Consider the following 72,089-nt stretch of genomic DNA (forward strand, 5'->3'; position numbering starts at 1 on the left):
GTCGTTGGGAAACAGACACAGATACAGACTTAGTCCCTGAAGTCCTGGAGGATGTTTCGAACACTGGACTTAAATCTGCAGAAATGCCCTCCAGGGCCTCAAGGACATACATTGGACTGGACTCGGGAGCGCCCTCCTGGGCTGCACTGGCGTGCTCAGGGACTGACTCGGGACTGCCCTCCTGGGCTGCACTGGCGTGCTCAGGGACTGACTCGGGACTGCCCTCCTGGGCTGCGCTCGTGTGCTCAGGGACTGACTCGGGAGCGCCCTCCTGGGCTGCACTGGCGTGCTCAGGGATGGCTTCCATGGCCATGACAGGCTGAATGGGAGCCTCTGAAATGGCCTCCGTGGCCAAACTGATGAGAGCAGGCTGCTCTGGAATGGCCTCCGTGGGTATAACATGACTAACAAGAACAACATCAATGGGCATGACATGATTGGCAGGAATTCTCTCACTGGGCAAGTCATGACTGGTGAAAAGCTCAGAGGTGGCCTCCGTGGCCATTGCGGGCAGATCAAGACACCCTGAAATGGCCTCCGTGACCTGGTCCAGAGCAGCTTCTTGGGAATTAACATGACTGGCAGGGTCGGTTTCTGTGGGCACTACAGCACTGGTTAGCTGTTCTGAGGGGTCCTCCATGGCCATATCAGGCAGGGTGAGATGCTCTGGAATGGCCGCTGTGGCCAGGTCAAGAACAGTTTCTGTGGAGGTAGCCGTGCCAACTTGAATACACACCTTGGACAAGACAGGACTGGTGAGTGATTCAGGCAGTGCAGTCTCAGGTTCTCTCAACAAAGGCATAGCTGGTGAAGTAAGTGGCTTAGGGTTTGGTTCCAGACTAAATATTTCTGGAACCACTGCATACAGGACCAACTGAGTCAGGTCCTCCTGGACCATAGGATAAAGAACCTCTTGACTCAGACTCTCCTGGACCTCTGGACCGGGGGCCTTTTGACTTGGGCCCTCCTGGACCAATGGGTTTAAGCTCTCCTGACTATGGTCCTCCAGGACCACTGGACTAGGGACCTTCAGAATCAGGTCCTCTGGTACCACTGAACTCTGGGAAACCCAACCAGGGCCCTCCTGGGCCAATGGATTAGAGACCTCTGTACTCTGGCCCTTCTGGACCAGTGGGCTTAGGACCACAGGAAGAGCATTTGACTGCACAACATGCACCCGCCTTTTCTTACGCTTCCGGGGGCACAAAAGTGCATGACTGGCCACTTCAGGGGTGACTGCCACCTTCTTGATCAACTCTGGGGTGACTTGAGTGGACTGGACAGACTCTGGGGTGACTTGAGTGGACTGGACAGACTCTGGGGTGACTTGAGTGGACTGGACAGACTCTGGGATGACTTGAGTGGACTGGACAGACTCTGGGGTGACTTGAGTGGACTGGACGGAGACAGAGACTGATGCAGCAGCTTTTGCTGCCCTCTTCCTTCTCAGTCTACGCTTTAACGTGGGAGTCAGAGGAGGATCTTGAACTTGACTCGAAGGATGGATGGCGGTATGGTCACTGCTGCAGGCGGACTCTGGTGGTGTGAGTATCTGCCAGTCCTTGCGGTGGTGGAGATACTTGGAAAAATTCCAGAAGTCCAGAATCTTTAATTGATCCATCTCCCAACGTGGTAGGGGGTCATCCAAAGAAAGGTTAAAGGCCTCCTTAAGGGCCCCATCATTGTATTCCAGGCCCTTAGCCATGGTCCAAAAGAACTGTGCAAAGGACACCACATCCCGGCCCTGCTGGCGAAGCGATGCCAACCCCTGTTGGAGTGCCAGTCTCTCTTGGACAGTCGCGGGGGGAACTACACGGATGCTCATTGCTGGGTCCGGTCTTGGCTGGTTTGTTCTGTCAGGGTTTTGCAGGAGTGAGGACCCAGGCGCAGAATGAGCAATAAAGGGATTTATTAACAACACTAAAGACAGCGCACAACAGGGAGAAATAGGTGTGAACCAGTCAAACAGCAGGGCAGGGCAGACGACACAACGACAGGCAGGGTTGATGACCACTGACACAGTCCAAGTTGGTGAAGACAGAACCAGAGGCTTGACGAGAGAGTGGACTGCTGTTAAGGTCCTTGCTGCCAGGCAGAGGAGTCAGTGGCCAGGAAACTCAGGATACTGGACAGAGGAGTCAGAGGCCAGGAAACTCAGGATATGAATGACAGGATCTATAAGCACAATACACACGGTGAACACACAACAAACCAGCAAAGACATGAGGGAAGGAAGCACAATATAAAGGGACCAAAGCACACAAGGTTCAGGTGAGCACAATTAGTGAAACGAGGACTAGACAGGACTAAACAAGGGGGCGTGGTGAAAGCAAACTAGGAGGCAGGACAAGAGGAGCACATGGCAAACACAAACAAAGACAAAGCCATGTGCTGACAAATAACACAAACATAGAGACATGAAACAAAGACAACACAGACAAGGCTGCCAGGGCAGAACCCTGACATGAATGCACGGGTTTCCAGACTGAGTTGCCGAGCGAAATCAGGCGAGATCAGGCTGAGTTTACCCAGACTACAATATAGCAGTGGCGTGCGGTCCATATAAGCTGCGAATGCTCTGCATACCTAAGCCACTCGGCTACTAATATTAACATTATAAATTACTATTAAATCCCTTGTTTGATGTGTACCATGAAGCCTACAGGATTGGTGATGCATATGTAACTGTCCGTAATTTATTTATATGCCAAACGACGGTATTTTCCTTAAATCTGCCAGTTACGGAGACTTCCGGGTAAGCTGATCTACAGCAGCTTTTGCGCCTTCGCGCTTTTGTTATGGAGCGTCATCATCGTCCTGCGTTCTCATTGGTTTGCTGGTCTATGGCAAATTACATGAGCTGCTGCCAGATCTCGATCACAGAAAATCACATTGTATTTAATACAAATCTAACTAGACTTAGCCAAATCATCGGGAAACAAATCATAACTAAAACTTTTCATAAAAAATGTTCATAGTATTTCATTTTCTCCATAGAGATTTTTTTAAAGAAAACTTCTACAGTCCTACTGTAACTAGGCCTATCAGAGTGTCAGTCTGTGCGTTTGATAAAAGTCAGTTTGCACAAATTCAACTTATTTTTTAAAGAATAATGATATTTTTATTATAGCCTCCGTATATTTATTATAATTACATTTTATTTTTTATTTATAAAACTTATTGAGTTATACTTATTTTTAATTATTAGTAAAAAAATACTTATGGCATATATTTAAATTGACGCCATGGTGTTTTTTATTTGTCGTGTTTGATTTAGATCTGTGTCCTAAACTGATTCGTTTCAAGGTGAATTATATTGTTTGTGTGACACTAGCGGCACCTAGCGGATTACAAAAATACAGCATATTTTGCAAACGCACCTTTCGCATTTTGCGCCTCCGTTGACTCAAACGTCACAGAGGCTCTTACAGGTGCTTGTGAAGGCACGTCTCAACAGGTAAATGTAGGCCACTCTCAGTAAAAGGTCCAACATATTATTACTTTTCGCTGTGATGCTATTTGTTATGAGCAAGCAAATGAGTAAACTAACACTGAAAACACGAGACACCGAGTACGGGACATTCTAAAATGCTTAACGTGGCTTAATTTACTAAGACAGTGTTATTACCAAACCAAACTTACTAAACATCATACTAATAAAGCATACTACAGAAAAGCAGATGAGCCCAGAATATGAATGCAACACGTTAAATTAAACATTTTCCTCCCATTAAGAAAACGCTATAACATGACGTAATGTATTATTAAGACAGTGACATTAAAAGACCAAAATTTGTAAACACTATACTAATAAAGCATAGTATAGGCTACAGAAAAAAAATTGATCTTTTAATATCAATTAGTAGCCTAGGCTACATTAAGCAATGTTAAAAGCTTTTTCTTTATAACGGTTTCCTATGGGAGGAAAACGCAATGTGTAGGCTAATTAAACGAATTGAGTTCATATTCTGGGCTCACCTCTTTTGCTGTACACAGTATACTTTATTAGTATGGTGTTTACTGAGTTTGGTCTGTTAATATCATAAAATGTTAAGGCTGTCAAATGATTAAAATAATTAAAAATAAGAAAAAAAGAAAAAAAAAGAAAAGAAATGTTTTGTAGTATACATTTTGAGTTCTTATTTTGAATTAAAATCTTTTGACATTTGACATCTTAACATGATTATACTGGTCAAAATAAATTAACTGCAATAGTAAGAAAAAAAGTCTTTTTAATCCTCATGTCCAAGAATGTGAATAAGGGCGACAGCCGGAAGCACATAAATACCATAATGTACAATTAATCATTTTATGCACATTACATGTGTATTAACTAACACAAAACTGGTGTTAAGACTTTTGCTATAGATAAATAAATATTGTAAATGTAATGTGTGCTACTTTTATTTTGTATTTCTCGGTTCTTTTCTCCACAAGAGGTCAGTCTACAGCTTTATTGAAGGCTCTGGTGTGATCAATAATTCTTGTGAAGTTCATCATTTGTTAGTTGCTATAATGGTAAAATAATAATAAATAATAATAAATGGCTAAATGTAATGCTATTTTATTACTGTATCTAGTCTGATATTGGTTTGGTTGAGACATCTGAAGGGATAAAAAAAGTTAAAGGTCTTGTAGAAACATACGAGTAAAGAGCAAGGCTGCAGGAATATATCTGTTCGTAGTCTTTATACACCATTATGTTATGTTACAAATAATAGTTTATTATGTTTTGTTTTCTTAAAAGGCAGCTGGATGTATTTCATAAATTGAAATAATTTTCTTCTGAAAGGGTTTGTTCACCTTCTGAGTGGAAATTAAGTCATCATTTACTCACCATGGCGTTGTTCTAATGTAGTATAGCTCCTTTTTTTAGACCAAAATATTTTTCAAAATAATAAAAAAATAAAAAAATACAACACTTGTCCACAAAATGGTAGTAAAATGCAATCAGCATCAAGTTTATATATATATATATATATATATATATATATATATATATATATATATATATATATATATATATATAAAGGTGCAATTAAGTTGTATAAGTGTTATTTTATTAGGTGGCATAATCTGCTACAGCAAAATCTAAATGCTGAAAATGTGAGATTTTATGCTTAAAGGTGCCCTGTTTTTAAAAGATGTAATATAAGTCTAAGGTGTCCCCTGAATGTGTCTGTGAAGTTTCAGATCAAAATACCCCATAGATTTTTTTTTATTAATTTTTTTAACTGCCTATTTTAGGGCATCATTATAAACGCGCCGATTTTATGCTGCGGCCCCTTTAAATCCCGTGGTCCACGCCCAAAGAGCTCGCGCTTGCCTTGAACAGTGCCTTAACAAAGTTTACACCTATGGTTTACACAGCTAATATAACCCTCAAAATGGATCTTTACAAAGTGTGCGGCATGCATGCGTCGGATTATGTGAGTATTGTATACTGTTATGTTGTTTACTTCTGATTTTGAATGAGTTTGATAGTGCTCCGTGGCTAACGGCTAATACTACTCTGTTGGAGAGATTTATAAAGAATGAAGTTGTGTTTATGCATCATACAGACTGCAAGTGTTTAAAAATGAAAATAGCGACGGCTCTCTTGTCTCTGTGAATACAGTAAGAAACGATGGTAACTTTAACCACATTTAACAGTACATTAGCAACATGCTAACGAAACATTTAGAAAGACAATTTACAAATATCACTACAAATATCATGTTATCACGGATCATGTCAGTTTTTATTGCTCCATCTGCCATTTTTCACTATTGTTCTTGCTTGCTTACCTAGTCTGATGATTTGGTTGTGCACATCCAGACGTCGTTAATACTGGCTGCCCTTGTCTAATGCCTTTTATAATGTTGGAAACGTGGGCTGGCATATGCAAATATTGGGGGCGTACACCCCGACTGTTACGTAACAGTCGGTGTTATGTTGCGATTCGCCTGTTCTTCGGAGGTCTTTTAAACAAATGAGATTTATATAAGAAGGAGGAAACAATGGAGTTTGAGACTCACTGTATGTCATTTCCATGTACTGAACTCTTGTTATTCAACTGTGCCAAGATAAATTGAATTTTTCATTCGAGGGCACCTTTAATGTTGGAAGTTGTATTTGAGAGATTTGACTGCACACTCCTCACTTGCAGAAAGTTTTTTTTATTGACCAACGTTTCAGCACAAAGCCTTTCTCAAGGTATGGAGAGCAATACATACCTCATTCTTCTCATTCTTGGAGAACACAAACATTTAATTATACCTTATTTTTAGAGATGATCACATGTAGTCAAACATGTAGTTGCCAAATCTGTTATTCAGACTCATAACATCATTTCCTCCAGTCTGTATTAATATGGATGACATTTTAAGTGACTTCCTTATCCTGAACAAACTCAAGCAGCACTCAAGACTCAGCGGACACGTCTTCTGTCAGACTCATGAAATGCATTCAGTCTATGCAAATTCTGGTTTCATACTATCAACAGTGGCTTCAGATGAAGAATGCTCTCAGTTCAAAGGTAAGGCCGTGGGCCGTAAGGGTAACTTTTGTATGTTCATTCAACAATTATATACATGGTGGATGCTTTTGTCTAAAGCAACATCAAGGTGTCCATTTTATCTGTTGATTATACCAACAAATCCAGAATAAACCAACATGGAATCCATGTTGGTCCAGGCTAGTTATATAGTTCTGGTCAAGCTGGTGGACCAGCATATTCATACTGTTCTCAAGCAAAACAGAGCTGATGAAGCTGGTTCACCAGCATGATCTTGCAACGTTTAGTGTGAGTAGGCCAGCTGTCTGTATGTAAGCAGTGTTTTGAGGACAATCATTGTTTTTGCTTATTTCTGTATTTAACACATTAAAGGTGATAAAGAAGATCTTTTAGTCGACTGAGAAACCAAAGACTGTTACTGAGTTTTTGAAATGAGCGCATGCGTAAGAACAACCCCCCTCCTTTCGAGAGAACGCCTCCCAAAACTCGTGCACGAGTATTGGAACACGAGTGTTTACCACCGGCATTCGCTGTGTCGTGTTAGTGGATTCTTTATGTCGGACTCACCGCAGGTAACTCATAATCTGCAGTTGTTACTCCTGTCTCCGGACAAAAACATCTCATGCGGCGCCTGTGGAGTGTGGAAAGTTACTGGAGCGCGCAGCTCGTCTCTCACAAGGAACGTCACGGCAGTGATTGACAAGCCAGAGGGCCAATCGTTTACGCGATGATCGTGTAAACGATTGGCTGATGTTTTTAAGGCCCTACCTCGTGCACAGATTATATATATTAATATTATTACTTTCAGTGCACCTAATAAATAGTCTTTTATCAGTTAGTAAAGACAGTTTCAAGTAATATTGCAAAAATTTATAAAACAAAACATACTCTTTAGCACCTTTAACACACTGCTCCAGGTGTGTGTGTTCACTAGGGGTGGGAATCTTAACACTAGCACTACCGGAATTCTATAACTACTAGAACTGCCAATAGCGGTCATTTTGACTGTTCATAACAGACAGCAGTGAATGTCATTTTTGTCATGTTATATTTACTTCAAAGCTTCTATGGTCATGTTTTATGAAAAATGTGGGGTTATTTAAGCATACATAATATAATATGTTCGTGATATTATTGTGTAAGAGCTACTAGACCTCCCACAAAAGTGCATGCCGCATTTTGCTTTCCGCAATTTGCATCCGGCAAGCTGGAGATCAAAGTTTTTCACCGCAGTTAAAATGTTGTTTTTGAAAGTCAAAATGTCAACAAATATAAAATGAAGCAGAATATTTCGTTAGATAAAAACATATTGTGAATTTTGGAAATGATTACATCTGTCTTTATTCAATACATTTTGACTTTTGGAGTTTACAATGCTTTAGCATTATCGGAAATGTTTGGACCACACGAATCGGAAACAATTTTATGCAGCCTCTAATGAAATCTAGAATGAATAAATAGTTCTGTTATATTAGGACAGATAATAAACATCATAACACAAAATTGAAATTTAAATAAGTGTCAGACGAACTGTCAAGAGACCAAGAGACATCGCTCTCTGCTCCTCCATCAGACTCTGCATCATCAATGTTCTCAAGCAAGGATAAAACCTCAGTGACAGTCATTTTCTTTCTTGTTGCCATTTTGACGGTAAAGCTAAGTTTTAGCTTAGCAAAAGCATACAAAACTGCCAGAGAAAGGTTGCTAGGCAACAGCTACGCACATCTTTAACGGCGGGAAAAAGCGCTGAGGAGATACAACGCCTGTAATATGTGCGGTCAAATTGACCGCTATGGCCATTCAAGGTAGAAATACTCAGAACTCTTTTGTGTTTTGTAATTTTAATAAAATAACAATGTTAAAATAAAATTTACATTAATTTAAGAAAAGTCATGGAACTGTAGTTATATGGGTTTTATTTCAACAAAGTTATTACATTGCAAATCTTTAAAACGGTCAAAATGACTGCCTTGGTAGTTCTAGTGTTAAGTCACCTCACGATCCGATTCTGGGAGTCATGATCCGATTCCAAAATGATTCTTGATCTACTTTTTTTAAAAATTATTATTAATAAATTAATGTTTTCCAAATTAAAATAAAATCATTACATTTACAGTGCTTCATGAGTACCCCGCTAAGCATTTTAGAATGTCCCGAAAATGTGCTCCATTTCAGATCCATTTTCCACGCAGATCAGTATATGCAGGTAGTTCATAACACAGCCAGAGTTCACCATTCTAATTTGTTTTTAACTGTATTATATAAATTTTAACATCTACCTCCACTATTTCCCAGTCACTACTGTCGTGGCCTAAAGGATAGAGAGTTGGACTTGTAACCCAAAGGTCATGGGTTCGAGTCTCAGGTCCGGCAGGGATTGTTGGTGAGGGGAGTGAATGTCCAGCGCTCTCTCCACCCTCAATACTACGACTGAGGTGAGACCCTTGAGGCACCCCAGGTGCCGCAGCGTTGGCTGCCCACTGCTCCTGGTGTGTGTTCACGGTGTGTGTGTTCACTGCTGTGTGTGTGCACTTGGATGGATTAAATGCAGAGCACAAATTCCAAGTATGGGTTACCAAACTTGGCCACATGCCACTTCACTTTACTGTCGTTGTCTTAAAGTCCCAAAATGCATTGCGTTGCTGATGTCATGTTCCCGGACTCTATTTGCAGTTGATTTCATCTAAGGCTGTGTGGCTGCGAGTCATTTGAAGTTGTCATGTTTCTGCCCATCTCTTCCCTTTTTTTCTTTTCTTGTTGTTTCTCATATCTTCAGTGGCTGTACTTGTTAACCACAGGTGTCATCAGTAATGCTTTAAAATGATCACTTCTAGAGTGAGTCTATTTAAACTGCAACATTGCTTCATTAGTGACGTCTATGCATATCCTCTATTAGGTGCGTTTCCATCTTTTCTAGCGGGTGACGCTGGTATGGTAACCTAGTGGTAAATAAAACACTGTGACCGATTTGTGAAAGCTTTGCTTAAACACTTACTGAGTGATATTTAGGAGGGAAAAAAACCCAGCCTTGCAAAACACAAGGCCTACTCAACTCGGCTCAGAATGAATCATTTTAGAAACTGAAATGTCTTTTACATTATATTCAGAATAAAGTGAAATAGAATCATATTCACACAATGAAGATTGCTCACAGATTGCTTCAACACTCTGGGATCTGCTCCATCGATCTCTTTCGATTTCCGCTTCACTCTTCTCGCTCTCTGATGATAACACTTCAGGCTGACGCATCGACTTCAAAAGTTCCACTTTGCAAGTAAACTCAATAACATTTCAAGTTAGATCAATACTTAACCCTAGGATTTTCTATAGAAAAGCTCCGTGCATGATGATCTGCTCTCATGTGCTCAGTGCTCATGGTGAAAGCAGCGCCGGCGCGACCAGTGGGCGGGACATATGAATGCGCCGCTACTATTGGCTTTTAGGGGTGTCCCTCACTGCAGCACACTTGCTTAAACACTTACTGAGTGATATTTAGGAGGGAAAAAAACCCAGCCTTGCAAAACACAAGGCCTACTCAACTCGGCTCAGAATGAATCATTTTAGAAACTGAAATGTCTTTTACATTATATTCAGAATAAAGTGAAATAGAATCATATTCACACAATGAAGATTGCTCACAGATTGCTTCAACACTCTGGGATCTGCTCTATCGATCTCTTTCGATTTCCGCTTCACTCTTCTCGCTCTCTGATGATAACACTTCAGGCTGACGCATCGACTTCAAAAGTTCCACTTTGCAAGTAAACTCAATAACATTTCAAGTTAGATCAATACTTAACCCTAGGATTTTCTATAGAAAAGCTCCGTGCATGATGATCTGCTCTCATGTGCTCAGTGCTCATGGTGAAAGCAGCGCCGGCGCGACCAGTGGGCGGGACATATGAATGCGCCGCTACTATTGGCTTTTAGGGGTGTCCCTCACTGCAGCACAATCAGTGATTGGATGAATCTCTTTTCCTTTCAAAACACTTGTTCTTTCATTTTCTTAACTTTGTGCCTGGGTTACCTGGGTTACATCAATCAATCTGGGTCAGATCTGATTTCCACCTCTTATTTGAGTCTTTTGGCCATATGTTACCATATTTTTACAGCCAAACCAGGCGAATACGTGATATTAATTATAATAAACGTCTTATCACACTATAACTTAATTTATTTTGTTTAAAGAATGATTAAATGCAGGTTTTCATGGCCAGTTGCAGGCGGATTGGTGGTTTTAGAGTGGCAGCCTAAGGCACACCTGTGCCATAATTATGCTGTCTAATCAGCATCTTGACATGCCACACCTGTGAGGTGGATGGATTATCTCGGCAAAGGATAGGTTGGCCGGAGGGGGGGCCAAGCTTCAATCAGGCCACCACAAGTTTTGCACAACTGGCCTAAAGCAACCATGATGTGTGAACTGGTGTGAAGTTTAGCATTTGACTTCCTGTGAGCAGACTATAAGTGTTTAAATTTTTCATATGCTATTTTCAAGGTTCCTCATTTTGTTTTGGAGTCCCCATCTTTATGAGGCAATAATTCTATTTTTCATGCACTCTGATCTTTAAAACTTTGCAGACCTTTTACATTCACAAACAGCTATATTACAGATTGCATCAACGGTAATACTCGCAAAGGAGCATAATAGGGGCACTTTAAGTTATAAAAAATGCTATGAAGCCTTTTAAGCAACAGTGATTTTTTTTCATGTGATTTTTTTTCATTTTCATGATATAAAGCTGTCACACAGGCCTAGTTGTCACAAAAACCTTTTTTGAGTCAGATATACAATTGCAAATATCCAAATTTTCTCTTACGTTTATATTCACATTTTCTCTTATCTTTTGAGTGGTCACAATAAAATCACACTGGAAAACATTCAGACAAGATCAACTATGATAAATGTAAATTTTAACTGAAATTTTTAAATGTTCTCAGGAGTCTGGACAAAATACATTCAGGTTGAAAATTTACTTTGTAGAAATGAACTGTAATTTCAGGAATAGTTCCAGACAGCAATGCAGGACTGATTTAAGGGTTCAGATGTAAAATATTTTCTCATATTTTCTTTATCTCATCAAATTTCTAACCGCAGGTAACTCCACTGAAGAGCAAGAATGAGAAGTCACTTCTCCTAAGAGCACTAAAGTTCTTCTGACTCTTCTGGGTTTCTCTCTTGTTTTTGCTCTTGGAGGTTTCTGCACTCTATGGATGCTTTGTGAGTAAAACTGATACTTGATATTTGCTCTGTGCAGGGTTGTATTGACTGATTTAATTTAAGTACATCTACTTGACCTCAGTGTTGGACACTAGCATCATTGCAACTTGTAATACATATTTTTCAGTAGCTTTTTATTTTCAAAATCATACTTTAGTAGGCAGAGTTGGCTAATCCAGGGGCCAAAGAGTAAAAGTCCTGCCATATTTTTATTCCACCCACTGAAGTATTAATGAGATAAATAAGTGATTAATTGAGTGATGATTGAGCATTATTGAAGACACCTGATGATAACAAGCAGAATCACCAAAGGAGAAAATCACAATTTTTAAGTTACCATCATCGAGGTCAAGGTTTACTTTAGTTGGGCTCTTGACCCTTGACTTTTTAGTATTAGGTTTTATTTGGCAGTTTTAACTGCGTTAAAAACAACCAGACAAGCAAAGTTAAATAATGATCAGGTGATGTCGGTTATGTTTTCACATGATCATTATTTGATCTGAATCACTGAACTCATTTAGAGCTCAATCTCTGAGTTAGATTTACATTGATTACAGCAGCACTGTGATTCTACAGCAGAAGATCAACTTTATCAAAACAATTTTATTTTTTTTAGAGTTATGATTTAAAAAAAAAAAAACAGAGCTCATTTAAACACACAGACATCAAGAATCATCCTGTGAATCTCAACAGTGGTGGCCATCATAAAGCATGTTGCAGTGCATTCTGGGTGCCACCAATCAAAATTCATCCATGGCTCCCATCATGCATTTGATCAATCAAATGGTACATAAACAATATATCAGTTGACTTTCTTCTTCTCTATGATAATTAAGCCATTTTGGGGATGAACTCATTCTAAAATATACTTTGGAGTGGAATCTGGGTTGAGGTAGCCTACAATTTCTTATAGTCCCCTCTTTGATGCTCTTGGCCCAAAAGAAGCATCACAACCACTCCATTTTCACAGATTACACCTCCCGTTCTCTATTGGGCAGGTGCCCAGTGGCGGTGAAGCCCTGCCTTAGGTTGTCCCCCGCTGGCCAAAAGAGAATCTTACCCGTCATTGGGTCGACACTTCATGCACACTGGTTACAGCTCCATCCAATTGGGCAGAATTATCAAAGAGACTCTTCTAAAATTTGGCAAAATGAAATACAAACATCTTGGGTTTGGGTGAGAAGACATTCAAGGACCATCACAGCCAGTGGGAGCGTCCTAAAGTTAGAGTTATTTGAAATTTGACGTTTAAACATAATAACAAGGTAGATACATACACATACAGCTGTTTTAAAGGTTACATCCCAAATAAAACCAGAATAGGCAATAGCTAAGTCTCCAACGTGCATTTGTTTTGCCAAAATCTTGTCTTTTTGTTTTTTTCTTCAAAACCTTGTTGGGCTTTCATAATATTTCCTTTGCATCAGTAATAATAGCAAATTGTTTAGTTTTTTTTAACTCTAATCAAAAGTCAACAAACAATATAATGTGTGTGTCTATGTGTGTGTGCGTGTGCTTTTTCATTTTGTCCTGTGTATTGTGTCCATTTTCTCAGTGTGGACACCCTTTATCCACATGCGCGCGTTCAGCATTCAATAATATATTTTCTGCATCCAAGTATGCATATATTTGTCTCATTCTAGTGTCATGTGCAGTGAATCTGTCGTTGTGCATTTCTTAGTGTGGGTATGTTCTTTTGCCCGCTTGTTTTCCATCTAGGTGGAAGGACATCTGTCCGTAGTCTCTGAAGCGGTTTGATCTTCTCTTGTTTCTCTTCTCATTGTCTGTTCTTTTCCACTTCATAAGTCCTTCTAGAAGAAGCAGTCACTGTTGTTGTTCGAGTCTGTCTCACTCCATCAGTTTCATTCATCCCATGGTGGTTCTCAGGGTTTCTAGAACTTTTAGGCCTGGGGTTCTGGATCTTTCAGGTCTGGAAATCTCTGGGTTTCTGGATCATGGATCACTGTTCTTTTTCTTGAGATTGTCCCATGGCTCCACTGGTTCAACTTGCCTTCTCGTTCCTCAAATGACCAGATCATCTTTCTCCAGGAGGTTACCCATTCCAGACAAACATCTCAATGCATATATCTGAAACAAGAATCCAAATGAAGAGGTTGCCCCCCCTTTCCCCCACAAGAATCTTTTCACTTTCAAAAAATGTTGTCTTCAGAAAATCCTCTGTATCCACTGGTTCCACTGGCCTTCTCATCCTTCAAATGACCAGATCATCTTTCTCCAGGAGTGTGCACATTTCAGACAAACATCTCGATGCTTATATCTGAAACAATAATCAGAAAAGATTGCCCCCCTTTCCCCCACAAGAATCTTTTCACATTTACACATCAAAGTCACAGACATTTCATCTCAAAACATCAAACATCAGTAATGTCTTAAATTCATTTTAAAATGAATGCCAATAAAATATTTTTCATAAATTATTAAGAATCACCCCCCTTTTGATAGTAAACATTCTTGTTTTAAAATGTGCTACTATCATAAAACACTTCTAATTAACATCAACATCTGCTTGTGACTGAGTTACAGTCATGTCGTTCATGCAGTGATGTGTCTGGCAAAGTGTGAATGACTTCTTCATTTCCTTTCAACAGTACCAACTGGGTTTCTAAATTGCCAATTTTCTTAAGCAAATCATGATAGCCCACCTTTCTTTTGTGTGAAAAGTGACACTCTCTTGCCTTGTGTCCTGTTTTTCCACATGCAAAACAAACAACTTCCTGATCGTTCCTTCTTTTCTGCAAACAGTGCCTTGCAATGTGACCATCCCTTCCACATGCATGACAGACAAAGCTTTGAAGAGATCTCTCATTGTCTTGACAATGTCTAGCAATGTGACCAGCTTTTCCACATGCATAGCAAAGAATAACACCTTCTGAATTTACTCTCCTTGTTCTATGATGGAAATCATCAGAAAATCTAGAACATTCTCTTCTGCCAAAGGCAGCAACTGGATGTCTAGATTTGGCATCTTTCATTTGATTGTTTGCATTCGCATTATTGTTGTAAAACTGTGTCATTTTACCAATAATGTCATTATACTCAGAGAATGGTGTCACAAACATTGACACAGCAGAACGAGTGAGTGGGTCACATTTGTTAATCAAGGCAGACTTGAAACTGACATCATTCTTATTGATATCAGAATTGCCACTGAAAGTTTTAAACACCTCCAATAATCGTTCTGAAAACGCTGCTGGGTGCTCTCCTTTCCTCATGTGCATCTCAGATATTTTATCCCAATTAACTGACAATATACCTAAAACTTCAAGCAGTGCCTGTTTCCTCTCTGATTTATTAGCAGTCCTGTCCTTTACTTTCTGAGTTAAGGCTCCAGACAAAGTGTCAGGCAAGCACATTCTTAACAAAACACATGCATCACTGTCTGAAAATTGGTAAATCTCTGCATATTCCTCCAAGTTTTTCAGAAAACCTAATGGATCTTGTTTGGCAGGATCAAATTTCCCAATATTGTTGATGACAATTTCTAGTTCAGTTGAATTAAATCCTCTGACCATGGTAGTGGTCATTTGCTCTTCCCTTCCTTCAATAGCACGCATAGTTGTTGTAGTATGAACTGGTGCCATGGGAAATCTAACTGTACAATCAGAGTCTTGACTACTGAATGACTGAGAATCTCTTTCCCAACCCTCAGAGCTATGTTCCTGCAAATCTGGCATTTCTGGAACTGGGTCACACAACGTGACACCTAACAATGTCTTACTGGTGTTTTTGTCAGTTATGCCATTCTTGATCATAAACTCACAAGCTGTCTTCGTTTCCTCCAAATTGCTGGCCAATTTTTCCACAGTTGATTTAAGCATATCATTGTTAGTTTTAAGAAATGCAATCTCATTCTGCATTCTAATCTTTTCTTCTTTCCATATCGTTTCACTAGCTAGGTAATTTTTTGTAGAAATTACCCCAACAGCGAGTTGTTCATTTTCAGCTTTTAATTCATCTACTTTCTTCCTAGTTACTTTGTATGAAGCAAAAACTGCTTGAAGTGCATTAGCAATTCTTCCTTCTTTGTTCTTAAACATTTTGGGGGAATTTTTGAATTGACCCATTGCCCAATTGTATGGATCATCTGCCTTCTCTATCCCGTCAAACATTCCAGGTGAACCATGCTTAGCTATGTATTTAATGATAATTTCTTCCATTTTCAAAACCTTATTGATGATTCAACAACCTGTGATGATTCAACAACTATTCACAATATCTTGTTTCAATGATTATATGTTATCTAGTTGCTTTAAGATAACCGTTAATCTAATTCAGACACAAATGAACTCCATCGGGCCTTAAATCTTACTACTCTGAATAGTTAAACATGTAATACTGTCACAGTACATTGGACAAAACCACATACTTAGCCACAGTAGTTTGAGCTTAAGTTTATCAAATTTAAAACAATGCCTCAGTACGTTGGGCAAAACCACACTGCTTCAGGTTATTGTTTTAAATTTCCCAGAATCACTGTACGTCAGACTCCCTACACTGCACTTCAGTTATTCTTTCAAATAGCGGTTATAAATAATTCTGTGACCACACTGCATTGGGTCAATTCAGTTACTTTAGAATCTTAACAGAATTATAACAACTCTACACTCAGTTTCAGTTACGTTAGAAACGTAACACTTTGTTTCAACTACTTTAGAAACAACAATTCTAATACAACTCTGCCACCACACTGTGTTGGGTTGATTCAATTACTTTAGAATCTTAGCCAAATTATAAGAGACCAACACCAAGTTTCACTTACTTTAGAAACTTCTAACTTAAGCAGTTTGTTTCAGTTACTTTAGAAACAACAATTCCAATACAACTCTACCAACACACTGCACTGGGCTGATTCAGTTCCGTTAGAATCTTAAACAAAATTGTACAGAATAGGCTTAAGGCTTAACTCCTCCTGCTAACACTGAATAAACAATTCTCTTCTGTCCTTAAAATTTCCTTTCTAGATTTTTTTAAACGAGGGGGTTCCCTGACAAAAAACAGCATAAAATAAAGAAAACAGCTTTTTCTTACCTTTCCCACTTTATTGGAAATCCCTCGCTGGGTGGCTCGCCAATGTAAGAAAAAATGATGAGGACGTTGAAGATCTCGATGAAGAAGTTTATTGCAGCGTAGCAGTGACAAAGTACACGTAGCACCTTGGGTTCATCAGAGTCGGAATGAACCCAGAACATCCAAATCTCAAACCTTTTATCCTGTTACAGTTTACCACTCTTCATGTAAATGTAGTTTCTCATGCTTTACCAGCTGTGGTCTGTATGTTAATAAGTTGTGACACGTCATTGTCTGAGATGGTTCTCTGTGTCCCACACCCATTCCCATTCTACAATTGATTACCATTTGCTCAGGATTTGATCAACCAAATGGTACATAAACAATATATCAGTTGACTTTCTTCTTCTCTTTGATAATTAAGCCATTTTGGGGATGAGCTCATTCTAAAATATACTTTGGAGTGGAATCTGGGTCGAGGCAGCCTACAATTACTTATAAAGCTCAAGAGATCAACAGCACAGGTGAGAAAACGTTCACTTGCTTGTGACAACAGTACTATTCACTGAACTGACCATAGTGAGGAACTATTTGCTTGTTTTCACATTTTCTTCAAGTTATGATGAGAGAGCTGGACAGATTTAAAACCAATTACAGTAGAGTTAGACAACAGCCTCTGCTTCATGTTGATTGCCTTTTATTTGACATTTTCATTCCAATTCAGCATATAAAGATAGCCTCATGCTTTTCAGTCCATTTTTTTTCTAAGTGGCTTCTTGTTTCTCTTTTACATTTTAATTGTCTTTTCATCAGCTCTGAAGAAACAGTTTAATGATCTTACAACCAGATACAACACACTCAGAGAATGGCTGTCCTTTTATGACGGTGAGTGTCAGTTTACATGCTTAATGTGACACAAAGTGTGAATATTTTTGCACATGGAACCAGTTTGACTATCTTATCCAAACAATAAATATTTCAATTTAGTTTAATTACATTTTTTTATTATTATTATTATTATTATTATTATTATTATATATTACTCACAGCTCAGTCTTGTAATCGCTCTGTGGATGGCTGGATAGTTTGTTGTGGAAAGCTGTATTTATTCAACTCTGATAAACTGGTCGAGCTGTGGATATGTGTGTTTTTCAAAAGGAGCCGATCTGGTCACAATAACCAGCCTATCAGAAGAGGCAAGTCAAATAAATTAATTAATTGATACTTTATGTAAGCATAATAAAAAAAACTAATTGGGACGTGACTGACGAATTTGGAACCCTATGGAAGATGCCACAACTGCTGCCCTTCCAGCACCCCGAATAAGCCTCCTGGTCCCCCGCACCCCCTGCGGTAGAAGAATGACAGGGCTTAGCACAGAGAATGTCAACCAATGATGTTCGATTTAATCTGTACTGTGAGATTATTGGAACTCACTATTGGATAAGCGTGCCTATTCCAATCTGGAAAGGAATATGGACTGACAAGGGGCAGTGGAAGATCTCTGTGGTAGAACCCGCCTATGCAGGGGGTGGAGTCAATACCGTTACAGAGATGGCAATGTAGACTCTGCCGAGAAATATGGGCATCTAGTCTAGGACGGGATGACCAACGGGGCATACGCACAAGTACTAGACACGCCGAGGATGCTGGAGGAACTCACCTGGGTTGACCAGCCAGGGGAAATAACCTGAAGGTCAGAATAGGTGCTCGTACATGTAAACAAAACATGGGGAGACACCGGTTCCACAGCCTGAAGGGGAGGATCTTGTACTGATATAACCTGTACTCAAACACAAAACGCAGAAACAGTCTGTGTCGAGGTAAAATCGAGAAATGAAAGTATGTGTCCTTCAGGTGGATTGCTGCAAAGCAATCTTGACATCATCTGTCCAAGGGACAGCTCAGTGACTTTCGTCGCCCTGAGGGTGAGGTCCGCCGCTGTGCATAGCTCCAGCATTAACCCTGGGTCAGAACTACCCTCGTGCAGCTCTTTTACTGCCTTGGCTTGATACACTTGCAGGAGAGCCATGGCATGCAGGGCGGAGGTGACCTATCCAGCGGTGCTGTAAGCCTTGGCCGCTTGTGTGGCATGTTGACTGTAAGATGATGACACCTATTGATTCGTAAGCTACGATGCACGTTTCTATAGAAGAACAAAACGTCATCAGCATGGCAAAATTATCCAGCATCAGCATGGTAAACAAAAACACCATGTTGAATCACATTTTGGCAGTTGTAGTTTTTATGTGTGCTGAAAAAAAGGAAGCGGCGAAAGAAGGGAAAAGAGCTTGAGGTAAGTTTAAAGTTTTAGCGCCATGTCGCTGTAACGAAGGGGGACTCAGGCAGGGGATCCAAATGCAGCTTTATTAAAAGGTGAACGTGGTCGTACAGGCAGGGTCAATCAGGAGCAAACAGGAACAGCGAAGGACAGGCAGAGTCGTAGTCAGGAAGCAGGCAAAGATCAGGACAGGCAGATATCACTCACAGGACGGTATACAAAGCACAGGTCAGGACAGGCAGCAACGGGTCAATAACGGGTAACAGGCAGGAACAATAACAACAAACAGACAGGACATAAATGCTCAGAATTGTAATGGGAGTTAGCAAGACCTCGCGGTGAAGTGGTGTGTGTGAAAGTCCTTTATAGTCCTGGTAATGAGCTGCAGCTGGGTGTGGTGATTAGTGAGGAGTGTGTGCATGGCTGTATGTCACGACAGGTGATTGGTGTGGAGTGAACATGTGACTGGCAGGGAGGATTGTGGGAAGTGTAGTTTGACAGGAGCAGAGGGTGATCATGACATAACGCCCCCCTCCCGGAAGGCGCGTCCTCCCGGCATAAAAGGAACAGCTAGGGAGGGGTGCATTGGAGATGTAGGCAGACGGAACAGGGTCTCCAATGCAACCCCAGGAATTCAGGCAGCCATGGTGGGTCAGGTGCCACGGGTAGCCATGGCGGGTCAGGAGTTTCAGGAAGCCACAGCGGGTCAGGGTGCTCAGGCAGCCACGGCAGGTCAGAGTCTGTAAATGACCACGATGGGTCAGAGTCCATAAATGGCCATAACAGTTCAAAGGCCGATGACGGCAGTGACCGGGCAGGCTCCCCACCCACAAGCTCCCTACCCTCAGGTATACCCAATAAAAAAAAAGGCTTTAGGGATTTCAACAGGGACAAGGAGTTTGGGCGGTGCCAGAAGAGCAAGGAGCACAGGTGGCGCAGAGGAGGGCAAGAAGCACAGGTGGCGCCGGCAGGGCAAGAAGCACAGGTGGCGCCGGCAGAGCGAGGAGCTTGGGTGGCACCGGCAGGACAAGACGCTTGGACGTAAGAGGGGGAAGAACAGAAGGAGCCTTCTTCCTCCTCCTCCTCCTCTTCCGAGGATGAGGCGATGGTTCACCGGTTGGTGCGTGTTCAGTAGCAGACTCCCTGGCTGAAGCGGGTTCTGGAGCGGACTCAATGGCTGGAACGCCCCCCACATCCTTGAGCACTGCAGGGGCGGCCATCTTGCCCGTGGGCACTGGCAAAGCAGCCATCTTGTCCATCGCGTCCAGGGCGCTTGAGTCCATAGCAACCGGTGAATTTGAGTGCGTTGCAATCGGTGAACATGAGTCCATAGCAACTGGCGATCTTGAGAGCGTTGCAACCGGCGAACTTGCGTGCGAAGCGTCCGACGAGCTTGAGTGCGAAGCGGCCGGCAGGCTTGAGAGTGAAGTGGCCGACTGACTTGAATGCGTGGCGTCCAGCTGGCTTGGGTGCGAAGCGGTCGGCTGGCTTGAGAGCGAAGTGGTGGGCTGAGGCTTCGGAATGCCAGCTGCTCGAGCTGAAGTCAGTGGAGGATCAACCACACTAGAATGTAGTCCTCTGCGCCCTTGGACAGATCCAGAGACATGACGTGGCTCTGGGCGATCGGCGGAGACGTGACGTGACTCTGGGCGATCGGCGGAGACGTGACGTGACTCTGGGCGATCAGCGGAGACGTGACGTGACTCTGGGCGATCAGCGGAGACGTGACGTGACTCTGGGCGATCAGCGGAGACGTGACGTGACTCTGGGCGATCAGCGGAGACGTGACGTGACTCTGGGCGATCAGAGGAGACGTGACGTGACAGCCATTACATAATTCACCGTGGTGTCGCATTTCTTCTAAATGCTCAGAATTGTAACGGGAGTTAGCAAGACCTCGCAGTGAAGTGGTGTGTGTGAAAGTCCTTTATAGTCCTGGTAATGAGCTGCAGCTGGGTGTGGTGATTAGTGAGGAGTGTGTGCATGGCTGTATGTGGCGACAGGTGATTGGTGTGGAGTGAACATGTGACTGGCAGGGAGGATTGTGGGAAGTGTAGTTTGACAGGAGCAGAGGGTGATCATGACAGTCGCGTTGATTTCATGTCTGGCTGGTAGACGTAGGTTGTAGCAGCAACTGTCAGAAAATAATCATAGGCTATCTTTGTTCACAAGACCAGGAAAACACCCAACTTTGAACCTCTCTCACTGTATGACATAGGACCACCGATTAAGAGCCACGATCACAGAATTCACCCCGATTGTTTCACAATGGCCATCTTTCATCTGTGACAGCCAAAAATAATAGTCCTGGCCTGAAGACATCTACATGGCAATATTCAGTTACAGTCAATGCATGTCGGCCACTGTTCACTGTTTTCTTAAGGCCAACGGGTGGCGGTGAGCCCGGGTGCGAGGGCCCTTTCTGCGAGGGCATCTTTAATTGTCATTGGATTTCTGCCATTTTGGATTTAGTTTTTTGCTAATGTGATTACTCATTTGATTTAATTTGCGGCTCTATTGCCCATGACTTCCTGTGCTATTTTTATATCTGTAGTGAGACAGATAAGTTTTTGTGACTTCCTTGAACTCAATCACTCAGAGGCAAGACGTCTGTCAGATTAATGAAATGGATTTAGTCTATGAAAATTCAGATTACATACGTTCAGTAACTTCATCCAGTGACAAATGCTTCCGATACAAAGGTTAGACAATTTATTACAGATTATCAATTTTGTTACACAATTTCTGTAATGATAATAATTTATTACCTATATATACAGTACAGTCCAAAAGTTTGGAACCACTAAGATTTTTAATGTTTTTAAAAGAAGTTTCGTCTGCTCACCAAGGCTACATTTATTTAATTAAAAATACAGTAAAAAAAACAGTAATATTGTGAAATATTATTACAATTTAAAATAACTGTGTACTATTTAAATATATTTGACAAAGTAATTTATTCCTGTGATGCAAAGCTGAATTTTCAGCATCGTTACTCCAGTCTTCAGTGTCACATGATCCTTCAAAAATCATTCTAATATGCTGATTTGCTGCTCAATAAACATTTATGATTATTTTCAATGTTGAAAACAGTTGTGTACTTTTTTTTCAGGATTCCTTGATGAATAGAAAGTTCAAAAGAACAGCTTTTATCTGAAATACAAAGCTTCTGTAGCATTATACACTACCGTTCAAAAGTTTGGGGTCAGTAAGAATTTTTATTTTTATTTTTTGGAAAATAAATTAAAGAAATTAATACTTTTATTCAGCAAGGATGCATTAAATCATCCTTAAATTACTTTGTGAAATATATTCAAATAGAAAACAGTTATTTTAAATGATAATAATAATATTTCACAATATTACAGTTTTTACTGTATTTTTAATTAAATAAATGTAGCCTTGGTGAGCAGACGAAACTTCTTTTAAAAACATTAAAAATCTTAGTGGTTCCAAACTTTTGGACTGGACTGTACTGTATATATATGTGTATATATATATATAATATATATATATATATATTAGGGCTGCACGATATATCGCATGCGATTGTCACGCGCATTTCGTCAGTAAAGCCGGTTCCCTGATTACCGCTAAATCGGCATCACCTGCTTTCAAATGGAGCGTCATTTAATAGACAGAGCCGTAGATCACTGATAAGCCACGCAATATCGCGTTCATATCGCAGATGTATTGCCTTCGATAATGAACGCGATATTGCGTGGTTTGTCAGTGAACTACGGCTCTGTCTGTTAAATGGCACTCCATTTGAAATCAGGTGATGCCGATTTAGCGGTAATCAGGGAACCGGCTTTACTGACGACATGCGCGTGACAATCTCATGCGATATATCGTGCAGCCCTAATATATATATAATTTTTTTTTTTCTGAATGTTTTTCCTTCAAAATTTCTTGTTCAAATACTATTTTAATTGTTAGTCTTCCATGTAATTGTAATTTTATTGCTTTGGCAATGCAAAATGTACATTCATACAACGAAGCAGGACAAATACTTTTACAGGTAAATTTTGAATTAATCAAATCAAGCGATCAAATCAATGACTGTCAGTTCTCATTTAATCATTCTGCATCCAAACTGCATACAAACATCAAAGTTCTGAGCATAAGAAACTTCTTTTATTAAAAGCTAATTCGGAGTAAAAAATACCAGACTTCCTTCCTTCAAGGAAGTCAAACTGATTCTCAACCATGATTTAAACTGTTTTGTTGTTGTTTTGCTGCACATTTCAATTCAGTTCAATTCACATTTATTTGTATATACTGTAGGGAAAACACACCCTAGGAAGTAAAATTAGCTCAAATGAAATAATGTATTAGGGTATTATGAAGAGTTGCTAGTTTACGACCGAGCAACTGAGTCGTCCAGCGTTCATTTGCTCGAGCCGTAAGCTCTTGTAGCGAATATAAATATCCAACAATTGTGAAAACACTGATTATAGCACAGTAACTTAAGATCGTCAGTTTAAGACATTAAATTTTAGAAGCACATAATACAAGACACTTTCTTTAAAAAAAATCTACAAGAGACTTTATTTATTATAACACAAACTAATCTAACACAAACACACACACATTCATACGCATTGCAGTAAGGAGTAAATGAGAGAGAAAGAGTTTTAAGAGAGAGATTGTGATATGATTAACAGAATTCCTAGCAATGCATTTCAAAGACCTGAACGAACCATGAATGAAATTTAAATGCACCAGTTCAGTTTTAATCTGGAGGTACTTGCTTGCATTGACTTTAAATGTGAATTTCCCTCATTGGCGTGTAGAAAAGGGTTTTCCAAGTCGATGATTCGTCTCTTCAGGTCCAGACAGTGATTAGGTCAAAACCAATCACGTTTGAGCTTGCTGGAAAATTGAAGTCTTTTTGTCGTGGCTGGAGTAAAAGCTGAAGCGGCAAAAGTCGTTGGTTGAACTTTGCGGCAAAACTTCCCACTGAGCAAATTACGTCCAGAAGACGTCTTTTTGAGGTCTTGTCTCAGGTTGAAAAGACGTCCACTGAGGGGCCAGAATGAAAGTTTTTATGACGTCTTTTTTTGACGTGTTCTGGACATCCGATATAGACGAACACGCAGAATCACCAAAGGAGAAAAATCACAATTTTTAAGCCACCATCGTGGAGATGAGTGTTTGCTTTAGTTGGGCTCTTGACCCTTAACTTCTTAATAATATTTTTTGTTTGGGCTGTTTTAACTGAGTCATAACAGCCAGACAAGCAAAGAGAAATGATCAGGTGTTGGTTACGTTTTCACATAATCATTATTTGACCTGAATCACTGAACTCATTTAGAGCCCAATCTCTGAGTTAGATTTACATTATTGATTACAGCAGCACTGTGATTCTACAGCAGAAGATCAGCTTTATCAATATAATCTGAAAGATTTCACATGATAAAAAAAAAAAAAATATTTCTATTAGGTGCACACAGACATCAAGAATCAACCTGTGAATCTCAATGACGGTGACAAGCAACATATTCTGATCAACAGATCAACTCTGAAAATTAGAAAACAAGCTACTAAAAAGTCACATAAAAACAGAAAAATTTAAATAGTGAGAATAAAGAAAATTACTAAGACAATTCAGCTCATAATTTATTCATGAAGCAATGCATGATGGGAGCCATGGGTGAATTTTGATTGGTGGCTCCCAGAATGCACTGCAACATGCTTTTTGATGGCCACCACTGTTGAGATTCACAGGATGATTCTTGATGTCTGTGTGTGCCTAAGAGGGAAATTTTTTTTTTTTTTTTTCAGCACACCTTTTCTGAAATCATGTGAATCTTATTGTAAAAGCTGATCTTCTGCTGTAGAATCACAGTGCTGCTGTAATCAGTAATGTAAATCTAACTCAGAGAGTGGACTCCAAATGAGTGATTCAGGTCAAATAATGATTATGTGAAAACATAATCAACACCTGATCATTTCTCTTTGCTTGTCTGGCTGTTATGACTCAGTTAACTGCCCAAACAAACTCTAACATTAATAAGGCAAGGGTCAAGAGCCCAACTAAAACAAACACTCATCTCCACGATGGTGGTTTAAAAATTGTGATTTTTCTCCTTTGGTGATTCTGCTTGTTCGTCTATATCGGATGTCCAGAAGACGTCAAAAAAAGACGTCATAAAAACTTTCATTCTGGCCCCTCAGTGGACGTCTTTTCAACCTGAGACAAGACCTCAAAAAGACGTCTTCTGGACGTAATTTGCTCAGTGGGTTAGAACACAAGACTTTCAGCGGCAAAGAAAATTAAGTAAAAGCAAAGAAAAGAAAAATGAGTGAAAGTTGAATGGCTTGAATGAGCTGCTTGTCTGTTCTTCTTGTTACTCCATAGTTCTTGGTTCTTGTCTTTTCTTGGTTCTTTCTAGAACTATGTTCTTTCTTGTCTTTTGTCTTTGTCTTGACTTGAACTAGTCTTCTCTTGCAGTTTGATTATTTAAACTTAGTTGTTTGTCACACCTCAGATGAGTTCTGGCCATCGCGTAAACGATTGGCCCTCTGGCTTGTCGATCACTGCCGTGACGTTCCTTGTGAGAGACGTGCGCGGATTGGCCCTCTGGCTTGTCAATCACTGCCGTGACGTTCCATGTGAGAGACGTGCGCGGATTGGCCCTCTGGCTTGTCAATCACTGCCGTGACGTTCCTTGTGAGAGACCGAGACGAGCGCGGCTGCGCTCTCCAGTAACTTTCCACACTCCACAGGCCATGTTTTTGTTAGGAGACAGGAATAACAACTGCAGATTATGAGTTACCTGCAGTGAGTCCGACATAATGAATCCAAAAAACATGACACAGCGAATGCCGGTGGTAAACACTCGTGTTCCAATACTCGTTCATTTGTCTGGTTCGTCCATGGTTCCTACAATACATATAATTTCAAAGCAGCTTTACAGAAAATGCATGTTTCTACATTATATCTGATATCAGAGGTGTGTCAAAGTAATGTCAATATGTCAGGAATGTTCAGTTCTAAGATCATGCAAATCATGCTAGCATCATGTATTCATTTAGGCAGAAACAATGAGCTCATTAAAGGTGTGGTTCATTATGATTTCACTTTTTTAACTTTAGTTAGTGTGTAATGTTGCTGTTAGAGCACAAACAACATCTGCAAAGTGCGCTCAAAGTTCAATGCAAGTGAGATATTTTCGTTTAAAGAATTCTCTGTTTAAGGACTACAACAAATGGCTGGTAGGGACTACAACTAGCTTCTTCCTGGGCTGGTGACATCACTAACCTTAAAATTTACATAAACCCCGCCCCCGAGAACACGCAACAAAGGGGGTGAGGCCATGGTTGTGTCTCAATCAGCTCCCTAGTTCAGTAGTCAGGGAACTAATCAGGTAGTCAGCCATTTTAAGGGCACTGAAACGTTTGCTCCCTAAAAAGTCCCACAATGCACTGTGAAAACCAGGGAGCATCAATGCTCACTACAGGGAGTGCAGAATTATTAGGCAAGTTGATTTTCTGATCATATTTTTTTTCCAAGCACATTTTACCAATTCCAATCCACATCAATCTTAATAACTACTATTAATATTGTTTTTAATCATTTATAAGTGACATATAATTGTTCATGAAGGCTGGAAATGAAAAATGCCCTATATTCAGGTGTGCAGAATTATTAGGCAGGTTTTCTTTTACAGATAAAATGAGCCAAAAAAGAGATTTAACTCAGACATAAAAGTCAAAAATTATTAAATACTCATGAGAAGGACGCAATACTAATGTAATACTAGAAATTGCAAAGTTAAAGCATGAACATTGGACAGTGAAATGCTCATTGGGTCAGCGGGGGTCATACAAAAACAGCTGGAGAAGAAAAGACACGTTAACTGCAAAATAATTAAGAATTAAGGTGAAGAATTAAGTGTGAAACCATCAGGAACCCTTTAGTCTCCAGTGCCACCATTTCCCAGTACTGAAACCTACCTGGAGTCTTCAGAAGTGTGAGGTGTCAGGATCTCAGAGACTTAGGTTAGGTGAAGAATCCTAAAAAATGACCCGCTCTTAATAAGAATCACAAGCTGAAGTGTTATAAAATACATGAAGACTGGGTTTTTATAGGCCTTATAGACAGACAGCTTGAGAGTGACTCCTGAAGGACCAGCACCACATCCTCTTGTACCACTGTTTGAAGAATTTATCTTCCAGAATCTGGCAGTAAGTTTTGGAAGATCATTTAGTCCATCTCTGCAAGATGGACATTTCAGGATAAGAGATGGACTAAAAGTGAACTCCCACACCTTACTGCCAGATTCTGTAAGATAAATTCTTCAAACAGTGGTACAAGAGGATGTGGTGCTGGTCCTTCAGGAGTCACTCTCAAGCTGTCTGTCTATAAGGCCTATAAAAACCCAGTCTTCATGTATTTTATAACACTTCAGCTTGTGATTCTTATTAAGAGCGGGTCATTTTTTAGGATTCTTCACCTAACCTAAGTCTCTGAGATCCTGACACCTCACACTTCTGAAGACTCCAGGTAGGTTTCAGTACTGGGAAATGGTGGCACTGGAGACTAAAGGGTTCCTGATGGTTTCACACTTAACTGTTCACCTTAATTCTTAATTCTTTTGCAGTTAACGTGTCTTTTCTTTTCCACCTGTTTTTGTATGACCCCGCTGACCCAATGAGCATTTCACTGTCCAATGGTCATGCTTTAACTTTGCAATTTCTAGTATTACATTAGTATTGCGGCCTTCTCATGAGTATTTAATAATTTTTGACTTTTCAGTCTGAGTTAAATCTCTTTTTTGGCTCATTTTATCTGTAAAAGAAAACCTGCCTAATAATTCTGCACACCTGAATATAGGGCATTCTTCATTTCCAGCCTTCATGAACAATTATATATCACTTATAAATGATTAAAAACAATATTAATAGTAGTTATTAAGATTGATGTGGATTGGAATTGGTAATATGTGCTTGGAAAAAAAATATGATCAGAAAATCAACTTGCCTAATAATTCTGCACTCCCTGTATATGCTCACTTTTAAGGATTAGTTCACTTCTAAATAAAATTTTCCTAATAATTTACTCACCCCCATGTCATCCAAGATGTTCATGTCTTTCTTTTATCAGTCGAAAAGAAATTAAGGTTTTTGATGAAAACATTCCAGGATTATTCTCCTTATAGTGGACTTCAGTAGACTTCAAACAGTTGAAGGTCAAAATTACAGTTTCATTGCAGCTTCAAAGGGCTTTAAATGATACCAGACGAGGAATAAGGGTCTTATCTAGTGAAACGATCAGTCATTTTCTAAAAAAAATACAACTGTATATGCTTTATAAACACAAATGATCGCCTTTCAAATGCTTCCACCATTCCGCTTCTGTATTCTTCAAAAAGCTTACGCTAGGACATACACACTTAAATTAATATTTAATGTGCATTTATTTAAATATTTGTCAAGTTCTTATGTTTTACACAGCATTATGTACATTTTCCCTTATTTATACATATGTATATCTACTGTATTTTCTTCTTTTTTTTAGATGTTTGACTTGAATACATAATTATTAGAAACTTACCCTGACTTCTAATCACAGATCAAAAGACCCTCAAGAAAAAAGCTGCTCTACATAAATGGGCTAAAGTTCTTCTGATGGTTCTCAGTGTCGGTATCGTCTTTGCTCTCGGAGGTGTCTGTACACTGGCGGTGCTTCTAACACATTCAACACGTAACTATTTTACTTCTAAACTTATCTTTCATGTCTAAATTTAAGCATGTGATATTCTGTTTATTTGTCATCTGTTGCTTTTTTTAAATTCAGATTTCAATATGTCTGTTTCTGATCAGGACCACAATGCCATAGGTGAGGGAAGTACAGCAACCAGAAAATTTCACTTCTGATTTGTGCAGAGAACAAAAATAGCTTAAATGTCTAGGCTACCACCAAAATCTGATGCTGTGCTTCTGTGATTTGGATACAGATTACAAACAGCAGTTTGATGAGCTTCACAACCAGCTTGAGGAGACACTTAGAAAGCTGAACAGATTAAATCGTACGTCTTATGATTTCAGCCTTTTGCAAAGTTTAAAATACATTCTACACACATACTGTAAATAAGCACAATTACTAAAATAAAGATAAAATGAGTCTGAAAAAATTGTCACTACCTCTTTCTCAAAAGACAGCACAGGTTGTGCACTTTGTTCCATCCACTGGATTCATTTTGGGGGAAAGTGTTACTTCTTCTCTACGGTCATGATGAACTGGACACAGAGTCGAGATCACTGTGTGACTCTAGGAGGACATCTAGTGATCATAAACAGCCAAGCAGAGCAGGTGTGATCTGCAGTTCAACACTTTGTATACTCCTATAAATAAATGTTCTTTATTGACGTGCATTGTTCAGTGAAGAACCTTTAAAGGAGCTAAAATTCAGAAACCCTTGTTAGCGAATTAAAATTACACTGTTATGACAGTTTTCTTTATAGGCCTGAATTAAGACTTCTTTATGACCACTGATGACATTTTTAGCAATCATAATATTAAGCTGGAGAAAAAAGAGACTGTCTTCCAAAAAAAAAACGACCCTATAGGTCGTTTAAGTTCCAAATTACGACCTATATTTACGTGTTGAAGTCATGCGCCCTCTAGTGGGCGTAAAAATAATTACAGTGTCGTGTTATGTCTGTCGTCATGAAATGACGTATGACTGTCATTACCAATCAAAATGCGTGTTCATTTAAATGCAATGTGTGGACTTTTTACACCATTTCTCCTATTTCAATTTACCAAAATTACATTTTATTAATGACTACACCCACCCAATCCCTAAACCTAACCTTAGTGATTTATAGTGCATTTACACTTTATGATCATGTGTTACCTGGGATCGAACCCCCAATCGCATGCTCACATGATTGCATATTGTTATTGCAATGCTCTACCAGTTGAGCTACGCAAAACCCGAAATCCAATGCAGATAAAAGGGAACAATGCATTAAAATGAAAGCAAATGCTTCTATGGGTCGTATTTCATGAATTAAAATGAAAGTGTCCTGTTGTCGATAGGGACGCCACTTTAGTAAAAGCTCCTGTGAGTCGTATTTCAGGGAAGTGACAAACGACCTATATGGTCGTATTGATTGGAGAACATGTTGATATTTCTGAATGAAACTGAATGAAGCTAAAGCAGAAGTTAAAAGCAGAAAAGTAGAGAAGTATTGGAAATTAATTTGTTTGGTTGTGGTCAGTGATGGGAATAATGGCGTTATAAATAAACGGCGTTACTAACGTCGTTACTTTTTTCAGTAACGAGCATAGGCGTAATTTGCGGGTGGGACGGGTGGGACATGTCCCCACCACTTTTTGAAATGGTCGATATTGTCCCCACCACTTTTTGAAACATATCGCGGCATCTCGCGGATATCTAATACAAAAGAAACACCTCTAGTTGATTATCAATTTGTGTTAATAATAGTCGATCTGGCGCTGGGATGTGTTGTTTTTGAAATCATGTTGAGTGCTCGTTGTCGCTGTTATCAGAGGCGCAACAGTGTTTTCTTGGCGCTCGTGCACACTGTGCAGTGTTCACATGGACGAGCCCTTCAATCTATCGCTTAACTGTTGCAGAGACTTTCTATTCGTTACGTTGAATCACAAAACAAAATATACATATACGTGTCCCTGCTCTTGATATACAATCACTGACGAACATCTTTGGTTTTAATGAGAGAAAAAAATAAATCATACATGGTTGGATTCGAACCCAGAATCTCTTGCATGCTAAACGAAAATGTTGCCTCCAATCCATCAGGACAATCTATTTTCAACAGCGGATCCACGTAATTATTAACTAATGTACATACTTTCGAGACATATTGTATTATAGCAGATGTAAGGAAGAAACTATCATATTAATTTTAATATCATATTATTATATTAATAATACTATTACAATACCCCCCTCCCCCACATACACATTCCTGTCCCACCCACTTTTTAAAACAAAGTTACGCCACTGGTAACGAGTAATCAAACGAATTACTTTTTCTCCCGTTACAATGCCGTTACCGTTACTGGCAAAAAATGCCACGTTAATATAATTGAGCTCACAGAAGCGGTTTTCATCCGAGTAAGCTCTCTCTCAGCCATAGGAACTGCAAAGTTTTTTCTCTGGTGTGTGCTGCGGTTAGCCATACACAAATATAATTTTAAAGTGATAATAATAAACAATGCTCTGTGTGTGTGTTTCTGTGAGCATGCGAGCGGAACGCGAGCTCAAGCCAGAATACCCTTTGTGACATGCAGGATACCTAGGCCTATATGTGAAATAAGTTTTTCTAGTCGACTAGTAGTTATTAATTTAAGCGGATAGTTGACTAATCACATTTATATTAATTTAATTTCTTAAATACTGGAGCGAATAAACCATAATAATGAGCGTTTATGTAATATAGGCTATATAGAACTTAAGCGCACGCATAAAGCTTGCCATAAAAACACGGCAAAAGTAATAATTATGAATGTGACCAAAACAGCAAGGAGACATTTTAATTGTTTATTAATAAAGTAATGTTTTCTGAATCAGTGTCGGCTGCGAAGATGAGGTTGACATTGCTGACTCTCATCATCTCCGCATATACTGGACGTGCCTAGAGAGAGAATGTACATTTCTTTCGGTTTAGTCTACATAATCAGAGTAGCCTATTTCTTTTCGTTTTTAGATATTTCAAGCTTTCTGTAGAACTATTTCTCATGCCTGCGAGGCAAGCAGCCTATACGCTGAGTTTCGGTTAATTTAGCCTATAAGATGCGCTCTTGGTTTAGTTTTCTCTTAGAAGTGTGACTTCTGCTATTTCTTGAAAACGTACTCAGTTACGTTCGTAACCTCGGTTCCCTGAGATACGGAAACGAGTACTGCGTATGGGAAAAGCTCCTTTTTCCTCCTTGCTGAAGCCTTTTTCAATAGCGCAGTGAAACTGCACGTCTATTGGCTCAAACAGGGAACGACAAAACATATCATGGGCGCGAGAGGGCCCAGAGGACACGTGAGGGGCCAAGGCCGTCGAACCCTAGGTACACAGGAGCAGGGAGACCCCTGAGGAGGTGTGACGACGGGGCTCGAAGAGGCCATCGTATCATACCGAGAGGACCCGAGCATGTAAGGCCGGGATGTCCAAGTTGTAAAACCTGACAAAAGTGGACGGCGAGGACCTACGCGAGAGGCGTTGCTTTGAGACCGGAGACCCCTTGGTGCAGCCTCCAAAGCAGACGAAGAGTTTGTCCGATTGCCTGAATGGTTCGGAACGCTCAATATAGACCCTCAATGCCCTAACGGGGCAGAGCAATTGCACCTCTCACTCATCCAAAGAAGGAGGTAGCGCCGAGAGGGAAATGATCTGTGCTCTGAACGGGGTCGAGAGCACCTTGGGGATATAGCCATGTCTGGGCTTCAGAACGACCTTAGAGTCGTTGGGCCCGAATTCAAGGCATGCAGGGCTCACAGAGAGAGCCTGCAGGTCGCCAACATGCTTAACCGATGCCAGGTTTTGAGCGTTAAGGGCCGGAGATCAGCTGACCGTAGCGGCTCAAAGGGTGGACCCTTGAGGGCTGCAAGGACAGTGGAGAGGTCCCAAGAGGGAACGGTAAGTGGTCTAGGGGGTTAAGACGCCTAGCACCTCTTAGGAAACGGACAATGAAGCCGTTTCTTCCCACCGTCTGGCCAGCGATAGGGGCGTGAAACGCTCCAATGGCTGCAATGTAGACCTTGAGCGTGGAAGGGGTCAGACCTCTGTCCAGCCGTTCTTGGAGGAAAGACAATATCTGAGATATGTCACTCTCCACAGGGTCGACGCTGCGCGTTGAGCACCAGTCAGCAAAGACCGACCATTTTTGAGCATAGAGACGCCTGGTAGACGGAGCTCTAGCTTGAGAAATGCTGTGCAGAATGTTCCCGGGGAGATTTATCGGCTCCCATCGAGGGACCACAGGTGCAGAGCCCATAGCCCGGGCTGGGGGTGCCAGATCGTCATTTTTGCCTGAGAGAGGAGGTCTCGTCTCAAGGGGATTGGCCATGGGGCTCTCGTGGAGAGCCTGAACAGCTCCGAGGACCAGATTTGGGTCCTCCAGAGTGGGGCCACCAGGAGGACTCTGTGTTTGACTTCCCTGATCCGTTCGATGACGTAAGGAATCATCGCGATCGGGGGAAAGGCATATAGGAGGAGCCTGGGCCAGTCAGGGGCCAGCGCATCCTTTTCCTTTGAAAAGAAGGTTGGGCAGTGAGAAGTGTCTTCTGAGGCGAAGAGGTCTACCTCTGCCTTCCCGAAGATTTCCCATATTTTTTGAACCGTCTGGGGATGGAGCATCCACTCGTCCGAGGGGACATTGCTCCGTGACAGCATGTCTGCCCCCAAGTTCGATTTTCCAGGTATGTGGGTCACTCTGAGCGACCGTAGCCTGGGCGCTGCCCATTCGAGGAGGCGCTTTGTCAGGGCACAAAGGCGGCTGGACGACAGGCCTCCCTGGTGATTTATATACGACACGACCATCATGCTGTCCCATTGGACCAAGACATTGTGTCCTTTCAGGAACCTCTGGAACGCGGCCAGGGCACATTCTACTGTCAGCATCTCGAGGCAGTTGATGTGCAGATGGCTCTGCTCGTGGGATCACGAGCCGAATGCTGGTCTGCCCTCGAAAATGGCTCCCCAACTCGTGTTGGAGGCGTCCGTCGAGAGCACCCTCCTTCTTGACACCGCTTGAAGGGGATCTCCACGCTTGAACCAGCTGGGGTCTGACCAAGGTCTCAGAGCTGTGACACTGGCCTGATTGACCCTGACTAAGAAGCGGCCATGCCGCCAAGCGTGCAGTGGAACCCTGAGTTTCAGCCAGTATTGCAGAGGCCGCATTCGGAGGAGGCCGAGCTGCAGTACCAGGGAGGCGGAAGCCATCAGACCCAGCATCCTCTGGAAGGACTTCAGAGGGTAACGGACATTGTTCCTGATCGATGCCGAGAGCTTCTGAATCGAGACCACAGCCCTCGTATGGACTGAGTCGAAGACTGCGCCCAGGAACGTGATACGTTGGCTGGGGAGCAGCGAGCTCTTGGCAAAATTGAGTCCCAGGCACTGAAGGTGGCTGAGGAGCACGGATCTGTGGTGTTCTAACTCGGTACGAGACTGGGCCAGTATGAGCCAGTCGTCAAGGTAATTCAAAACTCGGATCACCATCTCTCTCAGAGGGATTTGCTCTCTTTTTGGGAATTTAAAAATATTGGGTTCGCCATCAAAACGGCGGTTTGTGTGGGCGCAACATCCGTGGGCCCAGGGCACGTCACCCATTGATTCCCAACACCTGGAACTAAGCGAGGTGGCGGGGAATGCATGCGAGAGAGCTTTTGGGGTGGTCCGGCCGTGGCAAGACTTTACCCCATCCTCTTTCTTCCTTGTAGATCAGGAAGATGCCGGAGGCATCGGGTCCAGCACTATCCTAGGCCGGGGACCCTGGCGTCTCAGGAGCGTGGAGCGCTTCGCAGGGCGGGCTCGCTGGCGCTGCTTCTTAGGTGACGCTGCTTGAGATGCGGAAGGGGCGGGTTTGCTCTGAAGCTGGGTCGGCGCAGGTTTGGACCGACTTGCAGCGGATGAAGAGCTGGAGCGCTTCGGCAGAAAATGTCGCATTGCTTGGGACGAAGAGACCTGAGGGTGAGACAGGGGCGTCCAGGAAGGCCATCTTGTCTGCATCCTTAATCTCTGTGAGGTTAAGCCAGAGATGGTGCTCCAACACAACCAAATTGGCCATGGACCTTCCTATGGCCTGGGCAGTGGTCTTTGTGGTGCGCAGGGCCAGGTCAGTGGCGCTGCGTAGGTCACGGAAGGCCGGCACGTCAATTCCAGACTCATCCAGGGTACGGAGAAGTTTGGCCTGGAAGACCTGAAGGATGGCCATCGTGTGTAGCGCTGATGCAGCTTGCCCTGCTGAGGAGTACGCTCGGCCGGCAATGGCTGAGGTCGTACGGCAGGGCTTGGAGGGAAGGGCCCTCTTGCTTTTCCAGCCCACGGCCGCGGGCGGGCAGAGGTGAGTGGCCACGGCTTTGTCCAGCGGCGGCATCTGCTCGTAGCCCTTCTCACGTGAGCCGTCAACCGAGGTGAGAGCCGCGGGTGAAGAAGTGCGAAGGCGGGCGGAGAAGGGAGCACGCCATGACTTCGTCAGCTCCGCGTGGACCTCAGGGAAGAAGGGTGCAGATCGCTGGCGAGGGGTCTGGCGGGGCCCCGGTTGAAACCACTCATCCAGCATACTGCGAGTCGGCTCTTCAGGTGCAGCCCATTCCAGGTCGAGCTCCTCGACGGCCTTGGAGAGGATGGGGAGTAATTCGTCGTCCGTTCCTGGCCTGGAGTCAATGGGCTCTAGTGACGGCAGGGGGGCGGGCTCCTCCTCGCCGACCCACTCCTCCGGTTCAGATGCTGCGAGCGACATGGAGTCGTTAAGCTGCTCATCCTCCGAGCCGCCGAAGGAGACGAGGTCACTCGCTTCCGCTGAGGGATGCTGCTCCGGGCGTGCGAAGAGGACGGGGACGGCTCTCTTGCGGGAGAGGGAGAGGTATGCGGGCGCTGGGCCGGCGTAAGCTCCCCCAACTCCGGGTGCTGAGCTCCTCTGCCTCGCTGTCTCTTCCTGGCCGGCACGCGGGAGGAAGAAGACGGGAAGGCGCGGGAGGGGGAGCCGCTTTCAGTGAAGAAAGCGATCCTAGCGCGGAGAGAAGCGAGCATGTGCGGGCATGAAGTCTCGGTGAGCGCGGCTTCCGCGTGGGGCTTGCCCAGACATCCGACGCACTCACCATGGCCGTCATCGTCCTGCAGAGGGGCTCTGCAGGTGCCACAAGCGTGACGCGGCATTTTAAACAACGCTGCCGCCGTTAAAACGGCGCTTGGGTGGGCTCTTTTAGAGCGGTATAGACCGTTGAAGAAGCTCATAGCAGCGGCGGTAGAATCCGTTTGAAGCTCGCGGCGGGCGGTCGAGAGCGGCGCTCTGGGCGGCAGTCTGCTGCGACGCCGGCGGGAGCAGCTGTCCTCTGCGAAGCCTCTTATACGGCGGAGAGAGAGCTCGTTCCAGCGGCGAAGGCGATCAGCAGGAAATCCAGCGAAGCGTAGTCGTCGCTGAAGGAGAGAGAACTGAATCCCATGGCGAAACGCTGGCTTATATAGCCATAGGCCACGCCCATTTTGGCGGGCTTGTTGGCGCGCTGTTTCGCAATAGGCTCGCGCGACTACGCCGTGCCATTATTGGTTCAAAGAGTTTCATTCCTTTGAGCCAATAGACGTGCAGTTTCACTGCGCTATTGAAATAGGCTTCAGCAAGGAGGAAAAAGGATCTTTTCCCATACGCAGTATGAGTGAGAGTATCGAAAGGGAACTGCTTTATGTTGACCTTAAATAGTATACAATTCTCTGCTCTGAACCTTGTGTCTTGTGGTGTTCCTCAGGGATCCATTTTAGCTCCCATTCAATTTACATTGTATATGCTCCCATTAGGGTCGATCTTTAGGAAACATGGGTTGTCATTCCATTGCTATGCGGACGACACTCATGTTTATTTACCCCTAAAACCTAATAATAATGGCCTGGAAACACTTAGGGCCTGCCTATCTGACATGAAAGCTTGGTTATCTTTAAATTTTCTCAATTTGAATGAAAATAAAACTGAAGTGATAGTTTTGGGTTCATCTAACTCTCCTAGTCAAATAACGCTAGGTATTTTAACACTTTCTGCAAAGCCGAAGAACTTGGGATTTGTTTTTGATGATGGTCTAAAATTTGACAAGCAGATAAATTTAGTAGTCAAATCCTGTTTTCTTCAGCTTCGTATTTTATCTAAAGTAAAACCTGTCTTATCTTTTAAAAATTTTGAATGAATAATTCATGTATTTATATCATCAAGGCTAGACTATTGCAATTCACTGTATTACGGTATTAGCCAAACAGCTTTATCCCGGTTACAGATTGTACAAAATGCGGCAGCAAGACTTTTGACAAGCACTAAAAAACGGGACCATATTACTCCAGTGCTACAGTCTTTGCACTGGTTGCCTGTACGATACCGTATTGATTTTAAAATTCTTCTTTTAGTATTTAAATCTTTAAATGGTTTGGTCCCTCCTTACCTTTCAGATTTACTGACAGAACATCATCCAGTTGTGTCACTCCGGTCTAATCAGAGATTGTTACGTATTCCGAAAACAAAGCTGAAAAGTAGAGGTGACCGCACCTTTTCAGTAGCTGCTCCCAGATTGTGGAATGCGTTACCGTTCAGTATTAGATTTGCTCCTTCCATATCTGTTTTTAAATCTAGGTTAAAAACATACCTTTTTGAACTAGCATATGGATAAGGATGAAATTTATTGTGTGTTTTGTTTTTATGGTTTTTCTTATTTATATGGTGATATATATACATTTTTTTTCTTTTTTTTATTGTCGTTTGCATTGATGTTATGCGCACTGCTCAACTGGTGTTGTGTGTAGTAGTTCTATAGAAATAAAATTGCATTGACATTGACATTACATCTGATCTCACTATGAACTTTTCTCTTCATCAGGATTTTCTTACCTCTAAAGTTAAAGTGACTCACTGGATTGGTCTGAATGATTTGGACACTGAGGGACACTGGTTTTGGGTGAACAACCAGCCACTTAATGATTCAGTAGAGTAAGAGCTTCTATAATGATTAAAATACAACCTTTGCATGGAAAAACAACCAATACTTGAAGCTACTCAGATGTGTTTTGTTTTTTGGTTCTTCAGATTCTGGATAAAGCGAGAGAATGGAGTCAGAGAACCTGACAACTGGACTAAAGGCCATCCGGCCGGTGAAGACTGTGCTAGTCTGGGACATCCAGCGGGAGAGACGGATTTCTGGACAGATGCTTTCTGTTTTCAAGTGAAAAGATTTGTGTGTGAAGCTGCTGGAGCAGTTTAATTCAATCAATTTTCATTACTTTGAATAGAAATAAATGCATAGAACCAGTTCATTTGTAATGCGATGATATATCAATAATACTGAAAACATATTTGTCGAGTTGTCAGACATGATTAACTATATATTACTGTCCATTTAAAATGAAGAGACAACTTGTGCCCCTATTATGCTTTTTCAGACATTAATGCAGTGTGTATATAGCTGTGTGTGAATGTAAAAGGTCTGCAAAGTGCATGATAAATAACGTTTTCTGCTCTACAAAAGCAAATTCTCTTTATATACACTTCCAACAGCGATACAACAGCAACACTGTAAGAAGAACACTGTAAAATGTACGGTAACTTGCTGGCAGCAATTAGCAAGTAAGTTGCTGTGTTCTATTCCACAGTATGCTTACTGTAAATATAATCACAGTAACTATTTTGTTACTGTTTACTATTATACAGTATAATTTTACTGTAATAATAAACACAGTAACAAAATAGTACCTGTAAATCACAGTAACTATTTTTTTACTGCATTGATTATTACAGTAAAATTACTTTATAATAGTAAAAACGGTAACAAAATAGTTACTGTGATTATGTCATGATCACCGTCTGCTCCTGTCAGTTCCCGGACTACACTTCCCACAATCCTCTCTACCTATCACATGCACTCATCACACCAATCACCTGTTGCCACATCCACACTGATCACCTCACCCAGCTGCTGCTCATTATCAGGACTATAAAGGACTTCCACTCACACCACCTCACCGCGAAGTATTGTTAACTGTTGTTGCAATTTCCGAGCGTTTATTCCCTGTTTGCCTGTCTGTTCTCGACCTTGTCTGTTCCTGTTTTTGATCCGTTGCTGCCTGTCCTGATCATTGCCTTGTATACTGTTCTGTGAGTGATATTTGCCTGCCTTTTGACCTACCGCCTGTAACCTGACTATGACCCTGCCTGTCCTTTGCTGCTCCTGTTTGCTCCTGATTTACCCTGCCTGTACGACCACGCTTATTTTTGTAATAAAAGCTTGCAAATGGATCTCCGCCTCAGTCCCGCTTCGTTACAGATTACATTTACAGTATGCATACTGTGGAATAGAACACAGCAACTTACTTGCTAATTGATGCCAGCAAGTTACCGTACATTTCACAGTGTTCTATTATTACTGCTGTATTTTTTTAATTTTTTTGTCAAAGCAATATAAGATTACTGTAAACTGCTTTAATTGTGTACTGTAAAATGAAGACATGATTTTTGTCACAAAATTACATTTATTTTAAACATTTTAAATGTGAAAATACATAGGCATAAAATATTTTACATTATATACACATTTATGGGCTATACATTTTTATTATTTGGTATACAACACTCCTAAACATACAAAATCCATCATCTTTGTTGAAGTTGAATTAAAATGTCCAGATACAATTGGTAATAAATAAAACAGAAAGTATTGTTTTCTAAGCATTCATCATAAAAGTCTGTCCTTGAATGTTTCCTCATCTTTGTGACTTTCCTAACGATGCATTGTAACAATTATACTATATTATTGTCACACAATGGGTGTATGTGCTGGCAGACAGAAAATACTATTGCAGCATTGAATATAAATCCAATACAAAGTTTAATAAATTCCCAAGGCAAGACAATCCACTAAACAGGCAGAGTGACGCACCTTAAAATAATCATAACACCAAACAGAGAATGGAGACAAGGCACAACTTAACTAGTTAATACAACGAGACTAATTAATCTAACACAGCTGAAACCAAATGAACTAATGACAGTTACTATAGAAACAAATGAAAAGCATGTTGCTATATGGTCATGTAGATTATTTTACACTAAACTTGTGGCCTTGAGAACATATGAACTTGAGGTCATGACAACACATCGATTGGCCACAACAGAACAATCTACATAGATCATAATATCGATTTTATATCAATTAAGTTCCATATCGATCAAGTTCCCGAACAAAACTCATTGAACCAGTCTCCATAATGCTCATTTCTCTTCTCTATAAAGCATGACTCAACATATTGTATACATAGTTAGTACGTATCTGAAATGACTGTCATGGTTTCTTTGATGCAGCCTAACCCTGTAAAGCCCACTGTTGCAAAATTACAACATCACTTACAACGATTTTTAAAAAAGGCTTGCAAATGTTTTTTTCTCTCAAGACCACATTTACATAGTTAATGGGTTCTATTGTTTGTCCTCACAATGCTACAGTCATCTGGCCATGAAGTTACTCTACCTGCAGACTTCACGTCAAGCTCATCTCCTTTTTTTACATGACTGGATATGTCAAGATTCAAGTAAGTAAATTTCCTTACATATTTTTTTTTGGTGTTTATTACAATGTCTAGAACACAGATATATTTAGTTATTTTGGAAAACATTAATCAAATTTGATTTAGAGCTTGTTAAGTCCATGTTGTAATTCTACAACGTTTGGCCAGAGTGGTAGTCAAAATAGCCTGTGCTCCTACATGTTACATAAGGACACTGCACTTCTCACATTGTCACAAACTGAAATTTAAACCGTTAGATTCATTGTAACTAAGTTCTAAATGTGCTTTTCTGTTAAATTTGTACTTAGTTTAGTTTAGACCATAATTAAACACAGGAATAAACTGTATGTGGGATTTAAAACTTCATCATCCAGAGCAGTGAAACTCACTGTATCTTTGTAGTTTATTTGTTTTTTAACTTCTTAATGATCCTGAGATTTTTTTTGAGTGTTGGCCAAGTAGCAGTTTATAGCATTAGGAGCTCTGAATGATTTTGGGGGGATGCCTTTTGCATTCTTCAGGGACAGGTGTGAATGGTCTTGAACATGAACCTGTTAATGTTCTGGGGGGATGCATGTGTTCTTTTAGTATGATAAGTAGAGAGCATAATAGGCCATCCAGACAGTATTGTTTGAATGTAGTAGTGGAATTTTGATTAGCATTTGCATTGAAATTATAATACTTTGATGGATAATATACTTAGATCTCTACCCTCGACACATGGTCTACCACCCTGTATTCTTTCAGTTTATACTACAATATAAGACCCATTTGTATTATTCACTTATTAATTATTTTTTACTTTTTCCATTTCAGAATGCCAAGATGTCATCGGAATACCCTCCACTGGATGTACGCAACGACATGATTTCACATTTCCCAGTAAAGACGAAGAGAGGACACTGCAGATGCTGCAATAATGGATACACAAATACACTGTAGCAAGTGTAATGTTCGCCAGTGCTTCTCAGATGAAAATAACTTAGGGACAGTCTTAGGGACTATCACTGTAAAACACAGACTTCATTCAAACCACATTGAAAGTGATAGAAGAAAAAGTGTTTTAAATATATAATTTTTTTCAATATTTTTATTAATAAATGCTTATTCATAAAAAAATATGATTGTTGTGTGATTATTACCCATGATATATACTGTTATGGGGCTACCCTGCAAATTAATGCCTAAATGCTCTTTATCTGTTCAGACAAAGTGAGCAGAAATACAGAAATTCTGCTCCTATCTAGGCCCAATGTTGCAAATATTACAACGTTTCCCTAAAAACTTACTAAAAAGTAAATTTTTAAAAAAATCTTTTTCTACATCAGAGGCCTAAAACAATATCTGAGAGGTCAAAAAAAATTGCTCTTTTTTTTCCTATATTTGGGTTTTACAGGGCTAAAAGAAAAGGGTTAAATGGTAAATGAAGGGTCCTGTGACAGTTAAAAACAAACACAATGACAATACAATAGCATATTATGCTTCCACAAGGCAGGAATTCACTTAAAAAAGCTAGCATCTATTCTATAGCTGCTGTATTTTGCCTGGCAAAGAAGCTCAGAAAAACATGATCCTTTGAAAAATGTTTTGCTGTTTAAAATCCTTACCTGTTGCTGCGTTTTACTTCACCCCACTTCAGTATTTGATTAGTATTTACAGTACATGATGTTTGTAATGATAGCTTACTAGTGCCGCTCTCTGCATCTCTCTCCTGTCACACTTCTAAACACAAATAAATTTACATGAGGACACCTTGGTAAATTAACCTAACATTGCAAAATATGAGATAAGTTACCTTGTTGAAGTCAAATCCTAAAGAAATTGTGGAATCTCTTCCATAATAAATGTATTTTTTGTGATTCACAGTAAAAAATATATTTACTGTAGAATTTACCCACCATTAAAATTTAACCATGATGCTTTGCAGATTTACAGCAACATGCTGTATACAGGTTCTACAGTAAGGATTTGTTCATTTTACAGTAATAATGCTGTGGAAAACTACAGAAATTTGTTACAGTGTAATGAAAAAATCAGCTTTGCATCACAGGAATAAATTACATAAAAAAAAAAAAATATATATATATATATATATATATATATATATATATATATTTTTTTTTTTTAAAGTTGTTTTATATTGTAATAATATTTCACAATATTACTGTTTTTAATGTATATTTGATCAAACAAACAAAGAGACTTCTTTCAAACACAATAACTGTAGTGACAAGTATCATTTTGCATGATTTGGAAGTGTTTATTTGTTTGGTTTTACTTTACATAGCCGTCAAAGAAATAACACAGACAGTTTATAACATAAATTTGTACTCATAAGAATTTACTCCATAAAAGCAGGTTCAAACTAAAGCTGGAAACAAATTTGTTCACCTTGTTCAGTATATGAACAGTAGTATGGATTTCACTTATTTAATGTCTGAACAGTCATTGATGAACAGTGTGTATTCTTTGTTATATTTTTTCTTGAGAAACTCCTGTAATTTCTCCAGTGTTTTTGTACTGATAGTCTTATCTTTATCTTTGCGCTCATCTTTGTTTTCAGCCCAGTGAGCTTGAGACTGCCATTTCCCGCTCACACTGTTATAGCAGCAGAACGCTGTCCACATGTGTGAGGGAACGTTTACTCTCTTATTTAAGGGTGCACTTCCGCCCGGCACAGCTCCTGTCAACACGTACGCCAAGGTGTTCACAGCATTGTCTTTGTCACGGCAGTGAGAATCCATGTAAGCTCTAACATTTTCCTCCATTTTGAGCCAGCTACTACTGTTAAATGTCTCATCCTGCGGCACAGTATTGGTCAGTGTGAATGTAGATTCAGCAGTGTCTTCATCAGCTGCATGAGCGTTGGGAAATAAGTGACCACGATTCAACACTCTCTGTGTCCAGTAGTCTCCTGGGGAAGCCTGATTGACACATGGTTCACGTATTTCATCACCTAAAGTTTCAAGCTGCAGAACAGATAATGAAGAAAGAGAACGATAGTCAATAGATTGCTCAAAGAACTTGAGGAAATCTGAAACTACATTATTGACTGTAGAATGTAAAACCAGACAAATAAATGAATTAACAAAAATATATAACAAACGTCACCTGTGGCTCAATCATCCATGGGAGATGTGGTCTCCCTGTAGCACTCCCAGTATATTTGTAAGCAGAGAAAACTGGGATCTTATTTGCTGTGTTGTAGAAATTTGCAAATCTGTAAGTGTTCTTATATTTTTGACAGATTATCTTGTACTGATTGTTATCCTGTGAGACTGAATTCTCCAGAATGCCTTTAATCATTGTTGGTTGTCCTTTTAAAAAAACTCACTGCATGTGCTGAATGAATCTACAACTTTAGTCATGATGAACGGAAAACCAAACAGCATAAATTCAGAAAGCATGAGAGAAGTTAGTTTCACAAAATCACAAATGCACAATTCAAATATGTGTGATCATGTGTTGTCAGTGTTACTGTAGTTGCAGAAAGTTTAAATGTTACCTAATATCAATGTTATATTATTAATGTTTTTATCTGTTTTAAAACAGTAATTTGTTTTTGAAAAGATGGATTTATTCTTCATTGATTATAAATTGTAAAGTGATTCTTACAAAAATGCAATAGAACAAAAGTTCTTGCAAATGGCTGAAACCACTTGAAAATATAAAAACACTGCTGAAAATATTTAGAAATTCAAAATAGGATTTAATGCTCTGGGCTCATAAGGAATGGCTTCAATGATCCGGATTATAAAACTGAATTCACTGTGCTTAGAACACATATTTTCATAAACATTACTCAATTACATATTTTTTTAGCATTTTAAAAAAGGAATTTTATGGAGAGCTTTACACCACTGCACTTTTATAGGCTTAGATATAGTACCTATTATTTCTTATATAACTCCCTTCTTATTTTGTTCCCTTGTCATTATATCAATGGCCTATTGACTGTATCAGGTGACTGGTCATGTTTCTTATCATCTGGTTTCATTTAACTGGGTGGCAGGATTCGTGTGTGTGTGTTATAAGGTGCATCCCAATTCGCGTACTTATGCACTATTCTATGAAGTACACTTTAAATACCCGGATGATGCACTAAATTAATGGAAAAAACGAAGTGTGGAATGTTGGACACTTCGTGCACTCAACTGTCGCAGCTTTAATTACGTAGTGGAGGGGAAGGGAGGATTGTACTCCGTTCTTAAATGACAAAATAACCTTATACAATTCACGCACTACATGGATGAGTGCATAGTGCACAAGTACATAGTGTATAAGTGCATAGTGTATAGTGCGTCATTTGGGACGCAACTTTAGTCTTTGCGTTATAGTCTTTGCTAATAGCCTGAAATTTCAAGGGATAGAACAAAGTCTTGCAGCAGAAACAATGATACATTCATGCACACACACATTCTTGTACATCTATCTTTGTGAGGACATTCAATTGCCTTGTCCAAATACCCACACTTGGGGTCTTGGCCACTTGAGAGCTCATGCACGCGACAGGAAGTAAGTGCGCAAGACTGTCCCATGTCTTAAAAATGCCCAAGTGCAGTGCCCTTAATGCACACTAAACCCACACTACCTTGAATACCGCTTCTGAGTGGTATCATGCATTTTGTTCGGGAACTCTCATGCCCCGAAATCGTGAGATGTCAAGGAAAACATTCGACTGTAAGTTGAATTAATTATATATTACATATAATTTGGTAGTAAAATATAAAGTGTTGCGCAATTTATTGATGCCAAGATGAGTGGGCTATGTGTATTTTGTACCTCATTTGCAACTGCTTTTTATCACTCAAAGAAGCACCACAATTTTAAAAAAGTGTCTTATGTTAGTTACATAGTGACCACTGAAAACAGACATTTAGAAGTGTATTTTAAAATGCCGTATTGAAAAAAAAAAAAAAAAAAAAACTGTAAACACTATAAGTGTGACTATAAGTGTGTCCCATCGGGCAACTTGAACACTTGGGCCAAATACAGGAAATATGTCATGTAAGTAGACAAGTGGGCAAGTGCAAAGACTGCAAGTGTGGGTATTTGGACAAGGCTACTGACGCAATGCAATCTCCTTACCTAACCCTGCCCATCACAACTAAGTGCCTAATGCATTTTATTACACCTTGAAGGTGCAATATGTAATATTTTTGTCAACTTTAATGGAGATCGGACCATAGGTGGCACTATAACTGTTAAAACCATATATTTCGGTAAATTGCCTGCATTGGCTGTAAATGGTCTTTTCCATCTATGATCATATAATTGTTAGATCTGCTCATTCTGAACAACTTTGCCTCAAGAACCATTGCTGTCAATCAAATCGCTCATTAAATTTTCAAGAATATTTAAAAATATATATTTTTTGCTCAATCTGAATAAAACCAATGCAGTGGAATTCTCTGGACTCTCTAATATTGATGAAAATCATTATGTTTTTAAATAGGGGTAGAGCTAGGGGTGGGCTAAGGGGGCTGGAGCCCCACATTTTTTTTACAAAACCCCCGAAGCTTTCAGGTTTGAGGTTTCTTAACAGTGCTGTCAAAATAAAAATTTTCTAAACATATCTCTCTATTAAAATGTTAAACAGTTCAATACCACTTTTCTACAGTATCCGTACAACACAACAAACAAGATCTCTGTTTTCTCTGTGTAAAAACATGCTAAGCCTGAGAGTGCTATACAAAGAAACATTTCAGTCAGAACCACTTTGTCAAGTGTATACATTTATTATATTATAGCATACAGTTAGTGTTGGCGGTATGGTTCTGTTCTGGGAAAAACTCCCCATGCCTGTCTATGCAGCCATGCTTGGAGAGCAGCAAATATTGGAATGGAAATGGAAATGGAAATTTTAATGGCCCGCTATTTAGTTGTTTAGTTTTTAGTTGTATCTAATTTTACTTTTCTACACATACTAGTTTCCTTTCTTATTTATTTCCTCAAGTTCTCTGAGCGTTTAATTGACTAGCCATTTCTTTCTCTCTTTTGTCAATTATCTGTTCTGTAGCTTGTACACCAACATCAAGATGCACACCATGTAATGTTTTTTGTTTTTTTTTCTCAGGCACATTTATAAAATCTACTTAAAGGGATAATTCACCCAAAAATGAAAATTTGATGTTTATCTGCTTACCCCAGGGCATCAAAGATGTAGGTGACTTTGTTTCTTCAGTAGAACACAAATGATTATTTTTAACTCCAACCGTTGCGGTCTGTCAGTCGTATAATGCATGTCAGTGGGAAACTCCATCTATAAGAGTCAAAAAAACAACAAAAAAAACATGTACAGACAAATCTAAATTAAACCCTCCAGCTCATGATGACACATTGATATACTAAGACACTAAACGATCAGTGTGTGCGAGAAACTGAACAGTATTTATATCATTCTTTACCTCTACAACACCACTATGTCACTATGTCTGCCCTGCTCACAGATCACCTGAACGAGGTGGTTTGGGCCCGACTGAAAACAAACTAGTGTCATTTGAGGTGAGAAAGCAATCTGACCTGACGGTCCAACAGACCAAGCCGTATCATATTTTATAAAGGGAAATGTGCTATATAATAAGCAGCAGTGTCTGATTCTGTGAGTTTTTGTGATTGAAAACTAAAGCGTGCCTCTTTATCTGTGTAACTGCTCTTATCCGTGCATCACATGAATGCTGTCCTGAGTCTCGACGAAGCCTTGCTTAAAAGATAAAAAGTGGCAATATTATCAAACTGAAGCTTGTGCAACAGGAAGTCTTCAGTTAATAATATTGCCACTTTTTATCTTTCCACCACACTGGGGTTTCAGCTGTCACGTTTTGAGTTTATGATAATTTATTCTGTTCATGTCTAAGTTTCTAGGTTTGTTTTCTAGTTTGCTTATTTGTTTTGTCCTTTGTTTGTTTACATGGTAACTGATTTGATTAGAGTCTTTAGTTCAGGTGTGTTCTCCCTTTGTTTGTCATGTCTATTTAATCCCTGTGTTTCTTTCAGTTCATTGTCAGTTCTATGTTGCGTTAAGTTGATTGTTTTGATCCTGTTCTTTTGCATTTGAGTTTGATTTTGAATAAAGATTGCTGTACCTTGATCCTGCATAATCTCTGCTGCAATCAAACGTGACAGAAGAACTGACCATTAAAATCTCTAGCAGCAGTAAAGATGGACTCTGGTGATGGTGTCACCCACACTGTGCACATCTACAAGGGTCACGCCCTGCCTCATGCCATCCACCATCTGGACCTCATGAAGATTCTGACAGAGAGACTACAGCTTCACCATCAAAGTAGTGATGGCTCCAGCCCCTGATCAGAGTCCAATGATGGCTCAAGCCCCAGACCAGAGTCCAGTGAATGCTCCAGCCCCTGACCAGAGTACAGTGATGGCTCCAACCCCTGACCAAAGTCCAGTGATGGCTAAAGGTCCCTGACCAGAGTCCAGTGAAGGCTCCAGCCCCTGACCAGAGTCCAATGATTGCTCAATGATGACAAAAATAAATGTATATTTAAATTACAATTTCAGTCTAACAGACATGTTAGACCATAATTTCATACGTTTTCTAAACAAATAGTTAAATATTGTTGCTAATTTTGTGATGCAGTGAGATCCAGGCAGACGAAAATAAAGATGTCCAAGATAACATTTTGAAAATAAGGAATAACAAATTTTAATTACTATATTATAAACTGAATGCAGTTTCTAAAAGTTTAACAATGGTTATAATTTTAACAATGAATTAATCAAACAAAAAGTTTAAATAAAAGTTTTGAATTAAAGTAAGCTGTTCTTATACTAACTAAGCATGGAGTTCAACATATAAAGTAAATGAAGACAAGCCATGACTTATCTTGTGAAAATTTAGATTTAGAAGTCTTCTATTGCATGAAGTTACCTAGACAGTTTGGTGAAAGTACCTGCATAGATGCTAAATTATTTTTAAACATCTCTTGCAACCCTCTACAGCTGGAAGATTCTTGCAAACACTTGTCCATATCAGGTCACCATATCCTTGGTCGAGCATGCAGAGTAAGCGTTTGCATTTTTTGTACACGCTTAACAGATTTGGCAAGCTTCCATTATTGTCTGTGAAAGTAAAATAAGTAAATATCTTAACTTCCTCTTATGGTTTAACATGTCTACTAGGGGTGTGCTGTCACAGTCATGTTCAGTTAGTTTTGTTTTTCACTCGTCACATGTGTTACTTTGTTCAAGTTTTCCACCACTCTTCAGTCACCATGGACACTATAGACACACATTTTTTTGAAAAAAGTGTTTTTTGATGTTGTTGTTGATGTTTTTTCTCAGCTTACTTATAATACACACAACAAGGGAAGGTGGGGGCTCTGGAGGTGGGAGGAGGTGGCGAAGGAATGGTGATAGCAGATGGTAGAAGGATAGTGATGACAATGAGACACCAGCGTCGATGATGGTGGGCATCCGATGGCACAGACCTAGAGCCCAGAGATGACAACCCATGGTGGATTTTATTGAAAGAATAATTTCTCAAAACTGAACATTGACTCTTGTCTTTATTCACCTGTTTCTCATGTTTTTTCAATAGAATTCATAAAAGTTATTCATGTGAAAAACATTGCTAACGTCATAGAACAGAGTATTTCTAATAGCGGGGCACATTGTAACACAGTTTTAAAACATGCCCCATCTGTGCAACTTTAAACACTGCTAGTGTCTTCTGCATGATAGTTTAGGTCATTGGCGTATCTCAAAAAACATGGCCGCCATTGGCCAATGAAATTTAAGCACCTATTAGACAAGGTTAACAGAGTCCGATCGGAAACTCGGTGTGCATGTTCGACTCATGGGCCTAGAGGTCTGTAAGAATTTTGAAGGAAATCCGCCATTAAGTGGCGCTAAGAGTTTTATGACTCTGTAATCATGTGGTGTTTCACAGATCCACACAATATGCATATCTTTGCCTCAAACTATTGCTGTCAATCAAAACTTTCATTAAATATTCACAATTATGTAAAAAAAAAAAATACTTTTGTGAACTAGTCCTAGGTTTTTCACCTGATCAGAACCAAACCAGTGCAGGACAATTCTCTGGACTCTCTAGATTAATGATTATTATATAAAAAGAAGTTGAACTTTACCCTTTGGGTCGCTATAACAGGGTCATTTAGAAAATGGGCGTGGCAAAATATACTCAATAGCCAATAGATCCTAAATGAAAACTCAAAACTTCACGTAAATAGGTGAACACGTGTAGCATATGACTCTAAAAAAGCATGTCAACATTAATGGAGATCGGACCATAGGTGGCGCTATAACTGTTAAAAACCATATATTTCGGTAAATTGCCTGCATTGGATGTAAATGGTCTTTTCCATCTATGATCATATAATTGTTAGATCTGCTCATTCTGAACAACTTCACCCCAAGAACCATTGCTGTTAATTAAATCGCTCATTAAATATTCAAGAATATTTAAAAATATATATTTTTTGCTCAATCTGAATAAAACCAATGCAGTGGAATTCTCTGGACTCTCTAATATTGATGAAAATTATAATGTTTTTTAAACAGGGGTTACATTATAGCATACAGTTAGTGTTGGCGGTATGGTTCTGTTCTGGGAAAAACTCCCCATGCCTGTCTATGCAGCCATGCTTGGAGAGCAGCAAATATTGGAATGGAAATGGAAATGGAAATTTTAATGGCCCGCTATGATAGGTGTCGAAACTGGATTGGTATACATTGGGAACAGTTAACTATCAGCCAATGCAAGCTTGTCTGATGTGGCCTGCCTGAAAAATGCTTGATAAATAGATGATCGAGCCACAGATGACATTTCTAATGGCGGTTTGCTACATGTAACCGGTCCCAAGTGATGTGATGTGGACTCTGCGTTGTGTATGTATGTGTAAAACCTTCAACAGGTCTCTGGATGACTCTCCACCCACTGGACAGAGGAAATGACTGGACAAACGAAGTGTGAATATTAGAATGCAGCATGTATTGAGCGACTCAAAAACATCTTTGGCTCCGTGAGCCACCAGACATCCTCCTTTCAGTATAGCTTAGCATTAACTAAGCATAAAACTTGACATATAAGTTTAAACAATAAACATATCAGAACAATAACAAATATACAGAGGTTACACGACAATGACTTACCTGGACAAACGAAGTGTGAATATTAGAGTGCAGCATGTTTTGAGCGACTCAAAAACATCTGTTTGAAATTAACAACACATAAGCCATGCGAGCATACAAACAATATTAACTTCGGCAAAACGGCACATCAGTGTAATCCCACATTGTAAATCAGGTAAAAAACACTCCAAAGAACACTTTTTGACACGAACATAAACTAATATTTTGAAATTATACTACCTTTGGCTACGTGAGCCACCAGACATCCTCCTTTCAGTATAGCTTAGCATTAACTAAGTTAGGAGAGAACGCGCCCAAAGTTAAGGTTTTCTTAAAGGGCCAGTACACTTCATTACACTTCATTACAAAGTCATATATAAAACTCCAGAAATATACATACCAGCATAATTAAATCAAAAGATAATACAATGAAATAAAATATATTCAAAATAAGAGAATCAGTTTTTAATTAGAAAGAAATGATTTTGAGTGAAAATAATAATGTTAATTTTACACTCGTTACATTCACCCCTCCTTATTTTCACCAAAATCTCTTAAAGTACCATGAAGATCTTTCCAATTAACTTTACTGGCACAAGTGAAAACGTACAATCTAATCCACGCAACTAACATAAAGGTTACCTCAATTTCAAGGTTTAGGAAAATAGAAGGTTGATCAAGTCTCATATTCCCTTAAGTTAATGTGACGCCTAGTACGCCACACAGCACTTGGCCCTCTTAAACTTTACATTAGGTCACAAACATTGTCGGTACATCAAATCTCAAAAAAACATTGAAATCAAATCACATTTCAAACATCCTGAACCCTCAAAACTGGTATCTGTACCATAGATTCAATTAGTCTGTTTACAGATTTAACTATTCTCCCCACTCTTGTTTTAACAGGTTTAACAACCTCAGCATGAGTGTGTGCATCAGCTTGCAGTGACGAATCAGTGCAGAGTAAGTTTGGTGAGAGAGGTAAGTTTTGTGCAGTTTCTTCTGAATGTTGTGTATGTCCTTTTTCCTTAGACAATTCATCGGCAGCACCAGGATATTGAGCGATTCCTAAATTCACTGTGTCTGCCACGTCTGAGTGAAGAGAGAGTGTCAAGTCATCAGATAGGGTCATGTCAGTCACAGGACTAAGTGCTGGTTCACAGACAGAAGACTTGTCTGAATCATAAGAGAAAGACTGGGATGAGCTCTCGGTGGACAAAACAGTCGACATCTCCACATTTGAAGTGGACAAATCTGGTATGTCAGGCTGACTAGCCATTGGTGCCTGATCCACTCCATAATCGTCTTGATTAGACTCAGTACAGATCAGTGGCTGATCGGTTTCACTGAAACTTGACTCTTCATCAATGCCAGGAATAGGTGAGGAGTTCACTTCAAGCAGCAGATTCCTATGCACAACTTTTGTGCGGCCTGTTGCATCCTTTATCCTATAAACATGGATGTCTGGATTCACATCAACAACAGTGAACACCCCGTTCTCCCATTTATCGGCCAACTTCCTTTTTCCGCATTCAGATTTATTTGCGACCAATACTCGATCTCCCACTGACAAGTGAGTGCCTTTAACACTCTTGTTATACTGTTGAGCTTGATGTTGTTGCTCGACAGATGAATGCTTCTGAGCAATCTGCATAGCATTTTTCAAGCAAGATAGCAAAGACTTGGCATAAGAGTCATAGTCAGAAACATCAGGATTATCGAGTACCTGATTAAACACGATGTCAACCGGAAGTCTGGGTATGCGGCCAAACATGAGAAAGAAGGGTGCATAACCTGTGGTTACGTGAACAGTTGCATTGTAGGCAAATGTGAGGGTTTGGATTTGCTGTGGCCATTGGTGTTTTGCCTTTAAGGGGAGTGATCGAAGCATGCCACCCAAGGTTCTATCAAAACGCTCTGTGCTGCCATTGCCCATCAGATGGTAGGCTGTTGTATGAGATTTTGCAACACCAGCTAGATGAAGAAGCTCCGCTATCAGACTACTCTCGAAGCTGATGCCCTGGTCGGAGTGTATTCTTTCGGGGAACCCGTAGATACAAAACACATTGTCCCAAAGCTTTCTTGCAACTTGCTTCGCAGTTCGGTTGGTGCAAGGGAATGCATGAGCGAGTTTAGTAAAATGGTCGGTAACTACGAGGACATCCACTAAATGTTGCTTACTATCCTCCACCGATCAGAAATCTATGCACACCAACTCCATTGGGACTGAGCTTTTAATGTTCTCCAAAGGGGCACGAGCAGAAGGTTCTGGGGACTTTGCAAAAACACACCTTTGACAGCACTTCACATATTCTCTAATGTTTTTTTCCATGTCCGGCCAATAAAAACGCTGTCTTGCAAGTGAAAGCATGCGGTCCTGCCCTTGATGGCCTGCAAGATCATGGACACCAGACAGAGCTTTGTCCTTTAGACTACAGGGCAACACAAACTGGAATCTTTTCTTCTTAGACAATGGATCTTTCGTCACTCTGTACATTACATCATCCCTAACTTCCAGCTTATTCCACTGTTTCAACAGTCTCAGCACTTGTGCACTGGCACCATGTCTTTCTCTTCTTGATGGACGTCTCTTTCTGACCAGAAATGACAACACTTTGGAGATTGTGGGATCTTCCTGTTGGTTCTGCTTAAGCTCCTGGGCAGAAAACACTGATAAAGATTCCTGGCAACTTGAAATTGTCTGAACATGATGGACTAAATGAATGGCTCTGGACTCTGCTCCATCTGTCCAACTGCAATGAGACTGACAAAGAGCTCTGACTTCATCCATGTTGTAGTCAGCTCTAAGTGAAAGACTCCTCATGGGCCGATTGGGTTCAACTTGGCTACGGAGTCTGAAAACATTGTGAACATAGTCTTCGCATACCCCATTGGCTTCTTGAATTAAAGAGTAATACGGCTCATTCAACAGTCTCTGGCCAATCGGTTTAACAAAGGGGTCGCAGCTCAAAGCGTCTGCTACCACATTGGCTTTTCCGGGTAAGTGTTTCAAGTCGAACGTGTATGACGCAAGCTTTGAAACCCATCTCAACTCATATGCATCCAGTTTTGGCTTAGTTAGGAGGTAAGTAAGAGGGTTGTTATCAGTCCAGATGGTGAATTTGTGGCCTTTCAGCCAATGGCTGAACTTCTCACAAACACTCCATTTTAGAGCCATGAATTCCAACCTGTCAGCTGGATATTTGCGCTGTGATGCACTGAGGGTCTTACTTGCAAAAGCAATTGGTCTGGCTCGGAGTTCACCTTTGGGTACTTGCGACAATACAGCCCCTAGGCCGTCCAACGAGGCATTAACAGAAAGAATGAAGGGTTCATTGAAATCAGGATGAGCAAGCATAACACTCTCCAACAAGGCAGTTTTGAGTTGATCAAAAGCAACCTGACACTCTGTTGTCCAGTCAGACGGGGTAAGTTTACGGTAAGTGCCTTGGAGCTTCCTATCCTTGGGCAACTTCCCTCTTCTTTTCTGACCTGCTGTAAGCCCGAAAAGAGGTTTGGATATAGAAGAGCAGTTGGAAATAAAGTGTTGGTAATAGAATACCATACCAAGAAAAGATTTTATTCTCTTGACAGATGGTGTGCAACCATCATTTTCCATCAGATCTTGTTATCTTCATTATCTTCGTGATGACGTCCACCTTTGCTGGATCAACAGACACACCTCCACTATCAACGATATGGCCAAGGAATTTGACTTGTCTTTGAAGAAGATGACATTTTTTAGGGGACAGTTTCAGATTGTTCTCCCTTAGCCTCTGAAACACTGTGTGCTGCCTAGACAGAGCCTCGCTTTCTGATGGAGCAAAGACAAGGAGATCGTCAAGGTAACACAAAAGCTTTGAAAAATTCAAGTCTCCAAAGATTCCAAGCATCATCCTCATGAAGGAATCTGGGCTATTACAAAGTCCTTGCGGCATACGGTTATATTCATGAAGGCCTAGCGGTGTGGTGAAAGCCGTATATTTCTTGTCTTCCTCATTCATTGGGATATTATAAAACCCTGACGTGAGGTCCATTGTGCTAAAGAAGCAATTTCCTCCAAGTGCGGTAAGGCAGTCAGCCTGGTGAGGCAGAGGATGCGCATCTTTTACGGTTCTGGCATTTAGCCACCTGAAATCAGTACAAATACGCAACCCACCATCTTTCTTCCACACCATCACTAAAGGTGATGCATACTCACTTGAAGACTTCCTGATGATACCTCTTTCTTCCATGTCATTGAGAACTTGCCTTAACTTCTCATAGTGGGCAGGTGGCACTCGCCTATAAGGCAAACGAAAGGGTCGATCATCAGTCAACCGTATACGGTGTACGTATCCTTTGGTTTCACCACAGTCCAATGGGTGTTTAGAGAAGATGTCTTGATAGTCAGCTAATAACTCCATTAGCTTAGACTTGCAATCATCACTAATCTGACTCCAGTCAATGTTAATATCACCAAGGCCCAGTTCCAACAGGCTTTTGTCAATCTGGTTAATAGGACAGAAATTACAGGAGGCATCTGACTTGTTTTCTACTGGAGTAACATGTAGGCCCTGGAAAATCTCAAAATCCTCAGATGCAATACATGGAAATACGTCAGCCAGCTTGCAGTTCCTTTTCAAAGTGACTACTTTATTTGTTGGATTTACAACTGTCATAGGCACCCACCTGTCACCCCAGAGTGGTGTAACAAGGCGATTAACCAGAATATCTCGAGGCAAAGCTTTGGAATTGGTTGGCTCAACAATCACTGTACTGCCGGGTGACATGGGTACGTTAGGTGGCAGACGGCCCAGACCAAATGTTCGTGCTCAGGCAAAAGCACTACAGCTTGAGTGAGTTTGACTGTGCCTATTTTATCAGGGACGGTTTCCCCTTTCCAACGTTCAACACCCGTAAACATTGATAAGAACTGTTGAATATCTCCTAAGTTGATCGGTAGGTCTAATGGCAACGTCCCAATAATCGCTGCTGTCCTTCAGCTCATGAATCAAGTGTTTGATGATATTAGAGCCCAATATAAGATCATCACGTTGACCAGGCACGACCAAACAGGGAACAACACACTGGATGCCAAAGAATTGGATCTCTAAGTCGTAGAAACCCTCAGGCTGCGTATGCTGACTGCCACAGCCAACCAAGACAATGTTTTCTTCAGAATGTTTCTTCACAGGCAAGACACCAGCTGAACTGATTTTCTCTTCTGCATTTTTGCTGATTGTACACGCCATAGAACCTGAATCAAGCATGCCGCTGAGCTGAACATGGTTGTTGACGTAAACAGGAACATAGAAAAGGCTACCGAAAGCTTCAACTCTATGACTGGACTGAACAATTATCCTAGTCCCCTTAGGAGCATTATTACAGTTCTCTTCATATAACTGGGCAAGATCATATTCTTCATGAAGGGAATTAGCATCCATACCCACCATCACCCCTTCCCAGACGTGGGCCGTCTAGTTTAACTGTTGAGGAGGTCTGCTAAAATCACTGTCCAAATGATGTTGCCGATGATCGACTCGCTGAGGGCAGTCCTTTTTCCAATGGCCAGGAGACAAGCATTTCAGACATCTGTTGTCTCGTCTGCAATGAGACACAGTTGAATGATCCAAGGATCTACAAACTCTGCATGGTTTGCGGTAAGACTGAAACGCAGTATCCATCGTCTTGTTCAGCCTGATCCAATACTCCATTGCATCTTCGGATGGCATTGGTAAAGTGTTGTAAAAATCGGCTAAAGGCATACTAGAGTAGGTGATTGTGCTGAAATGTTGTTTTAAGATATCAAAAATCAATTCTGGATTTCTGCTGTGGTCAACAGATGTGTAATTACGCAGTTTAATTTGCACAACATCACCTGCTTTTCCCATAAGCCGATCCATAATTTCTTGTGACTGCTCATGAACTGGAATAGCACGTTTTCTCAGATATAAAGACATGAGATTTTCCCACTCTTGTACAGTACTTTGTCTGAGCCATCACCCCTAAATACAGGTGGTTCTTTCACATCTGACTGAATCACTAGTTTGACGTTAGACAGCGTCATTTCAGTTGGCTGTTCAGGATTTCTGCTATGTGCACTTCTATCAGATCGTAGCTGAGCAGTAATGGACTGACCCAATTTTTCAGCTATTTCGTTAATGAGTGAACCCAAATCTGGGTTTTGGTTAACTGGATTTGCCATGGCACGATCTACATATCTTGTGGAGGTTAGAATGGGTGTATCAAATGCCCTGTCAGAAGACCCAGGTGTCCAAAGTTCAGAAGGTATTCTGAAAAGACCCCTTCCCCTACCAAGTAGGCTACTTTGGTCAAATGTCACATTTTCATCCACCTCCTCAAATTTACCGATACCCTCAGCCATGTTTTCCTATTTTATCAATCAATTAACTTCAACTGTAGAATAAACAAAAAAATATTTCGAACAGCATTAGCTAATAATATTCAAACAGCAAACAAATCGGTTGAAAGTCCAATTGCAAATTGATGCTGTGTTTTCTGAGAGAAAAGAAAAAAAGAGTCCAATTCACTTAATATAAAAAATTTGTCCTTTCAGTCCTTGAAAAGAGAAAAAAAATACCTAAAAATCAGTCACTTCAGCCTCCCACGGCGAACGAACAGGCGTCGATCTTCAGATGGATCCTTAAAAGGTCACGGCACCATTGTAACCGGTCCCAAGTGATGTGATGTGGACTCTGCGTTGTGTATGTATGTGTAAAACCTTCAACAGGTCTCTGGATGACTCTCCACCCACTGGACAGAGGAAATGACTGGACAAACGAAGTGTGAATATTAGAATGCAGCATGTATTGAGCGACTCAAAAACATCTTTGGCTCCGTGAGCCACCAGACATCCTCCTTTCAGTATAGCTTAGCATTAACTAAGCTAGGAGAGAACGCGCCCAAAGTTAAGGTTTTCTTAAAGGGCCAGTACACTTCATTACACTTCATTACAAAGTCATATATAAAACTCCAGAAATATACATACCAGCATAATTAAATCAAAAGATAATAAAATGAAATAAAATATATTCAAAATAAGAGAATCAGTTTTTAATTAGAAAGAAATGATTTTGAGTGAAAATAATAATGTTAATTTTACACTCGTTACATACAGTTTCATAATGTTTTGAATTTTTGGTTATATTTGAGAGAAACCTTATTATATGCATTAAAACTAACTACTTCTTTTTTTTTTCGTTTAAGCTTTTTAGCTTTATTTATCTGATTTTACTTTTCTACACATACTAGTTTCCTTTCTTATTTATTTCCTCAAGTTCTCTGAGCGTTTAATTGACTAGCCATTTCTTTCTCTCTTTTGTCAATTATCTGTTTTGTAGCTTGTACACCAACATCAAGATGCACACCATGTAATGTTTTTTTTTTTTTTCTCTCTCTCTCAGGCAAATTTATAAGATCTGCTTAAAGGGATAATTCACCCAAAAATGAAAATTTGATGTTTATCTGCTTACCCCAGGGCATCCAAGATGTAGGTGACTTTGTTTCTTCAGAAGAACACAAATGATTATTTTTAACTCCAACCGTTGCGGTCTGTCAGTCGTATAATGCATGTCAGTGGGAAACTCCATCTATAAGAGTCAAAAAAAAAAAAAACCAAACATGTACAGACAAATCTAAATTAAACCCTCCAGCTCATGATGACACATTGATATACTAAGACACTAAACGATCAGTGTGTGCGAGAAACTGAACAGTATTTATATCATTCTTTACCTCTACAACACCACTATGTCACTATGTCTGCCCTGCTCACAGATCACCTGAACGAGGTGGTTTGGGCCCGACTGAAAACAAACTAGTGTCATTTGAGGTGAGAAAGCAATCTGACCTGACGGTCCAACAGACCAAGCCGTATCATATTTTATAAAGGGAAATGTGCTATATAATAAGCAGCAGTGTCTGATTCTGTGAGTTTTTGTGATTGAAAACTAAAGCGTGCCTCTTTATCTGTGTAACTGCTCTTATCCGTGCATCACATGAATGCTGTCCTGAGTCTCGACGAAGCCTTGCTTAAAAGATAAAAAGTGGCAATATTATCAAACTGAAGCTTGTGCAACAGGAAGTCTTCAGTTAATAATATTGCCACTTTTTATCTTTCCACCACACTGGGGTTTCAGCTGTCACGTTTTGAGTTTATGATAATTTATTCTGTTCATGTCTAAGTTTTTAGGTTTGTTTTCTAGTTTGCTTATTTGTTTTGTCCTTTGTTTGTTTACATGGTAACTGATTTGATTAGAGTCTTCAGTACAGGTGTGTTCTCCCTTTGTTTGTCATGTCTATTTAATCCCTGTGTTTCTTTCAGTTCATTGTCAGTTCTATGTTGCGTTAAGTTGATTGTTTTGATCCTGTTCTTTTGCATTTGAGTTTGATTTTGAATAAAGATTGCTGTACCTTGATCCTGCATAATCTCTGCTGCAATCAAACGTGACAGAAGAACTGACCATTAAAATCTCTAGCAGCAGTAAAGATGGACTCTGGTGATGGTGTCACCCACACTGTGCACATCTACAAGGGTCACGCCCTGCCTCATGCCATCCACCATCTGGACCTCATGAAGATTCTGACAGAGAGAGACTACAGCTTCATTTTGAATTGATAAAACTAGCTACCATACAGTACAGAGTACTTAGAAATCTTGAGTATTCACTATAAAATGTAATTAGTTGAGTTTACTTAGAAAGCTTCATTAAACTGTTGGGTTTAGCTACCACACAGTACAGAGTACTTAGAAATCTTGAGGATTGGTAATTCAATTTTACAAATTGAGTACTTAGTCCAGTCATGTTAAAAATCTTGTTCACATTATGTAGAAATTGCCTTAAATTTCTCAAGCATTTTTTACTCAGTTACAACAATGGACCATACATTTATTTGTATTTATTAAACTGGAGATACTGTTGAAAATAATAAAGTTTGATGTCACCATCATGGTGGAAAGTGTTTGCTTTAGTTGGGCTCTTGACCTTGACTTTTAACACTAGTGTTTCTCTGGCTGTCGTAACTCAGTGTTTGTAAGACACAGCTGTTATGCTGAAAAAAGCCAAGAGAAATGCTGGGATTGATCTGTTGCATCTTTCCTGAGGATATCATTGAATGTCCACAGATTTAATCCTGAAGTTTATACTTGATCAAAAGTGTGGTTTGTCATTAAAAACAAATAAGTATTTTTTAATAATCGCAAGAAACGGAGCACTGTTGAAATCATATTTTTAATATGTTAGTCAAAAAACATTTTGGACTATATAGACACACAGAGACATCAAGAATCAGTGTGTAAATCTCAACAACGGTGACATGCTTCATGCTTTAATGCATGCTGGGAGTCATGGATGAGTTTTATGATGGCTCCCAGCATGCATTGCATGTCACCATGGTTGAGATTTACACGCTGATTATTGATGTCTCTGTGTGTCTAAAAGTAGCCCAAAATGATTTTTGCCAAATATAATATTAAAAATATATGTTCTCAACCGTGCTCAGTCTCTTGATCTAGTTTCAGCAATAAAATATTTAGTTGTTCATAGTAACAAATCACACTTTTGATCAAGTATAAACCTCAAGATTAAATCTGTGGGTATTCAATGATATCATCAGGAAAGATCCAACAGATCAATCCCAGCATTTCTCTTGGCTTTTTTCAGCATAACAGCTGTGTCTTACAAACACTGAGTTACTGCAGCCAGAGAAACACTAATGTTAAAAGTCAAGGTCAAGAGCCCAACTAAAGCAAACACTTTCCACCATGATGGTGACATCAAACTTTATTATTTTCAACAGTATCTCCAGTTTGATAAATACAAATTAATGTATGGTCCATTGTTGCAACTGGCTTGAGAAAAAAATGCTTGAGAAATTGAAGGCAGTTTCTACATAATGTGAACAAGATTTTTAACATGACTGAACTAAGTACTCAATTTGTAAAATTGAATTACCAATCCTCAAGATTTCTAAGTACTCTGTACTGTGTGGTAGCTAAACCCAACAGTTTAATTAAGCTTTCTAAGTAAACTCAACTAATTACATTTTACAGTGAATACTCAAGATTTCTAAGTACTCTGTACTGTGTGGTAGCTAGTTTTATCAATTCAAAATGATGAGTTAACTTGCTAAATTTAAGGCAATCGGTTTCCTTACGTTTTTTAAACCCCACAATTTAATTAAGCTTTCTAAGTAAACTCAACTAATTACATTTTACAGTGTAGGTGACCTTAACATTCTATGTACTTGCATCAAAAAAATAAGTACACTGTACTTATTGTGTTACTTATATTGAATGGTTAAAATATTCTGCTGCTTTTTAAGTGGGATATGGGTAAATTTAGGGACATGATTGGTGGTACGGGTAGATTTACGGGTGGGTTATGGTGTAAGGGAAGGTCAATAGTGTAATTATAAATGTAATTAAAGCTGCAAGCAGCGATGAAAGGGCCCTCGCACCTGGGCTCACCACCACCTGTTGGCATTAGGAAAACAGTATACAGTAGGCAACATGCGTTTGAGTGGGTAAATACGAGAGTCATTTTGATGTGTTACACTTCCTGCTGCCAGCAGGTGGCGCTTTGACTATAACTAAATATTGCCATGTAGATGTGTTCAGGCCAGGACTATTAGCAAATATGAATTTTGGGGCAGATCGGACATTGAATGCCTGGATTTTCAATCAGTGAGTGTACGCATATACACTTCCGGTTTCGCTTTATGCCGGTGCAGAGTGCCGGAGAAAGCAGAAAATGATTTCTTACAGTTGTTTATAGAATCACTTAAAAACAACTAAGATATATAGTACAATCACATGAGCCAATGGCATTTAAATGCATGCATGCATGGGTTAGAATAGATTAACAAACTCATGGTGCATACGCATATACAATGACAATATGCCTGTACAACTACGATTAGAGTTTTCACCATAAAATGCCTTGTGAACATTCACATGTTTGCCCTGTGATAAATTTATTTCCATATTTCTCAATTCTGAGCATATATTTTCACTTACCTACATCAATTGCTCCATCAATATGATCACATAGCTACTTCACGATTTCTTTCCATCTATTATCTTTTTAGATAAAAACAAGGGCTGTGAAAAGATTGCGATTCATTTACATTTTTAACTGTAGCACAAACAGTTATAGGCAGCCTAAGTTTTTTTTTTTTTTTTTTTTTACCTGTAGTAAAATACGTTTTCTGTTGCTTAGACGGGACAGATTTATGCAACAGATGCTCTTTACTCGTCTCACTTGAACTAAATAAATGCAGTAATTAATAGAAATGCACAGGGGAAATACAAAAACACTGAGAATTATGCATTTAAATTACATTGGCTACTAATAATACAGTTAGCGATAATAATGTTACCAAATAAAGTTACTAAAGCATGCACTGAGTCCATATCATATTCTCATGTTTATTTATCTCTTCTGAGGATTGATGCTTCGGCTGACAATAGCAAACATTAGATCTTCACGATGGTCCAGTGTTGTTCCACGCAGAAAGAGAAAGCAGTTTTTGAGCCATTTAGTCCACCAGCTGTCAGAACAAAATCAGGAGATATTACACACTTGAGTGTTTTGTGTGGATAAAGATATCCCTGTGGATCACCGCTGGTGAAACATCAAACTTTGTCAGGCTGCCACAGACATGCCCTTCAGCGAAACCTCAAGATCTGCGCAATTTAATGTTGCAAAAGCCTTTAGATTTCTGATAAAATCTCTAGGAGGAGTTTGTTAAAGTTCAACATACGGAAATGGCAAAAACTGCAAACATTCAAATTTTCTCACTTCCTTTTAGGTTTTCATATATTGCACCCAGGGACTTTTTTGTGGGTAAAGAACTGTTACATGTGTCTACCAGATTTCATACTTGTATATGAAACGTAGCACGAAGGGAGCTTAATTCAAATTTTGTAGGTTGCGCTAATTGAGCCATTTTTCCACACCTAATTATGAAACCCATATCAGACGTATATTTTCACCACTTCTGACATGTGTGCAAAGTTTCATGAGTTTTCAAGCATGTTTATGCTCACAAAAATACGATTAATTTCGGAGAAGAAGAAGAATTGACTGAACAATTACAATAAGGTCCTCACACCATCGCATAACCTGATATTGCTGAGTTCAACATGTTCCTGGGTCAACATTTTTGTTGATCCTGGAAAAACATTCAGATCAACCAATCAGATTTCAGGGACAGTTTACAGGTTTATGTCAAGTTTACAGATTATGTCAAGTTTAGGCTTAAAATCATGAATTGGTGCTTCTACATCAGTGTTATTCACCTATCATTTCCCTCTGATTTTTGGGATAACTTATGGGTAGGGTTAGGTTTAGGGATAGGAATAGGGTTAAGACTAAATTTTCAGACTAGAATGTTGTTCCAGGATCAACAAAATATGTTGACCCAGGAACGCATCTAACTCAGCAATATCAGGACGTGCCACACCATCGGTGCTTGGGCCCTAATTACAGAAATTAATTGCAGATGTCATTACATGCAGGTACTTTTAAAATATAAGTACAATGTAAAAAACAATGTACACAATAAGTGTATTGTACCAAAAGATTAATTTAAATGCGAGTACACAGTAGTTAAGGCACTTAATATAAAGTAGGACCGTTTCAGGTGTTCATCTTTTAGTTCCATTGTTTGGTCTCTCTACTTATACGCTGAGTCTTAGTTGTCTCAATGTATGGTGTTAGTCCAAATTAGATGTACAAAGTGGTTACTTATGATTCTCTTGTGTTTACCTTCAACTTCCTTGTGGATTATATTAAAGAATGTTTTGTTTGCACTCCCAGTTGATGAGTGATTTCTTACTACCACAGTACTGTGACAATTCACCTTGATGTCAGACACAGTAATAATACAGTACTGCTAAACATCAATATGTTCAGCTACTTCACATAAAAATACAAGGTTTATCCTACAATATTTTTTTGTTTAAGATATGGCTTCAACATCAGTTAAACATGTTATCAGTTAGTCGCAAAAAAAAAAAAAAAAAAAAAAAAAAACATTGTCATTTCCTACAGCATCATCAGCAATAATAGCTAAAGTTGATGAACTGAACTTCCTTCTTTGAGATTTTACACACACAGGGCTCAGAGTTTGCTGTCGGGTTAGTAAAATGGAAGAGATCTATAATAATGTGGATCATTCGGATTATTCGAACCAAAAATGCTCTCATTGCAGGGGTAAGAATACGTGTGATTTTCTGTACATCTGATTTTTTTTATTCTATTCATGTCTAATTAATTTATAATTATTACAGTTCAATAAATGCTGCCAAACATTGTAAAATAATGTGTAACTAAATTGATAAACACTGAAAAGACATTAATACATTGAACACTTTCTGAGTTTGAGGGTTTGTAAATTCTTGCATGTTTCTATTTCCGGTTCTTACCACATACTGCTTTCTGATGCTCAGTATAAAGCGAGCCATCTCTCTCTTTATTTAGGAATTTGTAAAATGCCTGTTTAAATGTAAAAGCACAAATAACTTATCAAGCAATATTTAATGAAATAATCAACATTTGAATCATGCTGTAATTCAGCCATCATATTTGATTTTTAATCACAGGTAATCAAGTTTCTTCCTCAAAGTGCATTAAAGTTCTTCTGACCGTTCTCAGTGTCTCTCTTGTTTTGGCTCTTGGAGGTCTCTGTGTTCTGGGGATCATGTGTGAGTACTTCATGCTATATGTGTGCTTTGCTTTGATGGCAACAGTCTGATTTATTGCAGTTCCCTGTTTGCAGGGTGCAGGAGACTAATATGATGAAAAATTCTTATCCTTCCTGACTATATTTGTGCCATATAAATATCACACATTTGTAAGAATATTTATGTGTCTTAAAAAAAAAAAAAACATGAAATGTTGTTGTAATGATGGGTCAACAGCTTGAGGATCCATTTGCAGCATCTTTATTAAGACAAGACAGCACAATACAAACAGGGTCAAGGCAGTAGCGTAAACAGGGACAGGCTTGGGTCAAGACAGGTGGCAATGAATCAAGGTCTTACAACAGGCAGGGATCGTGGCAGGCAGCAAGCAAACAGAGTCCAGGAAACAGGCAGAGGTCAGGGTCGGCAGCAAAGGTTCACAGAGGTAAGGCAGTCCAATCGATAACAGGGAAACAGTCCACAAGAAAATGCTCAGAAACGATCCCCAAGGCAAATCAAGACTTCACGGTGCATGGATGCGTGTGTGAGTGTTTTATGGAGTGAGCGTGATGTGGTGCAGGTGTGTGCGCAATCAGTCCCAGGAATGAGGGCCTATGGGTAATGTAGTCCAGATAGGAACAAGTCAATATTCCGGTGACGGCTCCCTCCGGCGGCCGGGATGAAGAGCCGCGGGAGCCGTATTCGTGACAGTTGTGTTGATTATAGTTACAAAAAACAAAGTTTCCTCTACTTTTGATTCAACTTTACAACATATTAAATGATAACCAATAATATTTTTTTCTGCTGTAGTTTTTTAATACCTATGGAGCTCTTAAAGGGACATGGTGAAGGAGAATAAAATATGAGATGGTGGAAAAAAATTTTGTCAATGCTTTTGCATTCTCTCGCAAATGTTTTGCTTTCCCCCGAGAAACTTTGTGTTCATTCGCAAAAACGTTTGCATTCCACCAAGAAACTTTGCGTTCACTCGCAAAGAACTGGAAAGGTTTTGCGAGCGAACGCAAATGTTCTTGAGGGAACGCAAAACATTTGTGAGAGAACACAAAATCTTTGACTTATTAATTTCCTCCCATCTAATCTTTTTTTTTTTTTGATTTAAGTGATAATACCTTGTCAGAGTGAATTTTGCTTGTGCAAACTATGTATTTATTGTTTGTTTGTAAATTAGATGCTGGTAAATTCCCCGGACGTGATGCTCTGACTGACCAACGGCACAATGTTTCGAAACTACAGTCAGATACGGAGAAATGTAAGCACATATCATTTCTATAACTAGTTGTGAAAATAAAGAAGCATTTGTTCATAAAGTTATATATAAAATGATAAAAATATAAACTTTTAATTATGTGAAATATTAGCATTTTTTTTTTTTTTTTTAAAAACAACTGTATTGACAAACAGATCAGACAATCACAATTATTTGATATATTTTACAAATAATCCACACTACCCCTCACCCATAAGCAAACCAAGAGGTAGAGTTCTGTGGAACTCTTAGGGTTTAAAGGGGATATATTTTGCAAAATTCACTTTTATATTGTTTTTGAACATAAATATGTGTCTGCACTGTGTACACAACCACCCTATTGTGATAAAAATCCATCTACTCCTTTTGTTATTTTCCTCATTAATCTGAAACTGTGTCTCAAAATGAGGCATTCAGGAATGTACTCCAGTGTGACATCTCATTGAAACAGGCCCCGCCCAGGGCTGCACGATTATGACAAAAATAATAATTGTTGATTATTCCCTTGAAATTGTAATTGCGATTATTAATTACAATTATCACAATTTACATTGGATGATGTATTGAATAGCCATTATTTGAAGCAACTGCATGCCATACTTTTCTATAAAATAAATAAATAAAAATACAATATGAAAAAAAAATTAAAATTTGTTAAACCTCAAATGTCAACTATATATTGGTATGGTTTCTTCTTTAAATAATAATAATAATAATAATAATAAAAAGTCAACATATGCATGGAATAACAATAGCGGCTTTTGTGTAGTTCCAAGATAACTAACAATTAAGTTTGGCAACAAGCCAAAAAAAAAAAAAAAAAAAAATTCACCACTAGATGGTGGGCCAGAACATAGTCAAAGGATAATTTAAATTAATTGATGAAAAGTGCAACTAGAATTGCCTGTGACAGACTAATACAGTGTCCTGAGCAGTGCTGCCAAGTCCACGTTTTTTCCGCGGAATTGGGCTACTTTTACACTGTTGCCGCGGGTTGTTTTTAATATCTGTGGGTTGACTCCAAATAACATGATATTTAGCCCCTGGGATGCGAATTTTACCAGGAAACCCCAGCAAAAACATGGATTTTACCCCCTGGAACATGATTTTAACCTGAAACGATATTGAAGTTTTGGACTGGTTTTGAGAAGCAATTGGGCGGGTTTTGTTTTGAAAACCTGGCAACCCTGATCCTGAGCACACAGTCCGTCTTCATTAGTTTATGATCTGTTTAACAGTCCTATCTAATATGTTATTAGATAGAACTGTTATAAAAAGAAAGTAGACAGTATATGAAAAAGTAGCTTTGCCCTGTGGTTGTTGCCCAATGTCAATAGTTTAGCACAAATACATAATCATGTTTTGCTTGGTCTGCTCAAAGTTGCATTGGATTTTCTCCTTAGAGTACAGTTCAGAGATCCATCTATCACTGCATTACATGTTTGTAGAGTTCGTTCATGGAGTTAAATATATAGGCTGGGTACACGTCTTTTTAAAAATGGCGGGTGTTGGTTTCACGTGCGTTCGTTCACTGGTAGCTCCTTTGCTGGGTTAGACCTTTTACACTCTGAAGTAGTTGTGATTTGCCTCTCACAATGTGACATGCTCCTAACAAACCTCTTAAACACGCAGAATAACTTAAGTGGATATTTTTCCTTGTAATCGCGCCTTTGAACAATCACAAAATCATGGCATCCGTAAACGTAATTGTGATTAGAAATTCGATTAATTGTGTAATATGTTACACAACATAACAGTTTATGATCAATAGAGCCAAAATGAGATATAAAGTTGTTTCTTTCATATTGTCTACACTAAACCAGTGTCTCATTTTTATTTGCTTGCTTTTCTTTGTTCATTCAAGTGTGTCCTGTATCAGACGGTGATAAAGAGCTCTTGCTCAAGTACAAGAGATTCACAAAATGCCTCTCTTCTTGCACTGGTGAGTGGATAAATCCTTTCAAACTGTTTGTCTTTCTTTGGTCAGTGTTCTGTTTTATTTTCTTGTAAAGTTTCCTGCTCTTTTAAATGCAGTCAATAATCATATTTTTGCAGTAAACAGAGATTTGCTTAAAAATAATAGATCCAGCTTGTAAACCCTGTGAGGATGGTTGGACAGCACATCATGGAAAGTGCTATTTCTTCTCTTCTACAAAGAAGACGTGGTTTGAGAGTCGTGATTCATGTGTAGCATCAGGCGCTCATCTGGTCACCATAAACAATAAAGAAGTACAGGCGAGTGGATTACACACATACAGTGAAAGATTAAAATCCATTTTTGTCAGAAAAACTGCAATATAGTAAATGTCCTCCATTAGGATTTTCTGGCCTCTAAAATTGACCAGACGAGCTGGATTGGTCTCAATGATCTGGACACTGAAGGACACTGGGTTTGGATGAACGGCCAGACGCTCACTGAAACACAACTGGAGTAAGAACTGCTTTGTCTTCACTATGTAATTTGTTGATGGGGGGTCCAAAAGGCTGAGTCAACACTGCAGCTTTAGTTTAAGTTAACTTAAAAATAAGTCATTACATTTAATGGTTAGTTCACCCAAAAATGAAAATTACCCCATAATTTACTCGCCCTCAAGCCATCCAAGGTGTATATGACTTTCTTCTTTCAGCCAAACATAATCAGAGTTATATTAAAAATACCCTGGCTCATATGGGAGTGATTGGAGAATGAGTTTTTGAAGTCCAAAAAATCATCCATCGACCATAAATGTACTCCACACAGCTCCGGGGGTTAATAAAAGCCTTCTGAAGTGAATCGATGTGTTTGTGTAAGACAAATATCCTTATTTAAAACTTTATAAAGTAAAATAATGAGCTTCTGGCATGACAGCCGTTTCATTTTGGGGTGAACTATCCCTTTAAATGAAGAAATAATTTCAGGTTTGCACTAGGTCACTCATCAAATCTAATAAATTGGTGATATTGAACATCATGGGACTCTTTAGATGGTCAGATCAGGGTTGCCAGGTCCCCGAAAAATTTCCAACCCAAAGCTTTCTCAAAACCCGCCAAAAAGGAATGAGAACTAGCCCCTGCCCCATATAATCATTGCTGACAGCTGCGTTATTCTCATAATGCGCCTTAGTAAACTGTTTGTATTTATTCTGTTGATAATTTTAGCTAGACTTGTTTATATGTAACACATGCACATTAATGTATCTGTATTTTATTCTTCTTCTTTCACTAAAATGTAATTCTTCTACATTTTCTTGTACACTTTCTTTGATTTTAATTTTCAGCATTTTTCATGATAAATTTTAAAAATAGGGCTGGGCAATATGACCATAAATATGACAATATTATTTTTCCATATCATATGATATAGATATTTATCACAATATTAATTTTCCATTCAAGCTGTCCACTTGTTTGTTAGACCATGAATGAATGTAAACATAACTTGTTTGTTCACAATTAAACTGCACTAAGCCACCTTTTAATTTAGGGCCCCATTAAATCTATTTTATTTTCCATATGTTTTATGATTTAATAGAAATTTGCCATCAACAATAGTGTTTAATGAAATGAATTCATAAAACTGTAACAATAAATTATCAATTAATTATTATTATAATTTAATTGATAATTAATTGTTACAGTTTTATTAATTAATTTCAAATATCAGTAAGATGCTATCAGATCAGTTTGATAAAACATGGATGAAAAATATCTTGGTTGTATGATATTCCTTACAATGGTAATATTATTTTTTATCTTTGAGCAATACATTTTACTAGTAATATATTTCTGTTAAAATTTCTTCCAAGTTAAAGCAAACATTTATTTTGGTGGTTGGTTAAGTTTTTCCCAAATCTCTAAAGTGCCTCAGAGCAGTTCTGGAGATAAAGTTCACGTGTTCATGTCCTCATAATTGAGAAGACAGATGTTGAACACACTGTAAGCGTCTCACGTATGATGGAGTTTGTGTGTAGTAGACAAAACGTCTCGGTTACATAGGTAACCCTCGTTCCCTGAAGGAGGGAACGGAGACGTACGTCGGACAGACCGACGAATAGGAATCTCGCTAGAGAGGCCAATCTACTTCGAGTGTAACTAAACGAGCCAATGCATATTGGCATGCAATCATATGCATCAGCTGCTCGCCTCGCAGCGCGGGTATATAATGAGCAGCAGGTGCGTTGCATCTTCAGGTTTTCGCTGAGGAGCCGAACCCAGCAGGCGGCAGCATCAGCAGGACAACGCCTGTGGCGACGGGACGTACGTCTCCGTTCCCTCCTTCAGGGAACGAGGGTTACCTATGTAACCGAGACGTTCCCATTCAGTCGGTCACGTTCGACGTACGTCGGACAGACCGACGAATAGGAATCCCTACCAAAGCGCCACAGGGGCTGCCCTCTTCCAGCGCTCTGTCGTGAGCCACCTGAACCCCCTTGCCTAAGGACGGTGGGACCAGGCTCACGCAGAGAGGGTCGATCACTGTTGTTCCCAAAACCCACTCAGTGCGACAATTGGATAACGCTGGGAAAGCGTAGCCTTACATGCGATAAGGAACGCTGCGGAAGCCATATCCTTCCCCGAAGGAGTTATATGGATAAGTACATATGGACTAACCTTGTAGGTTGTACAACATATGGAAGAACTGGGGTGACTCCACTCGGTGAGAGATGGGTTCTCCCAGAGGGAAAGACACGGGCTTCGTTTAGGAGCAGCCGTGGAAAAAGCCATATGGGATCCCCGTAGGGTCACACATATGAAACCCAGCCTAAATCCGGTTCTCAAGGATACAACGGAGTATAGGCCTAGCGCCAGACGCTCCGCCACGTCGGCTGCCGAAGGGTAACCGGAGGACTCAACAGGGTCTGCCCGTAGGGACTCTCTGGAGAAATAGAATGCGCATGTAGCGCAGCAAGCCGACACTAAGCCGGGGCCTCTCCGTGCCTCTGACCTGAGGCGAGAACACGGGAGGAGACCGGCTCGACACGAAGGCTATAGTATCTAGCGAACGTGTTAGGTGTCGCCCAGCCCGCAGCTCTACAAATGTCTGTTAGCGAGGCGCCACGAGCCAGCGCCCAGGAGGATGCCACACCCCTCGTGGAGTGGGCATGCAACCTGAGCGGGCAGGGCACGCCCTGAGCTTGGTAAGCCAGGGCGATGGCATCCACTATCCAGTGGGCCATCCTCTGCTTGGAGACAGCCTTTCCCTTCTGCTGGCCTCCGTAACAGACGAAGAGCTGGTCTGAGGTCCTGAAGCTTTGAGTTCTGTCTATGTACAGTCGCAAGGCGCGAACTGGACAGAGCAAAGCCAGGGCTGGGTCTGCCTCCTCCGAGGGCAGCGCTTGCAGGCTCACCACCTGATCCCTGAAGGGAGTGGTAGGAACCTTGGGCACATAGCCAGGCCGGGGTCTCAGTACCACGTGGCTGTCACCCGGCCCGAACTCTAGGCACGATTCGTCGACCGAAAATGACTGCAGGTCCCCTACCCTCTTGATGGAGGCCAATGCCACCAGCAGCAAAGTTTTCATAGAGAGAATCTTTAAGTCTGCTGACAGCAAAGGCTCAAAGGGAGCAATCTGGAGTGCTCTGAGCACCAGAGTAAGGTCCCAAGAGGGTATGGAGGGGGGACGAGGAGGATTTAACCGTCTCGCCCCCTAAGGAACCTGACGACCAGGTCGTGCTGACCAACAGATTTGCCATCTATGTGGTCGTGGTAAGCGGAGATAGCAGCAGAATGGACTTTGAGGGTGGAGGGGGACAGCCTACGCTCCAACCCTTGCTGCAAGAAGGAAAGCACGACACCGATCGAGCATCTTCGGGGGTCTTCTCGGCGAGAAGAGCACCACTCGACGAACAGGTTCCACTTCGAGGCGTAAGCACGTCTCGTAGACAGTGCACGTGCCGAAGTGATGGTGTTAAGTACCTCGGGGGTAAGTCACCTAGAACCTCCGCGTCCCGTCCAGGGACCAGACATGGAGTTTCCAGAGGTCTGGACGCGGGTGCCAAAGAGTGCCCCGTCTCTGAGAGAGGAGGTCCTTCCTCAGAGGGATGGGCCAGGGAGGGGCTGTCGCGAGGAGTGAGAGTTCTGGGAACCAGGTCCGGTTGGGCCAGTAAGGCGCAACTAACAAGACCTGCTCCTCGTCCTCCCTGACTTTGCACAGGGTCTGTGCAAGTAGGCTCACTGGGGGAAACGCATATTTGCGCAGGCCCCGGGGCCAGCTGTGAGCCAGTGCGTCTGTCCCGAGTGTTCCCTCGGTCAGAGAGTAAAACAACTGGCAGTGGGAGGTTTCTGGTGAGGCAAACAGGTCTACCTGAGCCTCTCCGAACTCTCTCCAGATCAGCTGAACCACCTGGGGGTGGAGTCGCCACTCTCTCCGGGCAGCGCAGCTCGTGATAGCTCGTCGGCCACACGGTTGAGCACACCGGGGACATGAATGGCGCGAAGCGACCTCAGATGCTTCCGACTCCACAGGAGGAGATGGCGGGCGAGTTGCGACATGCGACGGGAGCGTAGACCACCTTGGCGGTTGATGTACGCAACGGTCGCAGTGTTGTCCGTACGGACCAGTACATGCTTGTCGCGAAGCAGGCCTTTGAGGCGGCTCAGCGCAAGGCGTACTGCCAGCAACTCGAGGCAATTGATGTGCCAATGCAGATGGGGTCCCGTCCAAACCCCTGAGACTGCATGCCCGTTGTACGTGGCACCCCAGCCGGTGGCAGAAGCATCTGTGAAAACCACAGCATGCCGGGACACCTGTTCTAGGGGCACTC

The 72,089-nt window shown here is 40.3% G+C and overlaps 2 protein-coding genes across 3 annotated transcripts in view; both read left to right on the top strand.

Moving 5' to 3' along the window:
* The first annotated feature begins 21,652 nt into the window (after nt 1-21,652).
* LOC137002029 (C-type lectin domain family 4 member E-like) lies at nt 21,653-37,976 on the top strand. Its single transcript, XM_067361470.1, has 7 exons — nt 21,653-21,728; nt 28,607-28,738; nt 28,832-28,873; nt 28,992-29,063; nt 29,193-29,347; nt 37,596-37,705; nt 37,802-37,976. Exons 1-7 carry the CDS (start codon nt 21,653-21,655, stop codon nt 37,974-37,976), a joined length of 762 nt encoding a protein of 253 aa, XP_067217571.1.
* Nucleotides 37,977-63,503: 25,527 nt separating this feature from the next.
* Nucleotides 63,504-72,089, top strand: part of LOC137002058 (CD209 antigen-like protein C) — a 13,391-nt gene continuing 4,805 nt past the window's right edge. The window contains exons 1-6 of one of the 2 annotated variants that reach the window (XM_067361506.1): nt 63,504-63,608; nt 63,998-64,099; nt 65,268-65,348; nt 67,210-67,287; nt 67,429-67,580; nt 67,664-67,776. In XM_067361506.1, the coding sequence (XP_067217607.1) occupies nt 63,542-63,608; nt 63,998-64,099; nt 65,268-65,348; nt 67,210-67,287; nt 67,429-67,580; nt 67,664-67,776 (593 nt within the window). In that variant the 5' untranslated portion in view covers nt 63,504-63,541. The remainder of the gene's footprint in view (nt 63,609-63,997; nt 64,100-65,267; nt 65,349-67,209; nt 67,288-67,428; nt 67,581-67,663; nt 67,777-72,089) is intronic. The other variant, XM_067361507.1, reaches the window with a different exon arrangement.

Source organism: Chanodichthys erythropterus, chromosome 15, assembly GCF_024489055.1.
Source record: "Chanodichthys erythropterus isolate Z2021 chromosome 15, ASM2448905v1, whole genome shotgun sequence".
Taxonomy (NCBI): Eukaryota; Metazoa; Chordata; class Actinopteri; order Cypriniformes; family Xenocyprididae; genus Chanodichthys; species Chanodichthys erythropterus.

Coding starts and splice junctions, on each gene's coding strand:
- LOC137002029 (XM_067361470.1), top strand. CDS start 21,653: ATGGATTTAGTCTATGAAAATTCAGATTACATACGTTCAGTAACTTCA. Junction 21,729..28,606: donor CAAATGCTTCCGATACAAAG/GTTAGACAATTT, acceptor TTCTAATCACAG/ATCAAAAGACCCTCAAGAAA. Junction 28,739..28,831: donor GCTTCTAACACATTCAACAC/GTAACTATTTTA, acceptor TTTTAAATTCAG/ATTTCAATATGTCTGTTTCT.